General features: G+C 45.5%; 4 protein-coding genes and 1 non-coding gene across 8 annotated transcripts in view; 3 read left to right on the top strand and 2 right to left on the bottom strand.

Moving 5' to 3' along the window:
* Window positions 1-953, bottom strand: part of LOC120666292 (probable WRKY transcription factor 3) — a 5,066-nt gene extending 4,113 nt beyond the window's left edge. The window contains exon 1 of the mRNA XM_039946111.1: window positions 330-953. Within this exon, the coding sequence (XP_039802045.1) occupies window positions 330-761 (432 nt within the window). The 5' untranslated portion in view covers window positions 762-953. The remainder of the gene's footprint in view (window positions 1-329) is intronic.
* A 36,017-nt stretch (window positions 954-36,970) lies between these two features.
* Window positions 36,971-39,281, top strand: LOC120666291. 4 transcript variants are annotated; one of them, XM_039946110.1, is made up of 3 exons: window positions 36,971-37,695; window positions 37,874-37,988; window positions 38,646-39,281. In XM_039946110.1, the coding sequence occupies exons 1-3, from the start codon at window positions 37,642-37,644 to the stop codon at window positions 38,765-38,767; spliced, it is 291 nt and encodes a 96-aa protein (XP_039802044.1). In that variant the 5' UTR covers window positions 36,971-37,641; the 3' UTR covers window positions 38,768-39,281. The 4 variants fall into 4 exon arrangements, with proteins under 4 accessions (XP_039802044.1, XP_039802041.1, XP_039802043.1 ...); XM_039946108.1 differs by having other exon boundaries at window positions 36,972-37,695; window positions 38,847-39,271; XM_039946107.1 differs by lacking the exon at window positions 37,874-37,988 and having other exon boundaries at window positions 38,847-39,281.
* A 1,801-nt stretch (window positions 39,282-41,082) lies between these two features.
* On the top strand, window positions 41,083-41,167 carry TRNAM-CAU. Its single transcript is given in 2 exon segments — window positions 41,083-41,120; window positions 41,132-41,167. It is a non-coding gene; the product is annotated as a tRNA-Met (tRNA).
* A 1,920-nt stretch (window positions 41,168-43,087) lies between these two features.
* On the top strand, window positions 43,088-45,210 carry LOC120666290. Its single transcript, XM_039946106.1, has 2 exons — window positions 43,088-43,440; window positions 43,598-45,210. Exon 2 carries the CDS (start codon window positions 43,659-43,661, stop codon window positions 44,958-44,960), a length of 1,302 nt encoding a protein of 433 aa, XP_039802040.1. The 5' UTR covers window positions 43,088-43,440; window positions 43,598-43,658; the 3' UTR covers window positions 44,961-45,210.
* A 501-nt stretch (window positions 45,211-45,711) lies between these two features.
* Window positions 45,712-49,436, bottom strand: LOC120666289 (protein cornichon homolog 1-like). The gene is made up of 5 exons (XM_039946105.1): window positions 49,080-49,436; window positions 48,112-48,293; window positions 46,892-47,014; window positions 46,208-46,315; window positions 45,712-46,129 (listed from the first exon to the last, which is right to left on the bottom strand). Exons 1-4 carry the CDS (start codon window positions 49,152-49,154, stop codon window positions 46,246-46,248), a joined length of 450 nt encoding a protein of 149 aa, XP_039802039.1. The 5' UTR covers window positions 49,155-49,436; the 3' UTR covers window positions 45,712-46,129; window positions 46,208-46,245.
* Window positions 49,437-71,793: the final 22,357 nt, after the last annotated feature.

Genomic DNA, 71,793 nt, shown 5'->3' with positions numbered 1-71,793 from the left:
AGTATACAAGGGGGCGAAATGGAGCATTTTTTAATACCAATCCACGAACTATTGCGCTAAGGAACATGTTGAAACTACTTTATTTTACAAACACAGCCGTAGTGCAACTCTGAAGAAAATAAGTCATCAGCACAAATGCTTCTTTCTTGCACTTATGACGCCGCCAATTTAACCAAAAACCACAAACAAAATGAATGCACCGAAACCGAAGCTAATTTCACTCGCCAGCAACCAAGAATCGTTAGCAAGATCCACAAACCCAATCTTTCACTGCATTAAACGAAAAAGATTTGATCTTTTGAGCAAGAGGTTTTGACGTCACGACGTACCATGGCCGGCGAGAAGAGCAGGCCGGGGGAGTCGAGCAGGCCGGAGGGGCTGAGGCCGGGGGGCACCGTGAAGACGGAGGCGCCCGAGGCCGCCGACGCCGGCGTCGCCACCGACAGCGCCGGCCCGGCCCTGGCGACCCCGCCGCCTCGCCCCCTCTCCGCGGCCTCATGCTGCCGCTGCCGCTGCTGTTGCGGAGGCGGCGGCTGCCCGAGGGAGCCGGTGAGCAGCTGCGTGAAGCTCCCGGCTCCGGACGCCCCGGACGAGGCGCCGCCGCCGGGTCCGCCGCCGCCCGCGTCGGCGTCGGAGGGGAAGAGCGCGGAGGCGAGCGTGAGCGGGCCGGGGCTGGCGTCGCCGGCGCCCGTGAAGAGCGACTCCGCCGCAGAGCGCGGCGGCAGCGCCAGATGCGGGCGCGGCGGCGGGCGCGCGGACATGGTCGACGCACCGCAGGGAAGAGAGAGAAGAGAGAGAAGAAGTCTAGAGAGAGAAACAGAGAAGGGGTTCTCCTCTTCTTCTTGGTTTCCGGCGTTGACTTAGGTTTTTTGTGTTGGGTGACCAGGGTCTGACCTTCGCTCTCTCCCCTGTGCTGTGTTGGCTTTCTTGAGAAATGAAAGAAAGAAGCTTTGATTGGGAGGGAAACAAAGAGGAGAGGCTACAGCTATATTCCTGATCAGCTTCCACCTTCAAACTAAGGCACAAAGAATCTGTGAGATTTTGAGTGAATCTTTTGTATTTATATTTAGCATAAAATAAAATAAAATAAGAACACTACACATCACTTTAATCTGTATGCGATAATTTATGGCAGTTCCATTTGGCGCACTTTGTACTGTAGTGGAGTTTTGCATTCGAAAAAACAAGGTGATAGGAGAAGGAAATGTCAACATCACTTGCATTTTTATCTAACAGAGCTATATCCACGGCAATCCAAATGGGGGATCTAGAAAGTTTCAATTTCATCTACTTTAGCCCAACAATGTCCTTTCAAAAGATTTCGATGCACTGGACCAAAACGTTAAGATGCTCATTTATAATAAGAGTATAATACTATCACATAAGCGTATGGTATCAACAAACGTTGTATAAGAAGCGCCGTGTTAACTTGTATGTTCCAAGTTTATAAAAAAAGTTTACACTCAAAAGCAAAGTTTTTTTGAAATATTTTAAAATGACAGTCCAAATTATAACCAAATTTTGAAAAGTTGATTTCAAATGCTAGTGGACCTATTAACTAGTTTGTTCCGGACTTCCTAACTAAGAAATAGATGTTGCTGAGGGACCGAAGCCGGCGACCAGAGGGAGGGTGAATGGGAGTCGATCAAAATTTCTTCCGAAATTCAAACCGTCGGCCTATATCCCGAAAATCACCCAAGCCCTTAAGCGTTCTGACCAAAGTTTAGAGTAGCTATGGAAAAGCTAAACCAACACAAAAGACCTCGGACGTGCAAGCGAAACCACGAATCAAATCGGAAGCGAGTCGGAAAAATAGCAGATCTCTGTCTGCCTGGACCGGTCTGACCGGTGCAACAGACCAGTCTGACCGGTCAGGGCCTGAACACGGCTAGACCGGTCTCACTGTCCGGTCTGACCGGTCGGCACCCAGAAAAACTCGTGAATAAGTCTTCAAACCACGAATCTCGAGCAAATCACGTCCAAATCTGATGAAACTTGGAGGAAAGCTTCGTACCTACCTCGTGAACATATCCACAAGGGATCTCACCCTAAAGATCTTCATAGCAAGAGAATTTCGGGATGAGATCAAAAGGGGTGGGGTTTTCTCAAGACCTCAAGAAATCTAAATTCGAAAGAGCTCGTGATTCCAGAGGGTTTGGGATAGAACTAGAAGCACGGGAATCACAACAAAGAGCTCGTAGAATCCTCGCAATCTTGTGCACCAAAAACGAAATCAAAATCCATCACACAAGGGCACAAAAACGAAGGGATTGGATTGATTCAAAAAGCCCAGAGGGCACGAGGAGGATAGGGCCTCCTTTCCCAATCAAATCCAACACAAAGTCTCACAAATCCATGGACTAATTCTACTCTAAAGAGAAGAACGGGGGGAGAGACACAGGGGTGACGGCCTGGGAGAAAGAGCAATTCACGGACGAGTTACAAAAGCCACACGACCTAATACAAGTGAAGGGGTATTTATACCCGCGGAGACCGGTCAGACCGGTTCCATGGACCGGTCAGACCGGTTGGTCTGCAGTATCCCCCTGTACACGATCCCATATGACGTCTGAGGTTCTTTCTTCAAAACGAAGTCTTCTCCACGATGCCGCCATCTTGATGAAGATCTGGTCCGCGGTTTTGGAGGGTCCACGAAACCCGGGTAGGTGGCCGGTTTTGTGAAAACTGCCAAAACCTCACGCGCGGGAAGATTCCCGCCTCCACGCCGTGGCCCTAGACGCTGTTCCCGCCTCGGCCTTCTGACGGCCCTAGACGCCGCCCGATCCCCGTCACCTCCTCGCCCGCAGCGAGGCCCTAGACGCCGTCGACGCCCGTCGCCTCCGCTAGTCCCGAGACCTTCGCCCGTGCCTCCACGACTTGACGTCTTCAACCGCCGTCCGCCTCCTTGGTTTTGTGGCGCAAACCAAGAAACCCGCCTTCAGTCGCCGCTTGCGCCCTCGATCCAGGAATGGATGCCACAGCTGCCGCCCGGCCCGAGCTCCTCCACGGCAACTCTCCGTCGACACTCGACGCCCGTGTACCTGCAATCCAAAGACCAAGCGCACGATGACATCGCACGGTTGACAATTCACTCATCACAGGCAGGATAGAGTACTCTCATTCCTCAATCTCCCCTTTGTTGAGTGCATTGTCAACACACCACCTGAAAACAGAGAAGTGATAAAAAGAAGCAGAAAGTGAAGAACTCAAGCAAGTGACACAAAGCTCAGAAAGGCAAAACCAGTCACTTACTCAAGCACAGATCGATCCCCGAAGACAAGGGCAACGGCTCGACGCAGTCGATCAAAAGCCAAAACATGCTCGACGCAGTCATGCTGGAAGTGGAGGGAAAGCGAAGAAAACCAGGAGCCAAAACAAAGCAAAAACTCCCCAAGCAAAGTTTTTCCCTCTCACAAGTGCAACTCTCCCAAAATGATGCACTCTCAAAGCCCTGTGCACAACAAGTTTTTCAAAAATCAAACAAGTCTCCCCCTTGTTCGATCACTTCTCTCAAAAATTCTCCCCCTTGTTGGCACATGCACACATCAAGGTTAAAAGGACCTAAAGTTCCCCTTGAAGCTGAAACTCCCCCTGAACAGATGCTATGCAATGAATGCAATGCAAGAGGTGTAAGTGAAAGCATTCGGGGATATAATGATATGAGCAACATCTAGTCACAAGCACGTGTGCATCCATAAACAAGACCTGCATCTAGCTCAACAGGGTATATCCAATCAGTCTCGAGCTAGGCAAGTTCAGTTTAGGAGAAATAAAAGCATCACCCATGATCTAGCACTAACAAGTAGGAAATGGAAAGCAGTGCTAATCACACTCATACAGGTGAGCCAAAACATATTGCAAAACATTCATTTTTTGATCAAATTTATATCAAGCAATTCTTAATGCCAGGGGTTGAAAGCTTGTCATGCTTTACTTAGCAACGAGGCCAAGCCTATGCCAAAGACAATCAGAAGCTTAAGACATTCGTTTCAGTCATGCACAGTCTTGCCCGGGTTCTCACAAGTGCAAAGTGAGCCGTCCCGAAAGCTCGATCAGTGCGACAAGCAATCCCACCTGGATCTTTTCAATCCATTTCAAGAACAGTTCAGGCAATTTTATCAACTTTAAATCATTTCAAGTATGAATTGCTGAACGATAAGCTACACTAGCATGAATAAGATAGCAAAGTATATCAACACGCCCTAACATGCTAGTAGCCAAGACAGGGTGATCATATTTTCAGATTTTCAAATCAAAATAGCTTAACATAGATGATGTCATATACACAATGGAGCAAGCTATACATGATCAAGTTTATCAACTCACACTAGCAGGCACTAGAAGATCATAGCAATGTATACAAGAATGCTAGTGCAAGTGAGACAATGCAAAATGCAAATATGTACAATGCATATGCACAATGCAACTACCAAACCAAGAAAACAAAGAGAAGCAAATAAAATCTACAAAGCTAACCAAAGAAAAGTCAGCGATCAAAAGGGGTAGCAAACCCCAAGCTCCCCTCGCAAGCGAGCAAAGGTGTCCTGCTCAAGCGGTTTGGTGAGAATATCTACTGTTTGCCTCTCTGAAGGGACATGGACCAAGTCTATGTGGCCTCTCTCATGGTTATCTCGCAGAAAATAGAACCGGATATCTATGTGTTTGGTTCTGGAGTATAGGACAGGGTTCTTTGCAATGCTAACGGCTGACATGTTGTCTACAAAGATGGGAACCCTACCAAAACTCAATCCATAATCCTGCAAGGTTTGCTTCATCCAAAGGATCTGGGAGCAGCAGCTAGCAGCGGCAACGTACTCAGCTTCTGTAGAAGAAAGCGCTACGCTAGCCTGCTTGCGAGAGGACCAAGACACCAAAGATGTACCGAGAAATTGACAAGTGCCGGAAGTCGACTCGCGATCCAACCGACACCCACCGAAATTGGCATCAAAAAAGCCCACCAAGACCAGAAAAGAATCTGCAGAATACCAAAGACCAAATTCAGGGTTGAATTTCAGATACCTGAAGATCCGTTTCACCACCTGCTTGTGGGAGGTGCGCGGCGAAGCCTGATACCGCACGCAGAGGCAAACGCCGAACTGGATGTCCGGTCGCGTTGCCGTCTGGTACAGGAGAGAGCCAATCATGCTCATGTACTCCTTCTGGTCCACCGCCTCGCCGTCCAAGTCCTCATCAAGTGCCGTCGATGTGCTTATCGGAGTCGGCTGAGGAGACAGGTCGCTCATGTTGAACTTCCGCAGCAAGTCTCTAGTGTACTTGGCTTGATGGACAAAAGTGCACTAAGGAGTTTGCTTGATCTGCAGCCTGAGGAAGAACTGCAGCTCACCCATCATGCTCATCTCGAACTCTCTGGACATCTGCTCAGAAAACTTGGAGACAAGAGCGTGAGAAGAGCCACCAAAGATAATATCATCCACGTATATCTGAACTAATATAAAATCATTGCCAGATCGCATGAGGAATAAAGTTTTATCCACACATCCCATTTTAAAACCCTGAGCCAGCAAAAAGGTTTTAAATCTATCATACCAACCTCTAGGGACCTGTTTCAAACCGTAAAGAGCTTTCTGAAGTTTATAAACACGGTTTGGAAACTTGGGATTTTTGAAACCAGGGGGTTGTTTCACATAAACATCTTCTTCGATAAAACCATTTAAGAAGGCAGATTTAACGTCCATTTGGAAAACTTTAAACCCTTGGAAGCAGCAAATGCAAGAAAGATTCGAATAGCTTCCAAACGAGCAACAGGGGTAAAAGTCTCCTCAAAATGAATACCCTCTTTTTGGCAAAACCCCTGGTCAACAAGACGAGCCTTGTTTCGAACAACCAACCCATCCTCACCCTGCTTGTTTTTGAAAATCCACTTCGTTCCGATGGGATTACAAGCTGGTGGAGGCTCGACCAAAACCCAAACTTGGTTTCTTTCAAAATTTTCAAGTTCCTCATGCATGGCATTGACCCAATTAGAATCAGAAAGAGTGTGTCTAATATCTTTGGGCTCAAAAGAGGCAACAAACGCTGAATGAGCAAAGCCAGCGATACTCGTTACCTTGGACCTGGTGACTCGCTCGTTGAGATCACCTAGCATCTGTTGAGGTGGATGACGACGCTGAATATGTCGAGGTGCTTCCCGCATCGAAGTCGCCTCCTCCTCAACCAAGTCTGGTGTCTCCTCAGGTGCAGCTTGTGAAGCCTGAGTCACCTCCTCGATCGGCCCCCGTGAAGTAGACGTAGTCGGATTGGGGCCGTCATCATCGTCCAAGCTCGTGGCGGAGGCAACTGGGTCCATAGCACGCGTGGTAGCCTCAGCATCGCCCTCCGCAGCTTCTTCCTCCTCATCTTCAAATATGGAGGTGCCGAGCTCATCATCTCCTGCAACTTCAAAGACAGAAGAATTGCACGGTGCAGTCTCGTTGAAAGTGACTTCACAAATCTCTCTGACGATGTTAGTATCAATAATCAGCACAAGGTACGCTCTAGAGTGAGAAGCATAACCGAGAAAAATGCTGTCAGACGAGCGAGACTCAAACTTATCAAGATTTCCATCTATCAGCACGAAACACCGGCAACCGAAAACACTGATATGGTCAACACGGGGCTGGCGTCCAAATCGCAACTCATAAGAAGTCCTGTGCATGAAAGCACGCAAGAAAATGCGGTTGGACACGTAAAAAGCGGTGTTAACCGCCTCAGCCCAGTATTTGCGAGGAGTCCTATGCTCATCGAGCATCGTCCTCGCCATCTCAACCAGCGTCCGATTCATCCGCTCTACAACTCCATTCTGCTGTGGAGTGTAGGGAGAAGAATACTGGTGTTCAAGCTCTTGATCACTGCAAAAGGCGTCAAAATGAGCATTTTTGAATTCTGTGCCATTATCACTGCGAATCACTCGCATGGCCTGGGGTAACTCGTTTTTCAACCTCAAGATCAAGTCTCGAACAAACTCGAAAGCCTCATCCTTGGTTCTCATGAAAAAGACCCAAGAATAATGAGAAAAATCGTCCACGATCACAAGAACATACCACTTCCCACCAACAAACATCACCCTAGAAGGACCAACTATGTCCATGTGTAGCAACTCTCCAGGGTGAGCGGACATCACCTGATTAACAGGTGGATGTGAAGTAGCAATCATCTTCGCGTGGCGACACGGATGGCAAACAAGGTCCTTTTCAAACTTCAATTTGGGCAATCCTCGGATTAGGCCAAGTGAGCTAAGTCTTGACAACAACTTTTCAAACTTCAATTTGGGCAATCCTCGGATTAGGCTAAGTGAGCTAAGTCTTGACAATAAATTGAAGCTCAAATATCCAAGTCTCCTATGCCACTTCCACAAATCAGAAGAAGGACCAGCCAACAAGCAATGAGAAGGGCCAAGAGGAGTTCCAGAGAAGTCAACCAAGAAAACCCGATCGCGAGGTGTAATCTGGCAAACCAAATCTCCTCTGGAATCCAAAACACACGAACAACCCTCCTTGAAGCGAAACTCAAACCCCTCATCAAGAAGTTGCGAAACAGAAAGCAAATTGAACTCAAGGTTCGAAACCAAAGCAACCTCTCTCAGGGTAAAGCGATCAGAAACTCGAACAGCGCCAAGTCCACGTACCTTTCCTCTTCCATTATCCCTGAACACAATGTACTCCTTTGAGCGCATCGGGGTGAGACTGGAGAACCATTTGTCATTCCCGGTTATGTGGCGCGAACAACTGGAGTCCATGATCCACCTGTTCTCCAAGCCTCCGACCTGCACATCAATAGTGAGACAAAGGGTGAGCAAATGTCTCAACACTGGGGTTAGCAAAGTGAGAAGCAAACCAGTATCGAGCCATTTGCTCTACATAAGGGTTAGCAAAACTAGGCAAAGCATATCCCTCGTCCCGTCTACCGCGTGATTGGCGAACACCACCACGAGGAAAGCGTGGAGCATCGAAACCTCCTCCAAAGCCTCGGTCCCGTGGTCCATAGCCGTACTGAAAACGACTAGGAGCACGACCGGCAAAGCGACCACCCACTGGAGCACGGTAACCACCACCGTCTCCCTGACCTCCACCTACACGGCGCGCCCTAGCATCTTGCCTACCACCACGCCGAGAAGGACCATGCACCCGAGCAGAGTACATGTCCGCGTTCCGTCTCTCCTGCTCTCGCCTCACAGCCCACTTCCTCCTGAAGCAAAACTCCTCCAGGTGACCTTCCCTGTCACAGAACTCACAGTGGTACCTTACCTCACGCTTGGGAGGTGGAGGCCTAGCCTGCGGACGGGGAGGAGCAGCCCCCTTCTTCTGTTCAACCTGGGCTGCGACAGCAGGGAGCGTGTCGAGGGGATTCCTCAGCTCATTGGGCTTTGGAACCCAAATCTGCTTCTGTGGAGGTGCTTTTTGTGGTTCTTTCAGCACACCATCCACGGGGTCAACAAGCGAAGGCTGCGTGCTCGTGCTAGCAGTGTTTCCAGCAGCCTTGCCAATCTTACCATACAACATGTCAAAATCTGACTTCGTGTATGTGTAACCGACCCCAAACCCATCACCACGCTTGAACTGCTTAATCATCATGCCCAACTGCGGCTCACTGCTAGAAACCCAACTCAGAATCGCCCTAAGATAGGTATTCTCATTCTCCAAGTTGGCTTTCTCTATCGCAAGACTATCCAGATCGGCAATCAAACTAGGGCAAACAGAGCAGTCACTAGGTGGGTAGACTCTACGACCTTAGTCTTTCCAAAAGACTTGATCAAAGCGTTCATCTCATCTAGCTCCGACCTAAGCGTGGGACAAAGCTTACAAGCACCAAGCAAAACAGGCCTAGATTTCATCTCCTCTAGCTCGCACACAACAGTAGCAAACTTGGACTGCAACGAAGCTAGATCGGACTTAAAGATAGGACACTCATCACATTCAAGCACATCGCTAACAATAGGAGCGTCCTTAACCAGTTCTAGTTCATGCTTGACCTTAGCGAGCTCATGAGACATGTCAGCAAGCGAAGTCTTAGCAACATCTAAGTTCACGACGTTCTCATCATGCTTGGCACGGAGAGCAACAAGATCGTTCATGTGAGATATGCAGCCAGCGCACTCATCCTCACTAGATTTCTCCCTAGCACAAGCCAGCTCAGTCCTAAGCTTTCTACGCTCTCTAGCTGCTTCCTTAAGCAGCCTTTTCTGGTTGTCGAGAGCGGCGTACAACTCCCTAACCTCTGTATCTAGCAGGTCAATCGTGGAGTTTACCTCTGAATCACTCTCGGATCCAGGAGAAGAGTCGGCGTGCGTCGGTGTAGCATGTCCTCCCGAAGACGCACGAGCACCATCGACTTCACCCGCCATGTTGCAGAAGCTCTTGCGCCTACCGGCCGCCAAGCAAAGGCCGATGAAGCCGGTGGCTTCTTTGTCCCGCTTCTTCTTCTTCTTGTCGTCGTCGTCGGAGGTCGGTTAAGAAGAGCGGTCGGTGTCGGAGCTCTTGTCGAGGTCGCTGAGCTGCGCCAGAAAGGCCTTCTTCCGCTTCTTGGCCTTGTACTGGAAGTGCTTCTTGAGCGACTCCTTGTCGAAGCGTCCTCCCCGGTCACGACTGCGGTGCTTGTGACGTCGACGCTCCTTGCTAGAGCCTCCCTCATCGCGGTCGCGGTGGCGGTAGTAGTCGAAGTGGTTGTTCTGGCCACCGCCAGACTTCTTGGGGCAATCGGCGATGAAGTGGTTCAAATCACCGCAGTTGTAGCACCCGGGGTTCTTCTTCCTCTGCCTGTTGTGGTAGACGCGCTGGAACTTGCTGATGAGGAGGCACAAGTCGTCGTCGCCCAGCGTCTCCAGCTGCTCATCTGTAACAAAAGACAAAGAGGCAAGAGAAAAGCCAAGAGCAGAGTTAGCATTAGAGCCCGATCCACCGGGGCCAGTCACAAGTGCGACGCTCTTGGAAGGAGAGGCACCATTGAGCTTGGCTCGTGTCTGGTTATCCACCTCTGTGGCCTTGAGCTTGCTGAAAAGCTCGTTCAACGTCAGAGTCTCATAGCCAGCAGACTCAATGATGATGTTCACCTTGAGATCCCACACAGAGCGGTCAAGTGCGTAGAGCAACTTGTGAGCCTTCTCGTGCTCTGTGTACTCAAGGGCATCAGCAGATCTGTTCGCATTGATTTTGTTCACAATCGATTGAAAATGACTGAACATCAAGTCAATGCTCTCACCCGGCTCCTGTGTGAACTTCTCGTATTCACGCCGGTGAGTCTCGAACAGTCTGGCCTTCATCTGAGGTGTGCCCTCGTGGTAGTTCTCAAGGCACATCCAAATCTTGTGGGTTTCCTAAAAACCCTGGACGCGTGAGAACTCCGCACGAGAAACGCCAGCGAACAAGGCATTGATAGCCTTGGCGTTAGCCTCGTGCTCAGTCACTTGGAGAGGAGCGACCCGAGCGGCAAGCACCACGTAAGCCTGGTTCCTGGTAATATCCCAAACCTCGGCTCCCATGCTTTGCAAGAAGGCTCTCATGCGAACCTTCCAGTAGGCATAGTCCTCGCCGGAAAACAATGGGATCTTCCCAAGATTCGCCATGGTCGCCAAGTGGTTTTCGAACCGGTTAAGGTACTGAAAACCTCAACCAAGCTCTGATACCAATTGAGGGACCGAAGCCGGCGTCCAGAGGAGGGGTGAATGGGAGCCGATCAAAATTTCTTCCGAAATTCAAACCGTCGGCCTATATCCCAAAAATCACCCAAGTCCTTAAGCGTTCTGACCAAAGTTTGGAGTAGCTATGGAAAAGCTAAACCAACACAAAAGGCCTCGGACGTGCAAGCGAAACCACGAAGCAAATCGGAAGCGAGTCAGAAAAATAGCAGATCTCTGTCTGCCTGGACCGGTCTGACCGGTGCAACAGACCGGTCTGACCGGTCAGGGCCTGAACACGGCTAGACCGGTCTGACCGGTCTCGCTGTCCGGTCTGACCGGTCGGCACCCAGAAAAACTCGTGAACAAGTCTTCAAACCACGAATCTCGAGCAAATCACGTCCAAATCTGATGAAACTTGGAGGAAAGCTTCGTACCTACCCCGTGAACATATCTACAAGGGATCTCACCCTAAAGATCTTCATAGCAAGAGAATTTCGGGATGAGATCAAAAGGGGTGGGGTTTTCTCAAGACCTCAAGAAATCCAAATTCGAAAGAGCTCGTGATTCCAGAGGATTTGGGATAGAACTAGAAGCACGGGAATCACAACAAAGAGCTCGTAGAATCCTCGCAATCTTGTGCACCAAAAATGAAATCAAAATCCATCACACAAGGGCACAAAAACGAGGGGATTGGATTGATTCAAAAAACCCAGAGGGCACGAGGAGGATAGGGCCTCCTTTCCCAATCAAATCCAACACAAAGTCTCACAAATCCGTGGACTAATTCTACTTTAAAGAGAAGAACGGGGGGGGGAGGCACAGGGTTGGCGGCCTGGGAGAAAGAGCAATTCACGGACGTGTTACAAAAGCCACACGACCTAATACAAGTGAAGGGGTATTTATACCCGCGGAGACCGGTCAGACTGGTTCCATGGACCGGTCAGACCGGTCGGTTAGACCGGTCAGACTGGTGCCAGGGACCGGTCAGACCGGTTGGTCTGCAGTATCCCCTGTACACGATCTCATCTGACGGCTGAGGTTCTTTCTTCGAAACGAAGTCTTCTCCACGATGCCGCCATCTTGATGAAGATCTGGTCTGCGGTTTTGGAGGGTCCGCGAAACCCGGGTAGGTGGCCGGTTTTGAGAAAACAGCCAAAACCTCACGCGCGGGAAGATTCCCGCCTCCGCGCCGTGGCCCTAGATGCCGTTTCCGCCTCGGCCTTCTGACGGACCTAGACGCCGCCCGACGCCCGTCACCTCCTCGCCCGCAGCGAGGCCCTAGACGCCGTCGACGCCCGTCGCCTCCGCCAGTCCCGAGACCGACGCCCGTGCCTCCACGACTTGACGTCTTCAACCGCTGTCCGCCTCCTTGGTTTTGTGGCACAAACCAAGAAACCCGCCTTCAGTCGCCGCTTGCGCCCTCGATCCAGGAATGGACGCCACAGCTGCCGCCCGGCCGAGCTCCTCCACGGCAACTCTCCGTCGACACTCGACGCCCGTGTACATGCAATCCAAAGACCAAGCGCACGATCACACCGCACGGTTGACAATTCACTCATCACAAGCAGGATAGAGTACTCTCGTTCCTCGTTCGCTTAGTCTAATTCTAAATCTTCACAAAACTTTCTAGTATGTACCATAAAATAATTCATAGAAGAACATGTATGCGCTAGCATGAAGTCGGCTCTGACTACTTGTCTCGTTTCTGTCCAGAAAACGGAGATCAAAATATCTCACCTCATTTCCTTTTCATCTATTTGTCAAAAATTTAAAACAGAAAAGAAAAGCGAGAGCCCAAAAACTGACGCACCTCGCCGTCGGCGTGCGGCTGACGACGGCGCATATCCAATGGCTGGACGGCGGCGGCCGCCGGCTAACCGCCGGGGAGCCCCCACCGCATTGAATGAGTCCGCATGCGAGAAATTCCAGCCTGCCTCCATAGATGCGTCACGGATTAATTGCGGTACTTCTTATTTGGCGATTCGATAATTGGAATCATGATAGCTGTCCGTACCCTTCGGCTAATTTTCTGTGATGATGTCTAATATCAAATTTGGTGATCTTTACTTGTTTTTCAGAAAACTGGTTATCTTTAATCAAATTAGAGAAAAATGCATCAATATGAAGTTTTTCTCTAATAAGATTAATGATCACATAAAGGTAGTTTTATTAAGTTCACCATAAAAACTTAATAAAAAGTTTTCCATAAACTTGTTAGTCAAACTCTTATACTCCCTCCATATTGTAAAGGAAATCGTTTTGAGTTTGTCTTAAATCAAAGATTTGGAACTTTGACTATAAATAGATTCTTTTAAATTGAGTTTGAAAATATAAAAGCGATGTAAGTAGATTCATTTTGAAATGTAGTTTCGTAAAAGTATATATTGACTATATTTTATATTTTTTTATAGTGAAAAGATAGTGGTCAAAGTTATTTTTGGAGACCGCGTCGATATTCTAAACGACTTCTTTTACAATATGGAGGGAGTATATCCGAAACAGAACGAGTATGTTATATTTCAAGCATATCAAGTGTCAAATACAAATAAATGCTTATTGTAAATCAACTTTTCAAATCAAAATTTCTAAAGACGACCACAACGGAAACAACTGCACCGACCACTTTACTCCGCCTCACCCAAACAACTCCTCTTTTGTGCTGTGAAAGATCCTATACTTTGCCTCATCCTTTGAGCCCTACCTAGTCCAAAACATGCATACGTGTAGCCAGCATTTCAATACAAATTTCAGGTACATCACGTACTCACAAGATAGTTGGATCTACGTCCACTGCACCGTCCCTCTTTTTCAATGACGATGCATCACCACCATTCACCAAAATGATAACAGCTAGGTTGGAAGCATTCTAAAGCCTCACTATATATTTTAGCTGCCACAAGATGAAGTTTAAAATCTTCCTCGCCGTACGCATGGAGTGAGTGGATCACATTCACACACAAACAGGATAGATTTGGACGTGACAAAGACGAGTTGGCAAACTTGTAAAGAGGGCATGTTGCTGATCCTTGGAAAAAGGCCGTCCTGTCAAATCAAAGGGACTACTGGATCGCTGAGAAAAGCGAATGTGCATGGGAGAAAAAGGGACTGCAGAAATGTGACAAACTTGCTGGTGTCGTTTGCTGCACTTTGCAGTGGGTTGATACGGCACGTGCCATCATCAACTTTCTTCAGGTGCAGCTAATCTGTCAAAAAAGGGGAGGTTTGTGACTGAAGAGGATGTAGCAATCTCTGCGTTTTCAGGCACTTTTGGAGCAAGAATTTTTGGGCAGATAATGCTTATTAATTATTTAGATATTTTACTTTGCATATAGGAGGATGACGCGTAGAAGAAAATGCTTTTGAAAGATGATGGAATTGTATTTTCCATGGATGTGATATATATATATATATATATATATATATATATATATATATATATATATATATATATATATATGTATATAGCTCTGTGTTCAATAGATGACGCCACCAAGTGCATTGTAAGGCTTGATTTATAGTTATCTGCAAATGGGAGAATTAGAGATGGAAGAAGATGGATTATAGTCATATAACTCATGGAAGACTTGTAATGTTAAATCATTTCATACCAGATTCATTCTCTATTTAGCAAGACATTAATTAATCTACTAGTCATCAAGAAAATAAATACAATCCTTGGAAGCCTAGGCAGCTAGACGGAGCCTAACCACCTACCTAGCCCCCTACCACTTTTTAAAATAATTGATTTTTAGATTACTTTTTTAAATAATTGATGACATAGTAACTACTAACTTCTTTTGAAAAAAGGACTAAATTGCTGTGAACAATTCCTCCTCCATCAGATCAAGCAAATCCTTACTTTACTAAGTTGCGGTGTACGTTTACGAAGGAATGAAGTGTATGTATTTAAGTAGCAAATCGTGTGTAAATGAGCAATTACGAACTTATATTGAAAGTTGAATGAGGTGGAGTTAACGAACTTATATTGAAAGTCGAACTTATATCGAGGCTCGGAACTCTGTCAAGTTTAGCATAACTAGATAGGTTGGCGCGCTATGCGCGCCTGTAGCAAAAGGTTTGATCTAAAATTATAATAAAAATATATTATTATGTGCTATAGTTAAAGCAATTTCGTGTTGATGTATTTTAACAATATGTTGATGTATTGAATGAAGTCTGAAAGTTAAAGTACATAGGTATAGTAGTTTAAAGTCTGAGAGCACGCTAAATGTATAGATATATATATTTTTAGGTTTTTTTTGTTTTATGTTAGTAGGTACGTTAGGTGAATTGATTTATATTTATTATTGATTTTGGTAGGGTAAAAAAAAATTTAGTAATTTGTAGTAGGTATAGTTCATGAATTGTCATACAATTATATTTTGCGAATTAAAATCCATTAAGTAGTAGGGGCTAGCACATGTAGATGTAATTGATGTTTATTATGTTCGTGTAAATAAATAATTAAATATATTTTATGAATGAATTCCAATTGAATATTATGTGGGTACCACCTGAATACCACACAGGACCCACGTTGGTTCTGTATAAATAGTACATGTAGGAATGATTTATATTTATTATTGATTTTGGTAGGGTAAAAGAAAAATTTAGTAACTTGTAGTAGGTATAGTTCATGAATTGTCATACAATTATATTTTGCGAATTAAAATCCATTAAGTAGTAGGGGCTAGCACATGTAGATGTAATTGATGTTTATTATGTTCGTGTAAATAAATAATTAAATATATTTTATGAATGAATTCCAATTGAATATTATGTGGGTACCACCTGAATACCACACAGGACCCACGTTGGTTCTGTATAAATAGTACATGTAGGAATTCTTTTTTTGTATGATAACAGATATAGTTGATGGATTAGCTTGCACTAATTATTAATTTTGGTAGAAAAAATCATAAGATTAGGAATGAATGGATGATTCAATTATATTTTGTGAGTTCACAAAGTGAAAACAAAATCCAATAAGTAATAGATGTGAATGTTTTGGTAGAAAAAATCATAAGATTAGAAATGAATGAATGATTCAATTATATTTTGCGAGTTCACAAAGTGAAAACAAAATCCAATAAGTAATAGAGGTGAATGTAGTATACAATTTTTTTTATTTTTGTGTATAAAGAATAACTAAACATTTAAACACGTGGGGCCCACATGTTTTTATTTTTTACAATTTTATTATTTTTTATTATGAATTATTTTTTATTATTTTTTATTATGAACAGTACCCGGGCCCACATGAACAGCACTTTAATATTATTATTTAGCATGAACAGTGCCCATGGGGCCCACATGAACAGCACCCCCGGGCCGCATGAACAGTGCCGCCGGCCCCACGTGGGGCCGCGGCTCACGGCAGCGCTCCAAATCTTGGAGCTTTAGTATATGTACTCAATGAGCAATTCGGTAAACAGCCAAGTACTCCTTAATTTTCTTAGAACACAACAACCTTAAGCAACACCAACACTCATCATCTGAAAGCGACCCAGAAGTTACTGGCAGTGTAATTTCGCGAACCAGTGGAAAAAAGACGCAACTACACAAGTGACCTCAGCGTAACCAGTTAATTCGGGCTGCAGTCTTCTGATGAGATGCCGTCCAAGAATACTCTGACAACGACAGTAATGCAATTTGGTGGTGGTAGTATTGACAGGACACCACACAATTCCAGTACGTCCTTCGCTTGATGAGTATAAGACTCTGTTTGGTTCAAGGGTGCGTATAATAAGCTCCTCCAAATAAGTCTCAAATAATGGTCTCCAAACATCAGGGCTTATTGGAGGGGCTTATTTTAAGCACCCCGTAAGCCCATAAACACATAAAAGTGTGCTTATTTGCTGGTAAGACCCACTAGATACTCTCATTCACCCTCTTTTCTGATGTGTTTATTGTGATTTGTTTGTGCTCCAAACAGGTCCGAGACTTATTTTAAGCTCATCATGGCAGGGTGCTTATTGGTTTAAAATAAGCCCCCACTTACCAAACAAACTCTCGCTGTGTTCGCTTGGCTGTGATTGATGGCTGGTGCTGATTTGTTATGAGAGAACAGTACTGCTGATTGGCTGGTAGCTGGTGGCTGGTGCTGATTTAGTATGAGAGAACAATACTGCTGGCTGGTTAGTTGACAAGCCAAGCGAACACAACGTCTAACTTTCTTTTCCTGGGCTCTATCACAGGCATTTTGGGCGATTATATTTATAAACATATTTTCAAGGATAATTTGTGTGTTTTGATATTTGTATGATACAGATTATAAATGTGCCACCGTGAAATAATTATAAACAAAATTTAATGTATTTCTTTAACAAAAAGTTATGATGTTTGCCATTCTGAAAATCTAAATCATGTGACCGAAAGAAAGAAAAATTCATTAGGGGTACATTTGCCCAATTTGGAATTGTTCAAGTGAATTGAGCCGAACTTTGTTCAGGGTGCTAGATTGTTCAGGGAGTAACATCAACATATACTTCTTTTCAAAACGACAAAATGATTTTATAGAGCATAAAAGGCTGAGTATGTGGTACAAAACAATACGTGGTACAATGAAGCTACGACTACGAGCTTCAATGTGTGTGTAACTTTGTCCAAAAAAAATCATTTCCACAGTATCACGAGGCAGTGTACAGCCGTAGCCAAATTAACCACCTGAAAGTGACCCCAACCCTTTCATAAAACACGTAGCACCTAAGCTAGTGAGAAACGCAAAAGCTACGAAAGCTATCTCTGGCATCAGGATAAACAGCTAACAGTGTGGTACACATGAGATGCCGTACAAGAATAACACTCCTTGTTTTAAATAAGAGTAAAGTACATGGCCGGTCTTCGAACTTATAGGGGTATCTCATCCCGGTCCCCGAACTAAGAAAATGTGTCATTGTAGTCCTTAAACTCTGTTTGGGTCTCATATTCATCCAAACGGGTATGATCCCACATGTCAGCTCTATCTCTCATCCCCAACCTCTCTCATGGCCATGGCTAGCTACTGCAACTGATCGTCCTATGTGGCTATGGGCAGCGGCGCGGCGACGGTGCTGTGCTGGTGCAGGAGGCGTGCGATGGTGTGGGTGTTGGTGAGCGTGCTAGTTATTGACGCAGTTCTGGTCAACACACAAGCACTAGAACACGCAGATCGCAATGATCAGATCACCAGCGACGAAGCCCGGCGACCGATCAGACCGGTCGCGCCAACCGGTCAGACCGGTTGAATGCAGAAAACGCAGCGAGACCTAGAACCTCAAGCTCGGGAGGGACCCCGTCGGAGCTCGAAGATCTAGGGTTGTCTTGAGGTCGGTAGGCCACCCAAGATGCCCTTGAACGTCGTCGAGACGAGCAAAGAACAACACGAGGTTGGAAAAGCTAGGGTTTGGAGAAAAATAGAAAAATAGTAAATTGATTGATTCGATTGGGTAGAAGGACCTCAATCGGCTGTGGCTTTTTTATATTTATAGGCCGAGGAAGACGTACCCTTTCAAATCAAGTTACAAATAGACTCTACAATTCAAATCTAACCTGATTCGGATTATATAGGACCAAATCGGTCGGTCTTCAACAGTACCAATTTTGGCTGCCAACACCAGTGACATTGCTGCACGCCGGGAAGGATCCCAGCATGGAATGGTTGGCATACTCAGGCAACCCCAGCGCAGTGAGGTAGACGAGCCCGTCGGCGCCTCGGCCAGGCTCTGCCACCGTGGAAGCAGATTGGAGTAGCGCTCGTAGGGCCCCACGAACACGACCCACCACTCCTCCGCGCGCCCGCAGCACCGGCAGGCATGCCACCCCGATAGCCCCTTGCAGCCGCTTTGCAACCGCCGTGTAGTAGAGCAGCACGTTGTCGGGGCCTGCCCTCATGCACTAAGCATGCGCCTGATGCAGCTAGCAGTCTTCCTCGCCGTCCGCGGTGGCGCTTGCCCGTGTGCCGATGGTAGTGGCTGCTCACCCCCGCGGTGCTCGCTTGTGCGCGTGCGTGTGCCTGTGCGAGGCGGCGACGGCTCACCTACGCACCCAAGCGGCGGCCGCTTACCCACGCGCCTGCGCGGCCGCGATGAGTGCTCATGCCTGCATGGCGGTGACGACGCTGGCTCGCCCTCGTGCCTACGTGGCCGCGGCGATGGCCTGCCCACACCTAGCTACCCAGCAGTGGCCGCGGCGGCGACGAGGCCATGGGATGAGAGGAAGAAGATGCCTTTTTTCTAAAGAACCTTTTTAAAGTTATAGATATTTGTGTAATTTTTGTGTCCGGATGATTTTACATATAACTTCTCGCTAATTTTCTATTTTACATATCCGTAGGCAGAGAACCATATCCATTTGGACAAATACGAGACTCGAATAGAGTTTAAGGACCGGAATGACACACTTTCTGAGTTTGGGGACCGGGATGATACAGTCCCACAAATTCGAGGACCGGCCATGCACTTTACTCTTTCAATAATAAGAATACCACTAGTTATTCTGATAGCGGCAGACACGGCACAATTCCATCACTTCATTACACCATACCAACGAAAGAGCAAGGGAAGGGCAAAAACTGCACACAAAAAAAGATGTGACTTTTGCCCAATTGTTAAAATCACAGTTTTTTACTTTCTTTCCCTGCATGCTGCAGCTCATTGTGTAGTTGTCAAAACTTGGACCAGCAAAAATGCTTAACAGCAAGAAACAGAAGAATAAAAAAAAAGACTCCACTGTTGGATGAGGTATTGGACACCAGATGAACAAGTCCGTTCTGATGGAGGTATACGATACAGTCCCCCACCGCTTTGATAAGCCCGATCCCGTAAGCATACAATTCCCCTGTGGTTGCAACTATGTGCATCCTCAGTCATCCATGCTCCTTATAATACACAAAAGGCCAAAACAATCCTTGACGAAAACACAGCAGATTTGCTCCTCTCCCATGGCGCAAATCTATAATTATTATATCCACCTAACCTAGAAACCTATGACACGAAATACAGACCCGTGGCGTAATTCGAGGGGTGTTTGCGTGAAAGAAAAAAAGAGAGAGCTGCCGTGCTGAATATATCTGGGCTCCGTCTGCTGGATTCGAGGCCTGGCCCAACGCGAAGAGCCTCCAACGATCTGATAAAATGCCTAAAGGTCGATTAAGGGCCTAGTATGGCCGATTAGCCTGTTTTATTAGACTGTAGAGCCGTGAAATATATTTTTTTCTGTCGAGTGAGACCATTAAGGGCAACATTGGTCTAGTCTATGTCAATAGATAGTCTCATGGATTGCCATAACATCTTAAGATGATGTAACAGGTAAACATACAATGTATTGTTGTCTTATAATAAATACATAATTTTATAATTTATTCATAGAAAAAAGAAATAATGTGAGTTGCATGGCAACGACAACTCTTAGAATGGTGAGAAAGTGATCTCATAGTCCTTAATTTTAGTCTGTAAAACGGTTGCCTCGCGAAACAACTACCTTGTTCATTCTCCACCCCCTAATCAAAAATCCTACGTGGACTTACATAAGACCTCTGATGTGTAGTAATGTAGTTGCCCTAAGTTGGCGTTGAACATAGGGTGGTACAAGCCCTGAATTTGGCTATTCTAATACATCATATTTTTGTGAGGCTAATAAAACATTAGAGAAATAATCAATAAATACTTCTTTCATTTTTATTTACATGTCGTATTAGGTTTGTCCTAAGTCAAAATTAGCCAACTTTGACCAAAACTATAGAAAAACTTAGTAACAACTATGCTACCAAAATATGCACTATTAACATATACTTCATAGTGGATTCAATAAAACAAATTTGGTATTGTAAATGTTATTATCCTCTATAAATTTTGTCAAAGTAGGCCAAGTTTGACTTAGTATAAATCTAATATGACATGTAAATAAAAATAGAGGGAGTAATTAGAAAGGAGTGATGGCACAGTACCAAAGTGATTTTCGTTTTTGTCTCAGCTCGAATTTGGACCAATAGAAACATACCACATAACAGTTTTCTGGTGATGATGAACATTTGAGTGGCTGAGCAAACAAAACTAGTAAATTTCTAAACTAGCATGCAACAGAGAATATTGAAGGAAACCCAAATGCAAATGAACCAAAACAATGGATGGTACATGTACAATTGAAACAATAAAAAAAGAATTGAAACAACTGACTATCTACTATACTACCTAAAAAGAACGCCCTCCGTGTGTCAGCCCTTCTCCGCACTAACGGCCACGCCTCTCGACGGTTCCCCCTCAAGCGCCGCACCACGCCCTCGCAGCCGGCCGCCGCCACTGCATCCTCACGCACACCTCCTCTCTCCGCGGTGGCTCGCCGCTCCTGCCTCCTCGCGAGTGAGACAGATATGGTTCCCTTCCTCTAGCACCAACAGCGGCGCATCCCGGTCCCTACGGCGGCGCAGCATGGCCTCGGCTGCGGCGGATCCCTGCATCTCCGACCGATTCCGACCATCCCCGGCCGCGGTGGATCCAATCTTCTCTTTCGGCGCGCGCTCGAGGGAGCTGTGGCATGAGGGTCGGGCCCTGCTGCTCCCCTCCCGCCTCCCGGCGCGACGGTTCGAGGGCGGCTGCGGCCCCTCTCGTACCTTCCCACGGCGCGAGGGCGCCAGGGCGCAGGAGCACCAGCACCATTGCCTACTCCCTCCGTCGGCTCCCTCCGACGGTGCCCGTACGTCGCCTGCCCCCTACGTCCCTGTGACGGTCCTAGCCGCCTGCTATCCTGCGAATGCCGACCTGCGCTGCCCCCTCCACCGCCCTCTTCCCGTGCATTCCCCTCCACTCGCTCGGATCGACGGCCAGCTCGTGGAACCGCCGACCTCTACGCGTGTTGATCCACTTTCTCCGCCAGTCCACCCCCCGCTCCCTCCCCTACATCCCTGTTACACCCTTAGTCGATAGAAATCACCGACGTGAGACAAACACTGATACGAATCGAGAAATGAGGTGGAGCAGGGGTCAACTGCCTCTTTTCCTCTGAATATTTAGATAATGATTATGTTACCACCCATGCCCTCTCGGCTCTACCTATAAGCAACTCACGCACGACACGCAACCCCGACCAAAGTCCCACTTGCCAGTACAATGTGCCACACTCACGCTACTTTATGCTTTCTTGAATAGCACACTTCTTCTTCATGTTGACGTAGTCATAATATCTCCCTCTGCCGAAGAACTTGCTTGACCCCAGCCAAGAGATTGTGGAACCTCTCGCGCAGCACATAAAAATCTTCCCAGGTAGCAGCATCTTCCGGCAACTGTATCCACTTGACCTTAACTTGAGGACAATGTTTTCCTAAACGTTATACGGTAAACAGTCGGTCACCCTTTATTTAGTGTTTAGACCGTTTAAACAGTGTTTAAACAGAGTTAAACAGTATAAACGGTTTGGCATATTAACGTTAAAATATGCATATTTATGTATGTAAATGTCAAATATACTAGAAAATCTACATATGTGCACATGTAAAAAGTAACTATTCTGCTAAATAATCTTTTTGGAAGAAATCTAAATCCCACAACATTTCAAATACTTATGGTTATACTTGGTTCGGTATTGATTGTGGTAGTTGTAATCCTCCTATTGACTAATTGTGAATTAAATGATCATTTAGCTCATTAAATCATGATTAACTCGACTCTGTTTAGACGATTTAGACGGATTTTAACGGTTTAAATGGGTTTAAACGGTCGAACCGTTTAATTCACCATTTAGGGCCTAAACGACACGGGTGACCTCTGTTTACCATTTAAACGCTGTTTAAACGGACTAAACGGCCGTTTAGGCGAACAGAGCTTGAGGAACGACCACATTGCCCTTCTTCACCATGCGGCGCTCCAGGATCGCCTCTGGTACTGCATCAACAATGGAGAGATCCCTGACCTTTGGTAGGTCACTATACACAGGTGAATAATCTGCATGAAAGTACTTGAGTTGAGAGATATGGAAAACTGGATGGATCAATCTGCCTTCAGGTAACTGTAGTCGATATGCTACAGGTCCCACTCTCTCCAACACTGTATAAGGGCCATAATATTTGAAAGCAAGCTTTGGATAAGGTCGATTAGCCACGGATGTCTGAACATAGGGCTGCAGCTTGAGCAAGACTTTCTCTCCTGGCTGAAACTGAAGGTCAGATCGCTGCTTGTCAGCCTGTAGTTTCATTCTGGACTGAGCATGGAGAAGGTGTTGTTTCAAGGGCTGCATGTGAATTTCTCTATCCTGCACCATATCTTGCACAGGCTAGTGCACTACTTGGGATTCCAGGGGTGCCAGACCTAAGTTGGGGTCATATGCATAAAGAGCTTTAAAAGGAGAACACCCCAATGCAGTATGGTAAGATGAATTATACCACAACTCAGGTAGAGGTAACCATTGTTTCCATTGTTTTGGGGAGTCATGAACAGCACACTGTAAGTGCATCTCCAAACACTGATTAATTCTTTCAGTTTGTCCATCACTCTGTGGATGGTAAGCTGTACTGAATGAAAGTTTCACCCCATACAACCTGAACAATTCTTTCCAAAAAGTTCTCAAGAAAATTTTATCTCTGTCAGATACAATGCACTGTGATGAACCATGAAGTTTGTAACTATGTTATCCAGAAATACTCGAGCAACTCCCATGGCTGTGTATGGGTGTTTTAGAGGCAAAAAATAAGCATATTTAGTCAGTCTATCCACCACCACCATGATCACCTCGCAACTGTCAGACTTTGGCAATCCTTCTATAAAATCCATAGGCAGTCCTTGCCATGCACTCGCAGGAATTTGGAGAGGTTGTAGTTTCCCTGCAGGATGAGTGTGCGGATGTTTGGATTTCTGACATATCTCACACTGCTTCACAAAGGATTCCACATGTTGCTTGATCCCTTTACAATAAAATGTTTGCTTGACCCTTTGATATGTGGCAGCAGTCCCTGAATGCCCACCAATTGCTGATGAATGAAAAGCAGCAATAATCTTGGTCTGCAGGGCTGAATTGCGACCAATCCATAATTTCCCATTGTACTTGTTGAGACCATTATCCAAACTATAGCCTGCTGTGTTAGGAGTTTGTATTGCTAGCTGTGTCAGAAGAATCTGAGCTTGTGAATCAGCAGTATAGGAGTTCAACACCTCTTGCACCCACAATGGTTGTACCTCTGACACTATTTGCGGTGACATAAGATGTGCCACCCTGGACAAGGCATCTGCTGCTGCATTATCTTTCCCTTTTTTATACACAATTTTGAATTTGAGCCCCATCAGTCTGGCCATGGCTTTTCTTTGCATATCAGAATGGAGATTTTGCTCATTCCGGTATGCCAAGGACTTGTGATTAGTTCTTATAATAAACTCTTGTTCTTGGAGATACTGCCTCCACTTTTCTACTACCATCAATAGTGCACGAAATTCCTTTTCATATTTGGACATTTGTTTATGTTTGTCTCCCAATGTCTTACTTAGAAAAGCCACATGTTGTTCTTTCTGCATCAAGACAGCACCAATGCCTCCATCACAAGCGTCGGTCTCAAGCACAAATTGTTCCTTGAAATTAGGCAAAGCTAACACTGGGGTAGACATCATAGCAGACTTCAAGGCCAAAAATGCCTTCTCAACTTGATCTGTCCACTAAAACTGTTTGTTAGTTTGCAATAGTTGAGTTAATGGTTTGGCTATCACTCCATATTGTGAAAACAAACTTTCTGTAGTATCCTGTGAGTCCCAAAAACCCTCTCAATTTAGTGAGTGAAGTTGGTCTTGGCCATTGTTACATTGCTGTGGTCTTTGCCGGATATGTGGCCACCCCATTTCTTGAGATAATGTGACCCAAGTATTCCAAATTGTGTTGAGCAAAAGAGCATTTGCTGGGTTTCAAGAAAATTTTATGGTTTCTTAGCACTTCAAACACCTATTGTACATGCTCCTCATGAGCTTGGATAGAAGGATTGTATATGAGAATGTCATCTAGAAATACTAGGACAAATTTCCTGAGAAATGGCTTCAACACTTCATTTATAATGCATTGAAAAGTAGAAGGGGCATTTGTGAGTCCGAATGGCATCACCTGCAATTGGTAGTGATCCTGATGGGTCTTGAATGCAGTTTTATACTCATCGTCTAGCAACATCCTCACATGGTGATACCCAGATTTCATGTCCAATTTGGTGAAATATTTGGAGCCCTCCAACTCATCCAAAATTTCCTCTATAATAGGCATTGAAAATTTATTCTTAATTGTGAGAGCATTGAGTCTTCGATAGTCCACACAAAATCTCCAACTCCCATCCTTCTTTTGTACCAGTAAAACAGGTGAGGCAAATGGACTTGTATTGTAAGTAATCAAACCAGCTTCTAATAACTCCTTAACCTACCTTTCAATTTCAGTTTTATGGTGTGGAGAATATTTGTAGGGTTTGCAATTGATTGGCACAACATTAGGTTGTAGAGGTATCACTACAAAAAATCTGTTGATACATGACGATTAAATTTCGTCACAGATCACTAAAAAACTGTCATAAAACAGTATCTATGACGATCTCAAATTGTGTCATGTATTGAGCGTCATAGATTACACCTCGTGACGTTTCTTAAAATTTTGTCACAGATTGCTTGATCCATGACATTTTAAAAGCGTCATGAAAATGTCCCCGGGCCCCCGAAACCCAACCCAAACCCAATTTCTATGACGAAAATAAACGTCACAAACATCATCACGGATTCAATTACCACGTCATACATAGATGACATGGCTGGTAACATGGCAATGACGTGGAAAGTGGTGATGACATGGTGCCACATGGATGCTGATGTGGACGATGAAGTGGCATCAAGCAATTGGGTCAATTTGGGCCCATTTGCATATGGCCCAAGAGTTTCTGCTCATGAAATATTGCATGACTGATTGTACATCTAGCCCATTTAAAAGCAGCCCATTTTTGCAGTAGATCAATTAGCATCTCAGCCCAAATCAATATATAAACCAGCCCACAGACATCTCATCACATGCATAAAACATCAAAGTCTTTCTATTTAGCATGAAATCAGTATAACTAATTAATCTCACAAAATCGCACAATTCTGAAAAAAAAGTAGCTTCAAGCAAATCCATGTTTCAAGCATGAGCCCATGTTTTGCATCCATCTTAGCTTTTAATTGCAGACCCGCGACGCCGCCACCGCCACCGACTTGGTGAAGCCTTCCACGGGCATGGCGGTGGTGAGGGGACGGGGGAGCGAGATGCAGTGCGAGGTGGAGGCGGATTTGAGCAGGCTGAGGGTGTGACGGGATGGACTAGGGTTTGTGTATCCTTTTATACCATGGTGCTGCAATCAGAGCCACTGGATCGATAATGGACGGTCACCAACAATTGGGCTAGTCAGACTATTTGGGCCTTGTTTCATTTCTGGTCTGTTTAACATTTTTTTATTTTTCTATTTATTGCACCATTATGAACTAATGCATAAAAATAACCATCTTATATATTCAAATAGATTTTTTATATATAGTACACTATGTACAAGCTATTTTGTAGAAGTTTCAATAATTTTCTAATTCATTTACCATTTTTAATAGATTAAATGATTTTCTGTGAGTTTATTGAAATTATTTAGAATTTGAGCTATATGTACCTCAAATAATAATAAAAAAATTCTCAAAAATATTGTTTAGGTATATATGTTCTGTTATTGCTTGTATCCTAAAAACAGATGAAAATTTCAAATGTTTGCTTGGGATAATTCAAGCCTCTACTTTCCCCCTTGTTACAAAATAATCCTAATAATACCTAAAACTTCTGCAAAAATTCTGTAAATTATCGTAGAATCATTTTATGGATGTATAACCCGTGTTCGAATCCTCTATGCTCCATTGCGCCTCTATTTTTGTTGGAATTAAAACATGGTGTATCTCTGTATAAAACATGTAATACCTTACATGGAAAATCAAACAATGCTGTAGCGTAATGGAAAAGTGGCACCTCTCCTTAACCCAAGGACCATAGTTCGAACCCCCTCTCCTCCCCCTTAGGTGCGCCAATTTTTTTTTCTTTTAAAGCTAGCTCATTCGTAAGTCATATTTTTTATATTTTTGAGATTTGAGACTAGATTTCGATTCTCATATGTGGAAAAGATTTTGATCTTCTTAAATACCTAATTAAGACAACATTGTGAAGTAAATACTAATAATTTAACTAAAAAAAGTAACGCCTAGCATACATGAATGAGGGCATAGCTCATTGGTAAGTCATTTTTTTATATCTTTGAGATTTGAGACTAGGTTTCCAATCTCATATGTGAAAATATTTTTTGCTCTTTTTAAATAACTAATTAAGACCACATTGTGAAGTAAAATGCAAAACTAACAATCTTATAGATCCCAATATAACTAAGTCATATTTTTATATTTTTGAGATTTGAGACTAGATTTCGATTCTCATATGTGAAAAAGGTTTTGATCTTCTTAAATAACTAATTAAGACAACATTGTGAAGTAAATACTAATAATTTAACTAAAAAAAGTAACGCCTAGCATACATGAATGAGGGCATAGCTCATTGGTAAGTCATTTTTTTATATCTTTGAGATTTGAGACTAGGTTTCGAATCTCATATGTGAAAATATTTTTGCTCTTTTTAAATAACTAATTAAGACCACACTGTGAAGTAAAATGCAAAACTAACAATCTTGTAGATCCCAATATAACTTTTACATGTAATAGACAACTTCTAATTTATTGTTTATGAAATATGCCTCAAACTAAAATATGGTAATAGAATAATACGCATATTTCCAACATGATTTGAATGTAACTAAAATTAAATAATGAACCATGGCACAACTAAGGAGGGGGCCTGGTGGTTAGTTGTGGTCGACTCAAACCCACCATGTATAAAAATGTTGAATGCCAAAACATACAATAGTCAGAATAACTATGACGATTTTTGTGACATTAATGCTGAAACGTCATTGTTCTGTGGGCTCGATTATGACAAATTCAATAAAACGTCACTAAGTTTTGGGCCAAGGGCCCATACCTTCGGATCTATGACGAAAATCAGGAAATCGTCATGGATTGTGTGCGATTGTGACACTTTTTTAAAACATCATGAAATTTTCGTCACAGATCACCACATTTCTTGTAGTGTATGGCATGATCATATGCTCTGGTGGGGGGAAGAACCTTTGGATCACTGAAAATATCAGTTGTACTGGTGTAACAAACACTGAATGGTTTCAGGTAGGTCCTTCAGTTGTTGGGTTGGAACAAAATTGACAATAGCATAAACCCATATGTCATTTCCTTTGCAACTCTTCCAGAGTTGTTTCGCTGACATACTGTCCAACTTTAGAGATGAAGCTCTGATACTAAATGTTACACCCTTAGTCGATAGAAATCACCGACGTCAGATAAACACTGATACGAATCGAGAAACGAGGTGGAGCAGAGGTTAACTTCCTCTTTTCCTCTCAAAATTTAGATAATGATTCTGTTGCCACCCATGCCCTCTCGGCTCTACTTATAAGCAACTCACGTAGACACGCCACCCCGACCAAAGGCCCACTTGCCAATACAATGTGCCACACGCTACTTTACGCTTTCTTGAATAGCACGCGTCTTCTTCATGTTGACGTAGTCATAACAATCCCACCTTCCCCGCCTTGCAGAGCCCCGGCCGGCCGATGATGCCGCCACGATCACCCATCCCGAACATGCTGGCCACATCCTCGTCGCGTGCGGATGGGGAGCCGATCGACCACCTTCAGCCGCCGGTAAAGATTCAATTATTTTCTGCATTTACAACGGCTGGTAAGTGGTAAAGATTGATTAATCTTCTGCATATTTAAATCTTTCACCTGTGAAAGCGATGGATGCTTGAGTTTGTTGTGTAAGTTGCCTTTTTCTTCTTCCTTCATCAAAGCAATAGGATTATCTCCTGAGTCCTGACCAAAGAATTAGAATACATAGATGATAGTGTTAGTGATCTGCTTGGACTCTGAAATCCTAATTCAATTATTCTAGCATTGTAGTCGCTATGAATCTTGAAGAGTAAAAATGAAAGAAACATCTTGCTAATAATTGGAGATCAAGTGTCGGATTGTTATTAACGGATTCATAGATCTGCGCCCAGCCAGGGCCTCAGGGCTTGACTCGACTCGGTGGGACCCTTAAAGACGACCTTTGGTGGATACAACCACATATTCGTGGCGATCGACAAGTTCACAAAATGGATCGAAGTCAAGCCAGTGACAACCACTACAGCAGCCAAGGCAGCCGAGTTCATCGAGGAGATATCACACCGTTTCAGAGTGCCCAATCGGATCATTACCGATCTGGGTACCTCGTTCACAGGCTCCGAGTTCTGGGACTACTGCCAAGAGAGCTACATCGACGTCTACTACGCCTCCGTAGCGCACCCCAGGTGTAATGGCCAAGTCAAAAAGGCCAATGGCTTGATCCTCCAGGGGCTCAAGGCCAGAATTTTCGATCCGATCAAAAAATACGGTGCAAAGTGGCTCCAAGAACTACCCAGAGTAGTCTGGGGGTTTCACACACAGAGAAGCTGGTTACCGGCTATTTGCCATTCTTCATGGTGTACGGTTCTGAAGCAATCTTGCCATTGGACATAGCTTTTGGTGCTCCGCACATCCAGAACTATGACAAAAACGAAGCCGAATTGACTCGATGCACTGACATCGACTCGGCAGAGGAGCACCGCCTGACGGCCTCCATACGACATGCGAGATATGAGCAGCAGCTCTGGCGCTATCATGATCGCAACATCCACGAACGAGACTTCAACATCGGCGACCTGGTTCTACGACGAATCCAGTCGACAATAGGCTCTCATAAGCTGTCTTCCCCATGGGAAGGGCCCTTTGTCGTCAGTGGGATAGTGGTTCCTAGAACCTACCACCTACAAAGGCAAGACGGTACAGACGTGGGCAACCCATGGAATATCGAGCACCTACGCCGCTTCTATCTGTAGAAACATAGAAAATGCAAAGCTATGTACCCATCTACTCATTTAATAAAGTTTGTCGCATTTTATACATTACATTTTACTTGCTTTCGTTCTTTATCGAGTCATTCTCAACAAGCTCGGGGGCTGTGTCTTGGCCACCCAGCCAGCCCCCACTCGGAGTCCGACCAGTCGGATAAGAACAACCCGACCCGCTCTTAATGAACACAGCCGAGTACGTTCTGGAGCCACTATGTGTCACCCTAATTCACCGCGCACATTGATGATCAGCTCTCAAGCGCTATCAAAAAGGGCTCAGAGTCCGCCTTCCACCTACTCGGCAAATTCAGAAAAGAACTCGGACCGTGGGCATAACTTAAAAGCAAATAAAAATAAACATTATTTACATAAATATTGTTTCTAAGTCGGTCCATCCTGACCAACTCTTCTTGCAGCAAAATAAACAACAGAAATTCCTGGAGACCGGCAGCCTACAGCTCGGCCACGACGCGCTCGGCGATCTCCAGGACAGCGGCGTGGTTGGCCTCCCAATCTGCCACGGAACAGTCTTTAGGGATGCCGTCCCCCACCGGATCCAGATCCGCCTCCGGGAGATGGGACTTCACCAGTCCTAGTGTGTGCTGTACAGCATCCCTGGCTGCTCCCTTGATGAAGGCCTCTAGTCGGCCATGGGACGCCTCCAGCCTCTCAGATAGGCTCTCGGCCGCCGCCACACCCTCGAGCTCGAACGCCCCAAGCAGAGCCTCCAGCAGCCTGCTCAGGCGATCCAGTGTTGCCCAGCCCTGCGCCGCCTGGCCCTCCGCTTCTGCAGAAAAGCACTCGGCTGGGTCAGCCCAAGCCACAAGAACGACAAACAACAAACAGCCATATGATTTTTGAATCGCACCTCGTCGAACCTGCTGCTCCAGGTGAAGCTTCTCCTCGGTGGCGGCCTCCCGGGCCTCAGTCACCTCCCGGAGCTTCTGTAGCTCCTCGTTCGCCTTGGTGCAGGCCTCTAGCTCTAAACAAAACGCAAGTTAGAGGCAAAATAGTGAAAAAATGACCCGGCAGACATTGATCCGGCTCCTTACCGCGCTTCTCCTTGCGCAGAGCTTCCTCGGCCTTCACCCTCTCGACCTCCAACCGGCGGCCCTGTGCCTCCAGCTCGGCCACCCTGGCCTCGAGCTCCGCCACCCGGCCGATGGCAGTGCTCCCCTCGGCCAGCTTCTAGGCGGCCTGGTCTGACAGCCCCACCAGAGCCTGGAGAACAACTCGGCGTTACAAGTACTCCTGCTAATGGGGCGGGGCTTAACGTGTTTTTTGGGTGGGTTTTAATACGGGTACTATTGAATGGGTGGAAATGGGTGACACTATGAAATGATTGGAGCGGGTTGGGTTGACAACACAGACGGGTTGGGACGGGTTGGGGCGCTATGGTACTAGATCAGCGCGTAAGTCACATATCATCTTCCGTCGTGATTTCGGGTTGGGGCATTGGGCCGATGGGGTGGGTCGGAGCGGGTAGTAGTTAGGGCTCTTGAAATATGGCTAGGGGCGGATTTGGGGTGGGTTCAACCCCATTAGCAGACGTAGTTACAAGGCTACATATACAAGAACAAGTCAGCCACACTAAGAGCGAGGTAGGAGACTTACCTCGACCAAACCATGGGCGAGCTTGGTGGACGTCACGAGCTTGCCGGAGATAGTGCCGTCTCCCTCCTCATCTTTGTCCTCCTCGGCCTCCTCCTTCACCGGTGGGGTCCTGGCTCCCTCGGAGGGTTCGGCCTGGGTCCTCTCCGCCTTGATGGCCGGGACCTCCTCGGCCCTCGCCACCTCAATGGCTGGGACCTCGCGGGCCTCGACCACCACCTGTGCCGCCCCTCCGTCATGGGGTGGGTCCTGCATCTCCACATCTTGGAGAGAAGAGATCCGGTTGTTGGCCTCCTCCTCCTCCTCCTTCTTCTCCTCCTCGCGGCAGGCGCGGCTCTTCGCCGGACTCGCCCGCGGTGAGGTTAGCAGCGCAGCATCACTGGAGCCGCCCTCGGTGGACGACCCCTCCGCCTTCCTCTTAGTGCCGCTGAGCGATGCCCTCCTACATCAACGAAAAAGGCGCTTAGCACAGCTCCAGGAAAGAAAAATCAAGCAAGAATCACTACACAGATCAAGAAACTTACCCGCCGCTCCGGCGCAGCGCGAATTTGAGCTTTAGCGGCGCGGCTGGCTCAGTCCCAGAACTGGGACACGGGGATGTCACTTTCCCGCGCAGTTGGCCCAGTCCCTGGGCCGCTTCTTTCACGGCTTGGGGGCCGGCCTGCCGACAACCCCACTGCAGCAGTAGCCAGGGGAGCCGATGCTCCCCGGACCTTGCCCATACCCTTGGGGGTCGAGCTCCTCAGCGTCCTCTACGCCGCCGTCAACCCCGCCTTCGACAACGGGATCTTCTTCACGACGCGGCGCGACTTCCTCCTCGGGGCGGCCGACGATGGCGGCCCCGAGGCTCCGGTGATCTCCACCTCCGACTCGCTCCCCACGGAGGAGTCGGAGGAGAACTCTATCTCCTCCTCCATCGGCTGGCGCAGCTCGACGGGGGCGGTGGCATCCTTGGTAGGGTCCCCCTCAGGCAGAGGAGCGGGGGACCAGTACTCTAAGACCTTGGCCTGTAGGAAATCCGAGTTGTGTCACAACCCAACGGGTGCAGTCGGAAAAACAGAGCAAAAATAGAGGAAACAACTCGGAAGATTCGAGAAGACTTATGGCGTCGGTCGGCCGCTTCAGGCAGAGGGCTTTTGGGCAGCCCTTGTCCCGGATCTGGCCCGCCATGATGCGGGTGACCCGGTTCGCGATCTCTTCCCGGGGGACCTTGCGCTCCTGTCCCCGGGTTGGGTCCTGACGACCCCAGTACTTGAAGGCCGGGTGGACCCTCTCCTGGATCGGCTGTGTGAGCTACTTGCAGAAGGAGAGGGCCACCATGGCCCCTGTCAGCCCTTCCGCCGACAAGTCGGCGATCTCCTTGAGGAGGTGCTCCATCTGCGCGCCTTGTACTCCGACGCGCGGCCGGTGCGCGCCGGGAGGCAGGGCGCCAGGTTTGACACCACGAACCATTCCCGCGCCCACCCCTTGTTGGTGTCGCGGAGCTCGGAGTCAGGGTAGATGCTCCCCTGGTGCAGCGAGAAGGTGGCCCCGCCCACAATGTTCCGGCGAATGTTGGACGGGTGCCCCTTGAGGCGGTATAGAGCCCGCCACAAGTTGAAGTGGGGAGCGATCCCCAAGTACCAATTGTAGAGGTGGATGAAGATGGCGATTTGGGCGATCGAGTTGGGCTTGAGATGTGTTACATCGAGCCCGTAGAAGTGAAGAAGCCCACGGAAGAAGACCTTCGCGGGCAGCGCGAAGCCCTTCTCATAGAAGGACTTGAACACGACCATCTGGTCTTTGTCCTCTGACGAGAACTCCCCGTAGCAGCACCGCCACCCGAAGATCTGCTTCTCCGGGAGGATTCCGCGCTCCACCACATCCTGGATGTCGCTCTTCTGGAGCGTACACTTCTGCCAAGACGACGATGGCGGCGGAGCATCTCTGGTGCTCCCGAGGTCGAGGATGATGACGCAGCAGGAGTGGCGGCCATGGAGATGGCAGCGAAGCTCGGGAGAGGGGCGGAAATTGCGAGGAGCAAGGGAGCCGAGAGCTTTGGAAACTCGCCGAGTTGGCAAGGCGGCGGAAAAATCTGGAGCGCTCGGAAACAGGGTGGCTACTCCGTGCCGTGACCTCTGTTTAAATATAAGAGCCTGCACAACGGGCAGATCCGAAATCAACGGCCGGACCAGATCGGGCCGGGAATCTTACGGCGGACTGAGCAAGATAAACGGTAACTTCCTTTTTACCGTTGCCCCTGATAGCCCCGCACCTCTGTCAGGCGAGTCAGATCTGTGTGGGGAGATAACGGTTGGATTTTTACCGTAATGCGAATATGCTCCGAATATTCCTGATACTACTCGGAGTGTCTCCGTGACCCAGCTAGGGCCTCAGGGTTCGGACGCCGTTACTACTCGGTGCGTCTCCGCGACTCCGCCAGCGACCCTGCTCGGGGGCTGGGCACCATTTACGACCCGGCGTGTCTCCGTGACCCAGCCAGGGCCTCCGGGCCCGAACGCCATGACTACTCGGCGTGTGTCTGTGACCCAGCCAGGGCCTCAGGGCTCGGACGCCGTTACTACTCGGCGCGTCTCCGTGACTCCGCCAACGACCCTGCTCGGGGGCTGGGCACCACTTACGACCCGACGTGTCTCCGCGACCCAGCCAGGGCCTCAGGGCTCGGACGCCGTTACTACTCGGCGCATCTCCGTGACTCCGCCAGCGACACTGCTCGGGGGCTGGGCGCCACTTACGACCCGGCGTGTCTCCATGACCCAGCTAGGGCCTCAGGGCTCGAACACCGTGACTACTCGGCGTGTCTCCGTGACCCAGCTAGGGCCTCAGGGCTCGGACGCCGTTACTACTCGGCACGTCTCCGTGACTCCACCAGCGACCCTGCTCGGGGGCTGGGCGCCACTTACGACCCAGCGTGTCTCCGCGACCCAGCTAGGGCCTCAGGGCTCGGATGCCGTTACTACTCAGCGCATCTCTGTGACTCCGCCAGTGACCCTGCTCGGTGGCTAGGCGTCACTTACGACCCGGCGTGTCTCTGTGACCCAGCCAGGGCCTCAGGGCCCGAACGCCGTGACTACTCGGTGTGTCTCCGTGACCCAGCTAGGGCCTCAGGGCTCGGACGCCGTTACTACTCGGCGCGTCTCCGTGACTCCACCAGCGACCCTGCTCGGGGTCTGGGTGCCACTTACGACCTGGCGTGTCTCTATGACCCAGCCAGGGCCTCAGGGCTCGGACGCCGTTACTACTCGGTGCGTCTCCGTGACTCCGCCAGCGACCCTGCTCGGGGGCTGGGCGCCACTTACGACCCGGCGTGTCTCCATGACCCAGCCAGGGCCTCAGGACTCGGACGCCGGAACCACTCAGAAAGTCTCAGTGACTCAAACCAGGGCTTCAGGGTCAGGGAACCGAGTTGGATTCACATGTTACGGCTATCTCGAGGTAGCTAAGGACCGGTACCCTTGGGGGATCGGTGTAACAAAAAAGTTTGCTTAGTGCTCAGGCATTCGGACTGACAATAGTTAAAGATTAGTTCTTTGACCCTCGAAATGCTTCTCCAAAATCTTCCGAGGCTCGGGGGCTACACCCAACGGGTGCGCCCAGGGGCGCATCCCGTTCTGGATCTACAACAACGACGAACATTTATAATGAGCACTGAAGGACTTCGTTCAGTACGACAAGGTTCAAACTCGGCCCTCCAGCGCTCGGGGGCTTGACGGAGGTAGATCTATCTACCTCCCTGCCGAGTGGGGTCCCCGAACCCGGGAGACTACCCTACTCGGTGACTCGGCTACGACTACTCGGCGTGCAGGAATCGGCTGTGCGCGGAAAGGATCTTCAGTAGATCAGGATGAGAGGCTCCAGCTAAAAGCCCGGATATCTAGGGATCTTAACCGACCTCCTTCTTTGTAAAACAACCCGAGCATACCTTCCTTGTACCCCTACGACTCCTAGTCTATATAAAGGAGGCGTAGGAAGACCCATAGAGACCTCTTCTTTTTCTCAGCATTCCACAAACCCTAATACAACCCCGAACACAGGACGTAGGGTATTATGCACATCGCGGCCCGAACCTATCTAAGTCCCTGCGTCTTCGTGTTACCATCGAGCTCTTGGTCCTGAGATCCCCATCCTGAAATTCTACCGCCGGGTACACCCCTGGTGGACTAGCTGGAATAACAATCCGACATCAAGAAAGTTGCAAATGAATTCTATATTGAACTAAGAGTATAAGCAATCTTGGATGATCTATACCGTAGAGTTTTTGTGTGCCGGCATCTGGAATAGACGCTCTTGATGTGAAAAAGGTCTCAAAGGTGCTGATCTCTCAAGTGTGGAAACTGTAGCCTACTATGGGAAGTCGACAAGATAATATAGAAAGGAAAGTAATTAATTTTCGACCATTGGTTAGCATATTGTTCCATTTTAGTGTGTCAACTATAAACACATTATTTGGGTCAATAGGGATGAAAGATCAGTTGAGAAAATAAACATGGTCATGGGTTCCCGAGCCACCAGAACCTATTGCTCAGCACGGCATGAGAGCATGCAGTTCCCTTATGTGGTAACCCTAGCTCATGAATTTCTACCTTAGGTTATTCTTGACTATTATATTTTCTGAAACAAAACAACCAGAGAAGTGCCAATAACCAAGCCATGTAACCTTTTTTTTATAAAAAAAGTAAGTGCTAGCTATGCTCGTGTTGAGATCGAACGGCTCATACGTCTTGAGTTCTCTTCTACCTTCAGCAACTAACACGGTCTTCCTTTTGCACGAGATCCAACAAAGAGCCCTAATGCACAAATTTCGTCAGCTGTGGTACCTCCGGAGGGGATCTTTCACCAACGGCATACCAAATTTTGTTTTATTGCGGACCACATTTTGTATTAAGCCGCATGCTCTTTGCCAAACATACATCAGGATTACTCCGTCCATCCAAAATTGAATGCAATTCTTACTCCCCAAAAAGTCAAGTAGTTTCAAATTTAACCAAATTTATACAAAATAATATTGATATTTATGTTACAAAATAAGTATCATCAAATAATCATGTAATAATACTAAATCTATTTAAAGATATAAATGTTAGCAATTTTTTTATATAAATTTGGTCAAACTTGAAACTGTTTGACTTATTAGAAAGCGAGAGTTGCATTCTTTTGTGGACTGAGGGAATAAGTATAGGCACCAACCAAACAGTCTCGGAACCTGCCTACCTACTGTAGATTGCTTATGCAGTTTTTTACCCGTGGTGCTATTAATTGATCCACTCGGGTTTAAAGATCTACTAGTGCACGAATTGCATCGCATATCAATTTACCAAGGAAGATAAGAAGAAAAGTTTTAGTAATCCCAGGAGAATGGTGCCTAGGGCTTGGAGGCTAGGATAGTGAAGCAGCTAAATCAATGCTTTAAATAGCGGGCTATAGAATTTAGCGCCGGGTCCTCAAAACACTATTAGCGCTGCTATATAGCTCACTATAGCATGTTATTTTGCAATAGTCATAGCGGCAGCTCCATGAAAACCAGTATAGTGCCGATATAGTGCCGATATAGCACCGCTACAGCCTGCTATTAAAATATTTGTGGCAAATAGCTGGCTGCTGAGGCTAATTCTTTAAAAGAAAAGAAAAAAGAAAGGCTGCTGAGTAGGGTGTGGGGTCAGCCGGGCGGGCAAGCAGAGCCCGCGGTGCCGGGCTGGGGGGTGAGCCCGACGCGGCACAAGCCGCCAGCAGCCAGGCCACGATAAAAAGGTCTGCCACCCTAACCTGTGGTTCTCAGAGTCTCGAGCTTGCCCATCCAGTTAAGCAAGCTTCCTCCCTCTGTCGCCGCGCCGCCTCCACCAACGCTTTCCCCCTTTCCCCCTCCAGCGCCGGCCGTCCCTAACCCCAAGAAAGAGAAGCTCCCGGATCCAAATCAAACTTCCCTCCGCCTTCCGGCGTCCTACTCCTACCCTCCCGGCGTGGCTTTTATTTCCACCCAAGATTAGCCCCCAGCCCAAGCCCAACTCATTCAGCTCGGTCTCGATGGAAACCGATGACGCCGCTGCCAAGCTTCGGATGACCAACGACGACGCGGTGGAGGAGGTGCGCCTCAGAAGCCTCCGCAGGAGGAGCTGGCCCATCAAGCAGGTGATGGAGGACATGCGTAGCGGGCAGTGGGAGCTGCGTCGCAAGGCCTACGCCTACCGCAGGCTGAAGGCCAACGCCGGCCTCGCCGAGGTTGACCCATGGAATCTCTCGCCGGAATTCGCCATGCCGAAGGAGACGAGGAGGTCGAGCCTGCGGACACATTCTGGGTACTGGGAAGAAAAAGAAGATGAGTTCATCGCGATCCGCTCCAAGGGAGGACGAGAAGTCTCGTCCTCGGCCTCCAGGTCGCCGTCCTACCAAGGGGTTAGGAGGACCCTGGCCTGGAGTTTTACGATCACAACGGCACCAAGATGGACTGGGTCATGCACGAGTACCAGCATCTCGACGACAAAATGTTTCTCCAGGTAACAGAGACATCGTTGCATCTGCGTGCTGAGAGATATATTATATATATAAGTTATTGCCGCTTCAGAAATAGACATACAGTTTATTAGATTTTCTATGACCATCCCAAATAACACCATTGATAAATGCCGCCTCTAGCGTCCATTAATTTGGCCCATGCGTTCTCCTTACTTGTAGGAGGATGTAGTTGTTCGTAAGGTATTCAACCAAAAAAATACAGATCGGGTCCCCTCTTATTTCAAGAAATTTGATGATGCCTTGGAAGATTACCATGAAGCACTCGTCAAGCGCGGTAACACCCCCGGACAACCCCCCCCCCCCCCCTCCCCCCGGCGCCGGGCAATACCTCATTATTATCTACTCCTCCCATTCCAAATTATAGGTCGCTTAGATACACAGTTTTTACAATGTATCTGCACATACGTTATGTCTAGTTAGATTTCTCAAAACGACCTATAATTTGAAACAAAAGGAAGGAGTACGATGATTCTCCTTCTTAAGTTTTTGGCCAACAATTTGTTATTATAATCTTGTAAAAGTCACATCCAATTGCATTTACAGGCTTGTTGCTTAGATGCCCTGCACGCATATTTCCCTAGCTTATATGTGCCCAGCCTAGAGTTTAAGCACGTATTAGCTAGGACCCAAAAGACTTCTCTTTTGGTCAGATTCGTGAAGAAAGCTATTACACCAACACATTTGATTTAATGGACTACACAATGCAAGGTTGTATCATAGCACATATGCTAAATTAGAACACCAAGGGTGCTCTTTGCAAAAGGATTAGACTAGTAGGATGGTAAAGATCAGCTATTTTAGTTGTTGGGGGGGGGGGGGGTTGTTAATATGCAATTCTAGGTGACTTGAAGGGTGGCATTTGCATTTTTTTAAAATATTAGCTCTTCCACAGCTAAACAACAATCATTGCCTCCGGGTCTGTGTAAGGCAGGTAGGATCCTGAAGCTGATCAGGGAGCTGGATTTTGGAATGGTGGACCCAACTCTGTCTCACATCCCTGGGATGCTATTTGAATTTGCGAAGTCTGCAGATGACCCTAACCTGTACTGCTGATGCTTTTGATGAATTGTTGAGAGACAAATCAACGAGATCAAGAGCTCTGCATCTTTTTGTTTCTGCATGGGTAATGTAGGTGTTGTGGAAGACAAGAAACGACATGGTGTTTAACTCAAAGCTGGTGAGTTTCCCTTGGTGACGGTGCACAAGATGATGATATTCCTGAATCACAGGATGTCACTTCATGTGGTTTGCTTCAGATGGACAAACCACGTGTTAGAATAATCATTAACAAGATTCTGCCAAAATTGCAATTATTTTGGCGTTAGCTGCTGTTTTGTTTCATTCTATTGTGGCAGTGCTCTCTTTTTATCTCTCCACCATGTGTTTAGGGTTGTGCTTAGTAGAGGTGATCCTTCATTTCTTTCCCTTGATGTGTAGAGCTGCTCGTTCGTACTCTAAACTGTACGCTGTGAAGTTGGCAACCCCAACAGGTTTCGGCCTTGTGTAAACTCTGTTAAGCTTTCTAATGAAGCTGGGCAATGTCTTTGGTCGACGAAACCTTTTGCAAGGTGAATGCATTGTTCTACATGTGCACCTTATTAGGTTCTTATGCACACCTTACATCCCATGTTATTTTACACTATGTATAATTGCACTTCTACTGATTTGCTAGAAGTACATACAAAATGGCAAATTTGGAAGATAGGTGCCCATGTCTTCGCTGACATATATTCGGTAGAAGATTCTACATAAAAACAAGCATACAATTTTCATGTTTTTTTCCACATCCCTCTTATTGTATTAAAATTTTTAACTCCCGTAGCAACGCACGGGCATTACACCTAGTAAGTTTTGAAGAAGGAAAATGACCACAAACAAGATATAGAAATAATAAAAACACGATTCGATACAAATAAGAAAAATAAATATCCCATACACTCAAGTTTAGACGCTCTTCCTATAACAAAACTTTTCACTCCAGAGTTGGCATTCAATGGGGGCATATACCCCCCCCCCCCCCCCTCTAATTTTCTAGTTTACTTGAATTAAATCTAGCTCAACTTAGAAAACTCTGCATACCAATAAGTTAGTTTGTAAGAGTAAAAGTCATATGTAGATTTGTCTGAAAATATCATACTATTAGATATAACTATAAGCTAATAAAAACTTAGATAATGGAGTTAAGTATTTAAAACTGCACGGCGGAGATTCTGCATAGCATTGTCCATTAAACTAAGAGAAGAAACATCTGTACATCCTTAATGCCACCAAGGTGTTGTGAACGGAGCTAGATTCTTTATGGTAGAGCCTATCCACTAGGTTTTAGTCTTAAATGCATGCACGTATTTTTTTTGGCTAATTATTATTTAATTAGTTGTTCAAACTAAAGTTGGTATGGTCTCGTGGAGGCGCCCACAAAAATATATAACATGGTGAGTACATATGTAACATGTTGCATATATGTCTATATTTTATTTTCTTAAAAAATATTACTAAAGTGCTAACTTGAAAAATAAGCTTGCCATTTTCATCCTTTAACACGCTCCAATTCGTGCTCTTAGGATCTTGCCTTACTAAACAATTTTCTTCCAACAACATAGACTGTTTAAAATTGTTTATTTGGATATGATGTACAATTACAATCTGTAGTATGAATCCAGGCTGCCCATCTCACGTGCGCTCATCGGGACCTGCTCACGTGCGCTCATCGGGCTCTGGCTCATCAGAACAGGGCGGCACCACTACGACTCCCACCTCCATATGATGTCCAAGAGGAGGAAGATGACGGCTGATCGATGACCCTTCTTCTCACGCCTGCGATATGTCCTTTTGCTAGCCCTTTCTGTTGAATGTCTGGATATTAGCCTTTTTCTGGATGTTTGAGCACTTTTAAACTCTGTCTGTATGGTTTCTCCACCCAGGATCCCTGGTGTGCGAGTATCAGTTGCTGAATTTTCTAGCTTGAAAGTCAGGTCTAGAAAATTAGGCCTTACCTCTATCTCTGTCGCTACTCTTCTCTGTACCTCTTACCCTGATGGGTTTGGGGTTCTGAATGCTTTAATTCCGTTTCTGTTGGAATGGAATTGGGGAGGTGCCACGTTTAAAAAAAAATCCAGGCTGCCCATGACCCAAAAATCATATTTTGTGTTAAGTTTGATATATATAGACATACTTTTGAGGCGCCTTAGGTTTAAAAAATGTGGCTGTTAACTTTTGTTTTCTGGAATTCATCGAAAACCGAATCTTAAAATGTGCAGCTGCAAGTGAGATTTCGGACTTACGATGCGTAGCAAACACACAGTTCCATTAATAGTACTGCTATCATCCACCATATTATATAGACCTTATTTTTGGATTTGAAACACAGCGGGGTGGTGGCGCAGTTGGCTAGCGCGTAGGTCTCATAGCTATTGAGTTATCCTGAGGTCGAGAGTTCGAGCCTCTCTCACCCCATTTTTTTAACACTTTTGGATCTCGAAATATTTAATTTTCTTGTTCTTTTTGGATAGCTTTTTACCTATTAATTTTTTAAGTGTTATCTGCGCAAAAGTGTTCATGCCGGAATAGAGATTTCATAAGGAGGAAGAAAACTGTATTAAAAAAGTGCGCCTCCCCACGTTTGTGCAAAGTGTTATTACCCATTATGTTATTAGGAAAGCTGCAGCATTTGTTGACATGGGTGCTAAGAAAAGTTCAAAGACAAGGCGTCAAAGGCACCCAAGTCGACAGATCGTAATGCATAACTTTCTTGTTCTTTTATGGTCATGCATGCTAGCGTCATGTTTGTCAGCATCGCTGCAAGACAGCAAGAGTCATGGCTAATGTGAAATTAAACGAGGTTACGAGGAAGAGGACCCTATGCTGATACTTTTTCCTCAGACAGCGATGGTGCTGTACGTGGGAGCTCACAGCGATCACTGCCTTCTCTTCCTCGGCCTCAGGCGTACCTACCGCCTGATACTGTGCGTCTTCATCTTGAGATTATGCCAGTGATTTCTTGTTTTAGTACGAAAGGTCTGGATTGCTTGCCTGTCTTTGTAGTTTCTGTTGCATTTGATTTCAGGTCGCGCTGATGCCACGTACTATAGTAGTAGGTTCTGTAGAAAATAGAGACCAGAGCCATTTGTTCAAGGCAAGAAAGCACAAATTGCCTGGCTTCCTAGGTATGTAGTGAATGCCCGTCGCGCTCACTCGGCAGCGTCCTCACGACTGTGTCAGCTGGTTAATTAATTTGGAGCAACAAACTACCATTATGCAGGTAGAGCATGAATCCTAGAGTTAGCACCCGCTCCAAATAAAGCGAGGAATAATTGACATGAATTCCACACGGAACTGTCCACACGCCCAATTATTTGGAAAATAGATTCCCAATCATTTGTTGCGAACAATAGAGGCATGAATTCGTGGTGGGTGATGAACATGAATTGATATGTGAAGTCGGAGCCGGAGCCAGTTTTTGTGGCTCCTCCATGCACGGCAAAAAAATGGCTCTAGCTCCACTATCACGGCAGCAGAAGCCGCTCCACTGTCCCGGTCGTTTGGTTGGAGCTCCAGTGCCGAGGCTGATGTGGCGCAAGCAGGAGCCGGAGCCGAAGCTCCACCAAACGGGGCCCAAGTGTTTTGCACGCGGGGGTCGGTGTTTTTTTGCTGCCAATATTTTGTGCTTCTTCAGATTATGGCTGTGATTTAGTAGTTCTAGACTTCTAGAAGAAAGGTCTGAACTGCTAACCTGTCTTGCACTTTCTTTTGTTGCATTCGATTTCGTCAGTGCACGGAGACCCGGGAAATTCAGCTTGCATTTGATGCCATGTTGATAGGCTCTCGAGAAGATAAGTACTAGTTAGTTTCAAAAAGAAGACAAGTACCGGACAGCGGAAAAGGAAAAAAAATCAAAGCTAGAATGTCAAGGCAACGGACCGATGACCAAGTTGTCAGGTCAAAAATACTGCAAGAATGTGTAGAATCACATAGTACCATGGTCGTAATAGGTGTACTAACTTGACTCGCTTAATTAAGCTCAAGTCCCTCTGCATAATAGAGGCACTCTGTCACTGCCATGTGGGCCCGGTTACAATCAGGCACATATGGTAGTGGCACGAGTCCGCCTGAAATGAATTCGTGATGATGGTGTTCAAGTGCAAGTGTCCCTGACCGACAGTGCAGACGGTGTACAAATTCCTGTCTCTGCGCCTGGGCCCGGGGGACCCTCTGATTGATGGAATGTCCTCGCAAGACTGTTCAAATTCAGACGTGGGCGGGCCCCGCCGGGCAGCCAGCCAGTCAAATGGCGCGAACGGCGCACCTAACCCCTCCCGCCAACTACCCACAGACCCCACCCGCGTGCTCGTCGTCTCCCCGCTCCCGCCGTGTTTGACCTCCTCCTACCGCCGATCTCTGACCGACCGCAGCTTCTTCAGCCAGCCCCCCCGCCCGCCTTCGATCGCCATCTGGCCATGCCGCGCCATTAAACAAAGAACATGGGAGCTGGTGCTGCAGCCTGCAGCCACCGACCGCCGTTTCCCTTTCTTGACCCGATCTCGCCTCCTTCCTACCCCGGCGGCCTGGTGCCTGCACTGCAGGAAGGATATATAGGTAGTAGGCGAGACCAGTCCACACAGAAACTAGCGAGGAAGCAGCCGAGAAGAAGGGTCCGGTGAGCTCTGCTTGGCGGCCATGGCGCGCGGCGATTGAGTGAACCCGAGTCGGCGCGGCGGGGGTTGCCGCCGGTGAGTTCTCGATGCCACTCTGCTCTGCTTGCTCTGTAATAATTCTTCTGCCCGAGCACGATCGCACATGGACTCGGAGAATCGGAGTCATGTTCTAGAGAATCGGAGCTTGCTCGATCGCATGGACTCGGCCTGAAACCATTTTCGTCCCCTGCAGATTTGCTCTGAAATCAATCACTCTGCTCCACGGAACAATCGGCAAGGTGGCCTGGTCTCCCATGGAGGTGCAGATGGCCGCTCCAATCGCCAAGTCAGTCGGGTGCAGCATGCCGCCTCGTCATCACGGCGGCGCGAAGCCCGTCCCTGGCTACCTCAGGCCGGCGGCGGGCTCCTGCCACCACGTCTGCAAGTACGGCGGCATGCACGCGTTCGAGGACAAGGAGGCGACCAAGAAGCCCCACCGGAAGAAGCAGCCGCCGGCGGCTGCCCCGGAGAGCCAGAGCAGGGTGATGGTCAAGGTGCGGTCCGTGTTCCGGCGGCGCGTCGGGGACTCCAGCAGGGCTGCTGCCGAGAAGGCGGCCGCCGCCTCCACCAGCAAAGCCAAGGATGGAGCCGGCGAGAGCGTGGAGTGGAAGGACATCGTGGCCTACGACACCACGGTTCCACTTCCACCCCATGGATCGTCTCCACAGCCTGATGACAAGGTCTCGGCCCCCGTCGCCGGTTCCGGCGATGCCGGGAAGAAGAAGGATGCGGCGGCGACGAAGGGGAAGAAGTCACACGGCAAGGCCAGCAAGATCACCGGACAGGTGGATGCTGCAGAAACCACTCAACATGAAACGCTGGACAAGAAGAGCGCAAAGCCTCCGAAAGGGAAGAAGAAACCCATGGCGGCGCTGCTCGTCGATGAAAAGATGGCGATTGATCAAGAGCTGCTCCACGGGTACCAAGCCCTTTCCCCTTCCCTGATGCAAAGCCGGGCAAGCCTCCTGCGCGACGTTGAGCAAGAGATGGTTCGTGATGAAGCTGCCAATGCCGGCCAAGCTCCACGGGTACCATGCTCTCTTGATGAGGAGGAGTACGCCGCCACCGCCGCAGCCGAAACGAGCAGGCCGATCCCGGCGCACCGTAGGGTGAAGAGCATGGGCATCGGCAGCAGCCGGTCGGCGCTGCACCCGTTCGCCCGACAGGCGAGCAAGAACTCGTCGGGCGCCTTCAAGCTGCGCTCCAGCAGGAGCACCAGGGCGCCGGCCGTGGCGGCGGAGGAGGAGAAGCCGGCGAGGCTGAGGTCCCGGAGGGGCGAGGACGCTTCGTCGGGGAGCGCCAGCAGAGGCATCCAGCTCAGGATCAGGAGCCTCCGGCGGCGAGGTGTAGGTGGGTCTGGTGGCGCCGGCGCCGGCATCTTTGTCGTGCCGGCGGTGGCGCTGAGGCACCAGAAGACACTGGAGAAGAAGAGGAGCCAGAGGCTGTACAACAACCTGATCGAGGAGACGGCGAGCAAGCTCGTGAAGACGAGGAAGAGCAGGGTGAAGGCCCTGGTGGGGGCCTTTGAGTCCGTCATCTCCAAGATCGCCAAGTAGCCAGGAAGCAGCAGGCATTTCTAGTAATACACGGTGCAGAGTTTAATTTCGTCGTGCATTTTTTTGTTGATCTGGAGTGAGTTTGTGCTCCTTGTTGGTTCACTCAGGGTTGAACCGGGACTCTGTGCAGTGCAGGGATGTGTCGGAAAGTTTGGTGATCATGCATTCAGACATCAACCTGTGTTGTGCAATGTGAAAAACAAGTTCGGCTCTTGCAAAAAGTTTGTTTAAAGAAAAACCTTAAAGATAAGGCGTCATTTTGTTTTGGATCCATCAACTCCTATACCATTGAACATAAACCCCCTACCTACCAAAACTGTTCACTCTAATTCATCTAGAGAAATTCGACTCCTACATATGAATGTTGTATAACCACTCAATAATTGCGCGGCAGGTCACTGAGCAAAGACAGTCCATTATGTGTGAAAAAGAACAGTTTTACTTGACCCTGTTTGGACCCCCTTGCTAAAGTTAAGTTGCTAAAGTTTAGCAATTTTGGATCCAAGAATATCCTACTAAATCTTGCTAAAATTTAGTTGGACCTAAAAATGAGTTTTAGTCATTAGCCAGTCAAGAGTTGCTAAAATTTGCTAAAAGTATGAAAAACCCAAAATACCCCCGCAATAACTCCACCCACCAGTCTTGGGGGAAACAAAAGTTTAGCAGCCTAAGCTTTAGTTTGCTAAAAAAAACTTCAAATTTTAGGATAAGATTCAATTCATCTTGATATCAAGGTCCCAAGGCATACAAATTACTGAATCTTGTAAATGAACACTACAGTTTATCATCAGTCATGCACAGACAACGTGGAGCTGAAATGAAATACAACAGCAGCACTTGGATGCAAGTTCAAAAGAAATGCACAAGCCAATAGGCAATAGCCTCTGAAGTCCCCATCGTGTGATCATTGTATGGTGATATGCATCATTGCCAGCCCAATTTACAAATACGGACCTGACAGACCAAACTAGTGAAATTCATACTACAACAGATTTGTCAGTTCTGTTTGATGGATAAAAATGAACACTGAGAATCTGAGACATCAGATTAGCTCCAGCTATTGGGCACGAGTTGATCTTCATCTCATAGCTTGGGCAAGGCATTCAGTTATGGTCTCACTGGTTCCTCCCAATTGTGTTCTTCTGGGCTTCCTTTTGAAGACTGCAGGTCTGCAACACAGCACGTTTAATTTGTTACAACATAAACATTTTTGTCTGCCAGTGACAGAAAATGTGATATTGAAATACCTGCTCCCCTGTGAGCTGAGACAAGTTGGAGGCAAAGTCTAGATAGTCCTAGTTTCTACCAGATTTACATCCTCGTCAATAAACAGCATCACAGCTGTCATCACAAGGCTGTTAAATTCATGAAGAAAATGTCAACTATTAGATTATGCAACATAGCATTCTTAGTGTTCTAAGATATCAGTAAGCTGGCAGGGAATTAGATGCATGATCATAATCTGAAATAAGTAATAATATATGGAAATAATCAATCTCCCAAAGTGCCAATACCACAATGCTACAGGCCACAACCAGTATCCAGTAAGATAGGTAAATGTAAGGTCACGCCTACAATACTGAATATATTTACAGATTTCATCTATTGCTAATGACCACTTGGAAGTTTAAATACATGGTGTAAAGACAACCTTGTATTTGGATTTCCCAATACTAACAATCACTACCAACAGAAATTTGAGTATATTTTCTGGTGACGAAACTCAAGCTAACCTACATACAAACATTATGTAGAAACTTTTATCCTATAACATGGAAGGGGCAGTATGAGGATGGCTATATATAAGGATTCGATAATGATCGAGGTATTTTTGAATAGCTGAGGGGCAGAGTTAGCACTAGCAAATAAATGTATACTGTACTACACTTCCGCAAAATATATTAACTAAAAAAATAACTTAAAATCCAAACCTGTAAATAGTAATAATAAATAGGCAGAAGTAGAAGCCAAGCTTGATCATCCTGTACTTCTTCTCGCCATTTAATTGTCTAAAAATTTCAGTGACATCTACCAGATGTTTCCGAGCCATGAACCTGGTTAGAAATATAATCATATGATTCTGGTTTATTATCATAACACAACAAAAAATTAACATGAAGGCACAAAACACATACAAACTTAAAATTTACAGAAAGGTTTGTTATATAGGCAAACATTAAAAGGGAATATGCAAAAACAAACCTTGCTTAGCTTTACAAAAATCTTATTACACAATTATGATCTGAACTAGCCCCAATGCCAAAGGAGAACTAAACCAAAGTCTAAATGAAGAAAAAAGAACTCAAAATGGACTAAAAAATCGAACTGAGATACTCCTGATCATCTATTTCAGCCATGAAAGACCAACAATTGGAAGGCCTACAAGGCTACAACCCTGCATAGCTTGGCTGTTAAATTACGTAAAGAGGGGGAAGGGGGATTTTCTACCACATGTAACAATTGAAAATGGAGAGATTTCCTTTATTCAATGGATTAAAATTAGTTGTTTTAACCAGACTAGAATTCGGTTACACTATATCCGTACCTTAACAAGAACATACTAAGATCCACTTTCAATAATCATCATTGTTAAGGTTAACTATATGTGGAATCAGTGATACATGCCACTAGCTGAATAATTCCACAAAAAATATCATCAGATGTTTTTAGCAAATAGTGGTGAAAAGCAAACTTTTCGTGTTGACAAATAAATTGCAAATGGCAGCTTCGGAGTTAATGTAGTCATATTGTAGCAATAATGAAAAGTAACAAATTTTGGTATAGAGGCTACAAAACCCGGGCAGGTGTAACACTATAATAGGTGCACTACCTTCTCGACTCTTAACACCTAGAACAACATTTTCAGATAAGGAAATGCTGCAAAGGCAGAGAAAAAACGGATGACCCAGAACAAGAGGAAAACTACAAATTCTCATCCTAGATAAAAGTATAATACCACCATCTCTAAATCCTATACTTGATAATATTCTTATTTAGCTGTTACATGAAGGTTTCTAGATAGTTTCAAAGTATTATTTCCATGTATAAAAAACAATCAAGAGGTGAATCCAGCCATGTACTGCATATAGTATCTAATGATGAAAGAACTATGCTAAAATTAACATAAAGACTGAGAGAAAGTAACACGTACAGTTTCACATGGTAGTAAGTTACAGGTGCCATGACTAAAAAGGGGAACCAATGTAGCGTCAAGAGGAATGAAGCACACAGGGCTGCTTGAAGTAAGTATTCTATAAGGACCACCGCATTGATGCGAGATGATGAATCATATGGGTTGATATAGTCATACTCCAAATCAGACAAACAGATAAGCTGGTATAAAAGCAGAGAGCAAAATCAGTGGAATAAATCAACAATATTGAACAAGCTACTAATAAGCAGGCTGATTGGTGCATAAATTATAGAATGAGGGAATCCGAAGAGTGTTGGATGCATCAACATATAAAGCCTAACACTCATGCTAGTTGGCAGAAACACATTAAGATCAATCAACCACATTTGTCATTTATTGATGTGGTGAGCCTAAAGTATCACTGATCAATAATGTTGAATTTGAGCTTTAGAGACTACAGCAATGATAATGCAAAGTGCCACTGACTACCAGGCTGGTTTCACACCAACTAAAGGAGTATACTCATGGCATGTGTGATTACATCCACCAAGTTCTAGCAGCCAGCACTAACATTCAAAACAGAACAATAAGAAGCTTCAAGCAGTGCAGTAGCAACATGTGTTTAACAAGATACAAAAGCCTTACAGTCTAAAATTTACCATATCAAAGCATATAAACATAAATATGTTACATCTATTCTCTTTGCGATTTAATAAAAGAACATAGTTGTCAGAAATCCTCAAGGACCAAAAAATGATTTTTCTGGCAGACTTCATCTCGTCCCCATCCTCGAAGGTACGAATGGCACTACAAGAACAGCACCGTTGACCAAACCCACCATCAAATTCCGTCAAATCCCCACGAACTACGGGCAGCCTTATCCCGAAACTGGGCAGAAGTTGGCCGGTTCCCCGCAAGATTTGGACTGGATTCGCCGTCAAAGTGTGATCTTTTAAGAGATGCAAAGGGGTAATCGTCGGGCTTGCCTGGTATGCGGTGAGGCCGATGAGGACCATGACGGAGGCGAAGGAGAAGAGCCACAGGATGAGCTCCACAGACATGGCAGCCGCACGGGACGAGTAATCCTCTGCTTTGTCAGCTCGGGAGCAATCGATCCAAGAAAGCTGGCGCCCCGCCCCCTCTGCTTCTTGGTGGAGTTCCGAAGGGAAGGGCCCTAGACCAGCCCGGTCGCTCCGTGCCCCGCGCGGTCACAATGGGCGCGGTGGCCGCCGGAAGCGGGAGAGGCGGCGGCGAGGTGGGGAGAGGGGAGAGGGGAGAGGGGAGAGGAGCAGGTAGGTCGCGGTTGGGTACTTGCGTGCGTGCGAGGAGTCGGTCAGAGGGTACAGACTGCCATTCGAAGGCAATGAAAAATTCCCTTGCAGCTGCTGACTACACAAACCCAATAATGTTGGCCTTTGAGCCTCTATCCTGTTGATTTTGTTATGAAGGAATTAGGGATTAGTGATCAATTCTATAATTAAGTAATTAATTAGATTAATGATATTATTATGATGTCACTAGGAAGTTACTATTCATGAAGGGGTCATCCCAAAGGGACATGTCCCTTGGGCCCTTGTCTCTTGGTCTTATATATAAACTCAATCAATCAATAGAGAGAACAATCTGTTCACTTTTATTGCACAATATGTTATCAGACACGTTGCCTTCCACTGAGAAGAAAGGCCGACGCACTGTTCCCTGGAGTAGTGGTTGGCGCCGTGGTTGAAGAACCCGACGAGAAGAACAGATAGAGGCCTAGGGCCCAAGGCGTACAGTGGCCATCGACGACGGCGGCAGCGGAGGCACCCGCGGTGTCCTCGGTGCCCGTCCCTCCTCCACAGGGGCGGTGCAGTGCCAAGAACGGCAACACACGGGCGCTCCGTCACGGCGGCCCACCGCAGCGGCGAACGGCGTTCGCGCGCGGACCTGGAGACGACGACGCTTGGGGCCAGCGGCGGTGACGCCCGCCGGCGACGGTCGTGGCGGTGCAGAGGCCAAGGGGCGGCGGCGGCTGGCTTCCAGGGCAGGAAGAGGTGCCGCCCCTTGGGGCAGGCAGCGGCGCGCCCAAGCGGCGACGGCGGCGCCCAGCAGGGGTGCGGTGGCGCTCGGCCAAAGCCCAAACGGCGGCGCTTGGCGCAGCCCCCCAGCGGTGCTCGGCGCCCGCGACGGCAGCACATCTAGGCGGTGGCAGCGGCGCTCCATGGCTCGGCGGAGAAGCACGCCGGCGGCGGGGCACAAAGACAGACGGCGACGACGGGCGGATGGCGGCGTCGGGCAGCCGAACGGCGACGACGACTAATGACGGCGACTGGTGCACGCGGACCTGGTGGCGCTCGGCGCGGCGGCCGACCGGACCGGCGGCGCCCTTTGCCCCGAACGAGCGGCGGCGTGTCCTTTGGGCAGAGAGCGGCGGCTCCTTGAGGCCCCTAACCGCCTCCCCCTCCCTGTCATTTTTTTAATCGGGCCAAGATGGGCCACGCCAGGCTGCTGCGCTCTGGACCAAATGAGGCCACCAGCGGAGCCAGGCTATGCTATTTCATTTTTTCTCTCTCACATGCAATCTTGCAATAAGGCCTCCTAAGTTCTATCTATTTACATATTTATGATTGCATTTATAATTGTAATATATTGCATTTATAATTGATGATATAAATGCTTGTTTTAGACTTTGAGTTTAAATGACTTATGATGCAAATTATTACCTAGAGTAAATAGATAGTTTTTGAGACCTATGAGTCTTTATAAATTGCATCATAATACATTATATTGCGGAGTTTTTCACTATTTAGATATATTTTCTGTGTCTATAATTTTCTGTTTTAGTCAGTCTAACAGAATTTGTATGATAGAGTTTTACTGCTCTATATTGTTTTGCTCTAAAGGCCAGAAAAATGTTTGTCTAAATATACATAATTTGTCGATTTTGATTGGCAAATATTTTTAGTTGCAACAAAATCGAAGCCTCTTAATTAATTGATAGTTAATTAAGCATGAATTGTTTTAGGTTCATATGAGCCTAATCGGAAAAGGCAATATGGTAGGCAAACCATTTTTGCTAGTGAGGCTAACATAGGAAGTGGATTTTTGCTTTAGTCCTACAGGATTTTGCATAAACTATGCCACTACCCAACTGTAGAGCTTCGTGCTTTGTTGTTGCTTGGATATTGCCATTGTAATATATTTTGTAGTTTAATTATATTATATTACAATGCCATCTTGATTCTATTATATTTTGGAATATGTGGTGCACCCAATTCTCCTTTGCAACACATACATATTACATTTGTAACTCCAATAACTATTTTTGACTATGTTGGTGCACCCAAACCCCCCATTTTGCACCAACATATATGTTACATTTGTAATTTTATAATAGAATCGGGGTATTTTGGTGCACCTAAAACACATTTTTGCACCACATACAAGTTAAACTGCTAGTAACTTAGTTGCAGTTTAACTAAGACATGAATATCATTAAAGATTATTCATCTTTAATGGATTAAAAATTTGCAATATACATATCTTGATTATTTTGATTAATTAACACAAGGTAATGGGGACTATGGCATAGGCTGCGTTTAATTTCTTGTGACTTATCCTGTCTTGAGACTGTGCCATAGTAGTGATCTAATCACCTGTTACTAAGAGGTCTACATCTTGTTTCTCTGAAACTTGATGATTACCTACGATGTGTTTTTAATCAAAATAAAGGTTTTGGATTGTTCTTTGTCATCATATTGTTTTATTTTACACAAGGTAGTAGAGTCCTAAGCAAAGGCTGCATTTAATTCCTTGTGAATTATTCTGCCCAAAGACCATGCTTCGGCAGCAATTTACATTGCCTACTATAAAGATCTACTTTATATTTCTGACATAGAGATTATTTGTCTTGTGTATCAATAAAATCTATGATGATTCGTTGTATGGTATACACATTTATATGGCTACCGAAAATGATCCAAAACTATGATAAGATATACAATTATAAAATATTGCATTTGATATTACAACATTATCATAGTGATTTGAGTTTATCTTAGGTGTAAATTCATTAAATCAATAGTTTGTAACATGTTTTGGATATTGACTTCAGAGGAGTCTATTGAACTCGCTCTTGATGGTATTAGTATCCCACATAAACAATGGACATTAATATTGGTTTTATCCCATAAACTAATAAAATAGTTTAATGACCCTTGATTGGGGTTGTTTATTATAGATAACAAAAAATGTGTCTTGCTATTGTTAAGACATAAAAGATTATCGATAAGAATATCTTATGGAAGGAATAATTTATCTATATTAAACATCAATAAGGGATAAAATAGGAGATAGGACATAAGATTTGAAAGGTTTTCAATTTTAAATTTTAAGCTCTCTAGAAATTTGATTGTTTTTGCCAGATCTTCTAAGATCGCATAACAAAGACTCCCATTTCTATCATAAGAGAACATAAATTCATGGACAACAAGATCATCGAACATAATTCGAATGACTTGTTTTGAGATTTGAGAATAATCTCTTGGTCCATTGATATTATTTAGTCCATCAAAATATGTTGTAACATTTGTTGTCAATGCATAACTACTGTGAGTATCATATTGATGAATTTATACTCGACAATACTTATGGATTTTTCTATATATTAGACAAAAATTCCATTGAATTCTTGCCATATATAGATTGTACGGGAATCACTCCAATTTGGAATGATATGTGTCTAGTGGATAATTTGTACCACAAAATTTATAATTATGGAAGCAAAATATTTCTGGTTCTTATGACAAGAAGAGGGAATAATTTTGTCTACCGCTGATGCGATGCAATGATAGTTTGGTCGACTCTTCTCCACTATCCTTCTTCCTAAGGATATGAGTAAACAATTGATGACATTTAATTATGTCCTAATTCAACTCATATTTTACTAAAATATAGAGATATCCACATGTGTTTTTAGGAAAACACAAAAAGACAACTTTGGATATGGCATATAAGTAATGAGATAGATCTCATTTTTGTCGTATTATGCATACAACCATCCCGTACACCATGTTGCGTATCCAAAATTTTCACACGGTAGATCTATTCAATTTGAAATGATCAACTTAGGCATCCAAAGGGATGCATGAGAAATTAGTGTCAATTCATTTGGTCCTGACTTTCCCAAAGTGTGAATACGATAAGTACCATAGGGAAACAGATTTTAAGACTATCTTATCTTAAAATCAGGTTGACTTTATTAGATTCCTTGATCATATTTAAAAAAAATATGTATGTGTCCGATACAAAGATTGTATGGATAGTTCAGGCATTTCATGGTTGTATAGATACATCTATGAGATGATTTAGAGTGTGTAAAATTTACACACTCAACCATGCATTTGGTAGATAATGGTTCTAGTTATGAGCATTATCCTGAACATTTCTAAACCCTTATACCTTCAATGACGATTGCTTGGTATCACAAGAGTTTAGTTACATATCCAAAAGCATAAATTGGAATCTATAAGTATAACATTAAAGTCATAACAGGATCATCATTATTGGATTGCTATCATCAACTTCGTATTGAAGTCAGGTAGATTTACACACTCCTGACTTATGATTAACTGCATATCTCCCATATGCATATAGTACGTGGAAATACATGAAGATTTTCTATTTGCGTAAGATTGAGTTATGTTTATACGTACCACTCTCACCACCGCAGCATACATTGATGGGTTCGCACAGAAAATTGGGGATCATCTGAGATTTCAAATCTCCATCGATTGTTCAGTATGTAGATCTCTTAGAAAGGATCTATTTACAACCAGTATGCTGGATTTTAGTATAAATGAGCTTTTCCAGGCATTAGGGGGAGATTAGAAGTACCATATATAATGCCCAGAAAATATTTGAATACATAAAGCATTTCAAGCTTAGGATCACGTACTAAATTAACTGAACTTTGAGTTCAAAGATTTGCATAGTATTGCAAATAAACTGCCATATGCATTTACTAATCATTAATCTAATGCAAGTATGTGCCAGAAAGAGTAGTGGTACTAAGTAAAACCACTCAACTCCCAATTATAAAAAAAGAGAGGGAGCAGTATGGCCATAAAGCAGAATTATTAATGCTAGCAATAGAAGACTTTTCTTCTAAAGTAGTAAATGCAACTCAACCTTTGGTTGAAAGATACCTAGAGGACATTTTATGTCATGTGGATATTTATAATCCACAACCCAGCTCAGAGGTGCACCAAAATACTGATGCTGGGATATCGGAAAGCCCTGACTCTTGTTTAAGGAAGTCACGATGAGTCATTCAGGGTCCATTTTTGAGTTTTGATAACCGGAGAATTATATCACACAAAGGCTACATGAGTCATCTCATACTTCTCTGAATAAATTGTATACATTATTCAAAGTTAATCTGTTAATAAGACCATGGCAGAGTGTTTTGTCACTCTTACTGGAACTTGTTGAGTAAAGTTATACATATAGAAATAGTCTTGCTCAGCAGAAGAGAGGTGTTTTTGGTATTAAAGCCAACATCTAGACGTACCTTTACTGCGGGTACAAAAGTGTTTTCATCCTAGAATGGATTGAGAACAATGAGGTGGTGAGATTAAAACAAGATTAGTAGCACAAGGGGTTTACGCAAAGCCCAGAGCATTGATTTCAATGCAGGTTATTCTCCATAGTAAGTTATAAATTTCCGATACTATCTTTTGACTGACAGTACAAAAGCATCTATCTTTGCAGTTGATAGTTGATAGATGTAGTGATTTACATATGATCACTTGATTTGGTATATTGTGAAACTTCCGGGAAGGAGTTTACATATCCAATACTTACTTATATATAAAATCGCAACAAATACCTTGTATTTCTTAAGTCAATATATGACTTAAGGCAGTTAAGTTGATTTTGGTATAATCGACTTTGTATGTATTCCTTATATTGAAGGATACAACATTGATTACACGTGTTGTTCATTTCAGAATCCTTAAATTGGATTTCCTAGTATTATATGATTGTCAGTAATCTTGACATCATTGGTAATGAACACTTGTCAAGAGCACATTGCAAACTAAAGACGGAGTTTAGAGATAGAAGATAACAGTCTAAACCAAAATTTTATTTTGTGTTTAGGATACAAGTATCTTCTCCCAGGTTTTTGTAGTAAAGCTACATATATCCACATTATATTTAGTGATTTAATATGAAAGAGAATCCTATGGTAGTTCTACCTCATGATAGAGAAAGACATGAGGGGAGATTGTTTTATGCCATAGTGATTGAATTAACATAATGAGACATGCAGTCCATTATTCCTGTGCTATTTATGCGCTAATACATATATTGCAAAAGTTCCTGGCCGGGTATTGTTTTTGCAATAATTTGCTATCTAATAGCAGCACTATTCCTACCTAAGATTGGTAGATTAAAATTAAGAATATCTTTGATATCTTAAAATAGCACATACGGACTTGGTATAATTCATGATCCGATTACGTGGATATCATGATTCTGGTTAACTATAAGATCTTCAAATTTCAGATAATTAAAATAAGCTTTACAGGAATATGGAAAGACCATTCTGCAATAGTCTTTAAGTAGACATTTAATGGTTAATTCCACTAATTATTCTGATATTGCATTGTATAAGGCTACACATGAATGTGTATATCTTGATAGAATGATATGTCACATACTGAAGTTATGTGGTTCTGATTCTATTGAATCAAAGGTCATTATTTATAAAGGTAATGCAGCTTGTGTTGTTTAGATGGAGACAAGTTATACTTAATGCAATATTTTGCATTAAGATGGTTCTGTTTCATAGGTCATATGGGCATATGAATATTTGCAAACTAAGTATTTGTGATAATCTCGAAGAGATATTCACAAGGTCTGCTATACTCCACATTTCATATGTGTAGAATATATTTGTATGAAAGGTTTGCAAGTTTCAGGGGGAGAGTCTCTCGTCTCTCTGATTAATAACTTGTTGAAAACATCATATTGTACTGTTTTCTTTATATGAGTTTTTCCTTTGGGTTTCTCATATAAAGTTTTTAATGAGGCAATATCGACACAAGACTATGTCATATCATCCATTTTTCCCAAAAAGATTTTTGGTGGATGATATTGAGACATATGATACATTGTACTCTTTTCTTTATGTGAGTTTTTTTCTTTTTTGAGGTTTCTCATATAAAGTTTTTGATGAGGCAATGTCAACATAAAGTTATATGCTATGTCATCTAGTTTTCCCCACAGGGGTTTTTAGAAGATGATATTTGAAGCATATTGACCATAGTGTCAAAATGTTATTAGACTAAGACTTTGGGTTTATCTCAAGGGTCTACTAACATTGGCAACTGTATATTATAGTGTTTCTCCTTATTTTTCCCACTGTGTTTTTAGGAGTTTTGCCTATTATACCAGAATTACTTTGGTTTTTCCCACAGGATTTCCCAAGATTCTCCTCACATTATTCCTGAAAGGTTTTTGGGGGAGATATATTGTATTGCATCTCCTGATTTTTTCCATATGGTTTTCAAGGAGTTATTCGATTGAATACAAGACCACAAGAAGATCAAATTAATTACAAGACCACAAGAATGACAAATTGATCAAGGGGGAGTGTTATGAAGGAATTAGGGATTAGTGATCAATTCTATAATTAAGTAATTAATTAGATTAATGACATCATTATGATGTCACTAGGAAGTTACTATTTATGAAGGGGTCATCCCAAAGGGACATGTCCCTTGGGCCCTTGTCTCTTGGTCTTGTATATAAACTCAATCAATCAATAGAGAGAACCATCTGTTCACTTTCATTGCACAATAAATTTGTTTATAGAATAGAAATAGTTGTTTCTCTTTTTGCAAGAGTTATTTTTAAATTCCTTTTTAATGCTATTGCACTACAACATCTTATTTTTAAATTTGATTGTTACATTTTACGCCGATCTATCCTGTTAATGCATTGTTATTGTCACATTGTCGATTCATCTCACTTACCTATCCTCTGCCATGATCTTATCCTCTGCCAGGATCTTTATACCCCATAAGGGCAGCCAACGTATGTTCCAAGGGGTGCTTTGAGGAGAGAGAATGCAGATACACGGGTGCCAAACGTTGGAGCACCGGTGCCAAGCTAGAAAGTTATAGCACCGGTAGCCAAACTCAGCACACAGAGCTAAGGTTAAACAAATATTCTTTTCTCACAGTGCAACCTGCCGGGCGCGAGGAAAGGATAGCTAACATATGCTTTTTCTTTGCAGTCTTGGTCCCACATATGGTGCTAGGCTTTGCTAAACGCTGGAGCAAAACAGACCAAGCTAGCACCAGCTGATCTGTCATGGCATAGTTCGTCCTTCACGATTATACGTTAAAGTTGCCCTAATATTCACATTATTTGTAACCATCTTATTTTCAACTTCCCTGCTCATAACTTAGTACACTTTTTTTTTTGAAACTAACTTAGTATACTTCTTGGGTGTTCGTGATCTCCCTTTGACTTGTACAACTATGAAAGTAGAAACACATTTGTCGCCAAGAATTTGCTTGGTTGGGTTTCAAAATCGGCCTTATCAAAATTAGGTAAGATTAGAATATGGGCATGCTAAAAAATTTCTAACAAAATCTAGGTAAGAGTTTTAGGATACCACTTGGTTGGGTGTGCCAACTTTTTTAATTGCAACTAAATGAGTGCCAACATTTTATAAAATTTATCCTAATTTGGATAAATTTTGAAACCCAACGAAAAAAACCCTACTCCTGACCAACACTTTATATTTCTAACTTTCGTTTCGATTGGCAATGGCCTCTATAGTCCCATTTAATCTTTGATGTACCGTGTATCCAATATGATTTTTCTCCAAGATGTTCGCCATTACACCATCTCCTGTAGCTCCCCAATAATCCTTTCCTAATAACGGGTATTGGGAGATGTCCCAATACTAGTTTAAGGATTATTGGGGGAGTTGTTTATGCAATCTTCCAATACTCTTATCCCAATACAATAACATATTGGGAGAGCATGAACCCTCCCTTTATTTGAGGGGAGATGATGTGAAATATTGGGGCATCCCAATAGTTATTGGAGAAAGAAAGATGTATTGGGAAACTGCTAGATCATATCTTTCTTTCAATAGTCGAAGATTATTGAAGACTGCTAGAGATGCTCTTAGTAGCTTAGATTTTTTTTTCATCATCAGGTTGTTGGAACAAAGGCCCGCAACAACCAGGTTGTTGGAACTTGGAAAAACACTCCTAACCATCGTGCATAGGGCTTCATCTTGCAGCCCACCACTCTTTCTTCCGGGCCCAATTTCGGACGGAACCCACACTCATGGTCTGCCGGGCCCAGTAGTCAAGAGAAACAGGGCCAATATTGGGCTATTCCATACGTGGTTTTGTTTGGATGGGTGCATACACACGTCGCTAGGATTCAATAAAACAAGGAAAAAAAGTATATTGTATCTCCCTAAACTTTAAGTCGAGTTTCTGTTTTATCTCTATACCATAAAACTATCCGTTTGGACTCCTCGGACACGCGATACCATACACGTGAACATATGATTTCGGGTGGAAATTATACCAGAAGTAAGAGACCTGAATGGACGACCAGAGGAGAATGAATGTGAGCTTTTAAAAAATTCTCGTCGACGAGAACAAGGCGTATATCCCGATTTCCACCCGAAGCACACCACTTTTCTAATCGTCAAGACGATACGAATCAACTAGTGACAAACTCATCCTAGGAACGACTAGAAAATCTCAGGACAAAGTGAATTCTCAAACAATGAGGAAGAGATACGAAATAAAGATTAAACTCTAAAGCTTATCTGATAGAAACAAAAAAAAACTTAGGGCCAATCAACTATCAAAAGCTTAAGCAAAAGACTAATCAAGTCAGTAATGATTAACCAATCAATAGTTGCTGCAGCAAGAAAGCAACATTTCACAGGCAAAAGATCCGAGCTGACTGAGGGACAGAGAAATAGCTCACTGCATTGAAATGCTACTGCCACAGAACCACCAAATTGGCAAACCAACAGCGATCAGTTACCACTTAAATTACTTCAAGCATAGCTAGTGAGCAGTAGAAGGATGAAACATCAACGCATCATCAATTTACTCTAGAAATTGAAAGAGACTACTCGCGAGAACAAACCTGTTTGCTTCACCCGATACTGCTCCCGCCACCCTGCTTGCTTGCTGACGCGACAGGCCGACAGCACCTGGCCGTGCCTCCGCGCCGCAGGCTGCTGCTGCCGCACGGGCCGAGCCTCCAGCATGCCTCTCCCATCGCGACGGCCCACTCCCCCCCCTCCTCTCCTCGCTCCTCCCCTTCCCCTAAACTCCCTACCCCGGCCCCAAAAATCACCGTGTACTGACGCACCGCTGCAGCTCGCCCAGGCCGGACCCAGCCTCCCCCAGCCATCCTCGGCGGGTGTCGCGCCTCTCCAACGGGTGCCACGCCATTCCTCTTCATGGTCACCGGCCGCCGCCGTGTGTCGCCGGGACAGGTGCCACGTTGCGCCACTCCCCTGGGCGCCGTGCTGCGCCGCTCTCGGGCGCCACGTGTGGTGGGGCCTGTGGCCTCCACTGCTCGCCTCTATCGGTGGCCTGGGGTGCTGTGCCTCGGTGGCTAGGGGGTGTGGCCGTGCTGCCGCTCTCGCCAGGGGCCGTGGCCGCACCACCGCCATAGATCGCCCTGGGGCGGGCCTTGGTCTTGCGCGCGTCGGCCCACTCCCCGCCCCCTCTCCTCACTCGTCCCTTTCCCCTAAATTCCCTCACCGGCCCCAAACATCAACGTGTACTGACACACCACCGCAGCTGGCCGGGGCTGGACCCGGCCTCCCCCAGCCGTCCTCGGCGGGTGTCGCGCCTCTCGTACTGGCGCCACACCATTCCTCTCCATGGCCACCGGCCGCCGCCGGTGTGTGTCGCTAGGATGGGTGCTGTGTTGCACTGCTCCCCTGGGCGCCGTGCTGCGCACTCCCCAGGGCACCACGTGTGGCGGGCCCGTGCACTACTACAGAAACGATTTGTAAGAATGCCCGTTTTTTTTTCTAGGGTCGGGTCCAAATGTACCCCGCTCTTACAAAAAGGAGATGGGTAATGTAGCTTACGACCCACCCTGGAAATGCTTTTTTATGGGCGGGTGGTCGCATCAGCCGCTCCTAAAAATGAGGCTCATTTCTAGGGGCGGGGAGGTGCCTTGACCCGCCCCTAGAAATGTGTTTATAGGGGCGGGTCCTTTACCCGCCCCTGAAAAAAAAACAATTTGTAGCTGCGGCAGACAGGGACAGGATCCACGCCCGCGGCTACAAATGTTGTTTTACCCTCTCCTGAAAACGATTTCTGCATTAGTAGTGGCCGCCACTGCTTGCCTCTACGCGTGGCCTGGGGTGCTGTGCCTCGGTGGCTAGGGGCTGTGGCCACGCTGGCGATCTCGCCAGGGGCTGTTGCCGCACCGCCGCCATAGATCGCCTTGGGGCGGGCCTTGGTCTTGCGCACGTCGTTTGGTCGTTGGGTGTGGTAGCGTTTATCATCATTCAGATCTGGGGTGAAATTGGAGTGAAGGCGAAAGCCTAGGTCTGCCTGCAGACGACCAATGACGGCGACACCCTCGGGCGCCGTATTCCTTCTTGAAGGCGTAATTCTTCCCCATCTTTCTTCCTCTCCGCCAAGCTTCTGGGTGAAAGACTTGATCACATGGTTGGAGGATGACGGCCCCTGTGGTGTTGCTCCCTCCCTTGAAGCGTCATCTTGGAAGCTCTGATGGTGGTGGTCGTCTGATCTTTTTGGAGGGCTCCTGCTTTTGCGCCTGCCTCACATTATTTTCATCTACCTTGTTTCGGCTGCATTGGTCGTCAGCTGGCGGATGCTTTGCCGCCATCGTCATTTTGGTTGTGGATCGCTTCGAGCGGATGCTGCCGCCGTGGTTGGTTGGTTAGGTGGATGCTTTACCACCTTTGTTGTTGTGTTGTAGACCATTGCACCTTTGACGTTGTAGAATCCTTTTGGCATGTTTAGTTGTATGGTCGTGGCTAGGTTTGCGAGTTCGGCTGTGTCGTCCGTTGTTCTTGCTGGTCTTGTTTGTTTTCGAGGTCATCTTCCACTTGCTGGTGGTGGCCTATTTCTGCCTTAATAGCCTCTGCCTGTTAAGGTTTGTAATAGTCATATTACTTTTCTCTTAATAAAATACGTGCTCAGGCACGTTCATGAAAAAGGACTCAGGGGAAAAAACCGAATATGGACCAAATACATGAGGGATTTGTGGAGGGATTACATCAACATTGCTTACATGTGTCCTAGCAACAAAAGCTCTCAACAAATTTCATGGGATTTGGAGACGTGAAGAACACAAAGTCCCCAAAAATAGCTTCGAAAATGTTGAAAAAAGAAAAACACTCGGCATGAATCAATAGGACACGAAATTGATCCACGAGGTCCGGTTACAAACCACTTTTGAGTACACATAAAATCAAGATGTCAAAAAGATAAATCAAGGATCCACTCTCTCCTCTCTCTCTCTCTCTCTCAAACCCTATCTCTCACACAAATGAGAGGACCTCCAAATGAGAGATGCAAAAACGTGGGCTGCCCACACAACCCCTTCACATATATATAGGCACCTGGTGAATTACCAAAATGCCCTTACATGAAGAATGCAACCCTAATACTCCTTAGGGGTAAAACCGTCCAAGTTTTTACTAGGCCACTGGACAGACACGCTACCTTCACGACTTCGCTTTGCCTGGATGCAACTTTCGCGGCGACACCATACGGCCTCCACCACCGCCATCCGGCCACATCGGACGCACCCCGATTTTGGGGCCCAAACCTGTAAACCTGCCTGCGTCCAATTTCGAGGCCCAAACCGGCAAACCTGCCACCTCCGATGTCGATGCGTGTTCAAACTCCTGCTAAGTGCCACGAGGCCTTCAAAATCATTCACGCTCCCACCACAGGGGTAGCCTACTAAAACTCACCATCGCCATCCTCCTTGACTTGGCCGGAGCCGTCGATCTTCATCACCATCTCGCCCTCCATGTACTCTTGCTCTGATTGTGCACCATGTGGATCTCCCATGACTTCACCCAAACTCCTCGAGACCCTCGGTGCCAAGCCTTCACTTGTCCATCACGATCGCATGATGCATCGGCGCCAAGCCTCTTGCTTACCCGTCCTCATCACATGGTACATCACACCCAAGCTGGAGCTTGCCCTTCACCGCAATGTCATCCACCGTCATGTTGCATCCTACACCTACACATCACGAGCTAAGAGATACATCAAATCCACATAATATTGTCAATCACTCATCATCCAAAGGTGACCACCATTGGTACTCATAAGCAACACGAATATTCTCAGCTATCCATCCACTGTATGTGGAAAACATTCGGAGGCAACTTTGCATAATTCCACATTCTACTCAAGAATTTATCACTGTTTCAATGCGTAGTAAAGATCAATCACATCGATCTCATAAAGACAGTACAAGCCCCCTCACCCCCGTGTCGCTCGCGCTGGCGGCGACACGGGTGGCTTCACCATCAGCCAACCCCAGCCCCCTCCAGCCTCGTGCCCAGCCTCTGCCGCTGCCGAAGTTGCTCGCCATAAGCGTGGCACATAGCGAGGAGGGTGGTGGGAGGGCCATCCCACCCTTCTCTCTCAAGCTCTTCCTTCCTCCCTGACTATGGCATGCGAGGTGGTGCTCCAGTGAGGTGGGAGCAGTCGGCGTTCGAATCCATGCAGGAGGTGGCCGGATCCACGCGAGGGGGGGGGGGGTCTGCAGTTCGACACCGTCACATTGCCCGTCAAGGTGGATTTGGCGACTCCGTCCCCATCATTTTCTGCAACGGCGATCAACAACGCAGAGTAGGCTGCACACAGATAAGGAGGTGGCGCACGGGTCTAGCAATGCGGCACAGCGGGAGGGATCTTTTCTTAGCTCGTTTGGGAGGTGGGCGAGCACCGTGGAAGCCATGTTGGATCTGCTGGCAAGACAATGGCGATGCCCTCGGGTGCCGTTACCTCCTTGGAGGCATTGTCATGGTTCCTTCCCACTCTGGCTAGATGCACGGGTGCATCGACATCGCCATGGTGGTGTGGTCGGCGGTAGTTTGCTTCGGTGAATGCCGGTGACGCCATGGTGGCTTGGCTGGCAATAACCAAGCAAGGGTGCCAGTGGCTCCATGGTGGCATGGCTGGAGGCACTTGGCTGCTTCTTGTGTTGTAAGTCGTTGAGCTTGGTTGGAGACGATGGCCTCAAAAGGTATAGCTTGGCTGGAGGCGATGGCCGCAAAAGGAAAGCTCGTGTTGATGACCCCATCCAACCGGGCAGAGTTCCACTGAGGCTCATGTCGATGTCCCAATCTGACTGGGTAGATTCTTGAGTTTGAGTGGTGTGGTCGTGTTGATGCCCCAATCCAACTGACCAGTGTGCGGCGCCTGTCGATGTCCTAATCCGATCGGCCATAGTTGTAGGTGTTTTGGTTGTGGTGTACGGTTTTCGGGTCCGGTTTACCTATAAACTAGATCACTTCTCTTATTCGTTTTAATATACGCCGAACCACAAGGTTTAGGATCTTTTAAAAAAAAGGACAATCACATCAGGATTATCTTTCAGTCAGCACGAAAGCTCAAAATATTGTAAACTTCTAGTGCCTTTCCTTAGATATTTAGACATTTTTTTCATATATGATAAATTACGCATGTGGATTAAAGAAAACAATAATTTTTGCTATTTTTTAGAAAGAAGTCCATTTTAACCATCAAACTATAAGTGAGTTCTGATTTTGGCCGACGAACTCCAAAATCAATATCTTTTACCATCAAAGTATGGAAACCGGAAAAAATTGTCCATCACGCTTGTTTCAAATGTGGTTTATTTTCACTACATATGTATCTTTGACCATCAAAGTCTGGTTTGATATCTAAAAACACATAGCTAATTTATTTTAAATCAGAAAAAATTGAAACTGGTAGTTATCTGGTACCAAACTTTTTCTAAAAATATAATATATATATCTCTCTATGGTCTATTTAGAGTTATATTGATCTTATTCGTTCATGCTGCTTTTATTGCTCATAGTTGGGACCATTATTGTTCATTAACATTATTGTTTTGCGCTTTGCTCTATGTTGATCACATGTATGAGCCCTGCATTTTTTGAAAGTTGTTAATTGTTACCTAGTTAGGTGATAAAAATGAAGTCTAACGCTAGCCAAAGAATAACAAAATAGGATATACATGTGGTGGAGCTTGACATTTGTGACTCCGGTGTCTCCTTCGAGATCTTCCATGTACCTATTAGTGCACTGGATCATTTGGCAATCTTGTGGTCTAATATAGCACAAACTTACAACAAAACATGCATGTATAGACACTATTTTTGGTTTCTAGAGACATTTTACGTTGTCTCTACACATAATCGTAGAGCTATTTTCCACTATATCGTAGATGTGCCACTACATCCAGTTTCTCTTTGATAGAAGAGACACTTTATTAATTGTCTCTATGTTCTATCGTAGAGGTGCCACTACATCCAGTGTCTCTTTGATAGAAGAGACACTTTATTAATTGTCTCTATGTTCTATCGTAGAGGTGCCACTACATCCAGTGTCTCTTTGATAGAAGAGACACTTTATTAATTGTCTCTATGTTCTATAAGACAACTTGTAATGACAACTCTAGGTGCACTAAAAAATATCAAAAAAACATGATGGCATTTTGATGCTTTGAACTCAAGACCTCATACCATATTGCATAGTTCTCAACTTGCGAGCCATCTCAACCTTACAACAATTGTTACACATACACTTAGTATAATTATTATGAGTATTCCATAATGTGCCTCAATGATCTAAATATTGTCTCAAGATATTAAATGTAATGACTCAAATGACTTAAAAAAATATCTCTATGATTGAAAATGCCTCAAATAGTATCTCAATACATGTGACGCTTTCTAAAAGTGCCACAAAAAGTATCTTCACAATACATTATGATATATTTGTAAAGACAAATAATAAAATGTCTATAAAAAAAAGTCTCTAAGTTAGATTTGTACGTAGTGTAGTGTCGTAACTATGACTAATAAAACACTTGCAAGATGAATAAATAAGAAACAAATAACCCTAAAAAGAGAACCAAGAGGTAATTTTTAGACAAAGTTTGGTACTAGTTTCATTTTTTTTTGTTTCAAATGCATTAGTTCAAAATTTTAGAGATCAAACAATATTATATAATTTTAGAAAATATGTATATAGTAAAAAACACCGTTGAAACCATCCAGATAGCCAAATTTATCCAGTTTTCATAGTTCAATAGTCAAAGATATACGGTTTTAGAGTTCAATGACTAAAATCAGACTTGTACTATGGTTTGATGACAAAATGGATATCTTGTGTCGAGTTGTTCTTCTTTTGTACCACCAATGACTTTCCTTGATATAACTAGATATAAGACACCTTTCTGTTATCTTTCTAAAAAAAAGGTAAAAAGACAACAAAACCAGACAATTATGTGCCGCCTTGTGCAACAAGGATGGCCCATCACGGCACATGAAGACCTACTTGAGCCTCAAACAACTCAAAACCGACTTGTCGATATGTTTCCAAAACCATGCCACACATGCCAAGCTAGCTAGGCGCGTGAGTGCAGCTCTTCATCATTTCTTGAAGAAAAACAGCAACAAGATAATAAGGACGATAGGAATTTCAGCACGCATTTCTTGAAATTTCATTTTGCTGATGCAAGCAGTGTCTCCTGGCTGAGATTAGTATTTTACTAGATGTGACATGTTCAATGAAAAACCAGCCGCACCTGGTACATATCTTTTGAGCTGTAACAATATAATAGAACTCGATCAGTCGCCCACATGTGTACGCGATCCATGTGGAAACTCCAATGTGGTCCTGCAGTATATACGTACAGTGATCCTCCATATCTGCGTGTCGAAACAAAGTTATTCTGCATAATTGCGACGTTGCACACGTCCGGTCCTGCTTTGATTATTCTCCGAACATTCTTGTAATTAGCTAGTCTCTCTGATTATATTTATTACAACTCTGCTACTTCCGAGCGCATGTCTATATATAGTGCAACCTTCTCTTGGATCGATCACTAATTCGATCAGCTATCTGCTCGCTAGCTCGCGCGCGCTCATTCCTCCAACGTATAGTAGCTAGCTTGCAGCAAAAAAGCTAAGCATCGATCTGATCAGATATATGGCGCTGTCTTCCTTCTACTCGTCATTGTGACCGCCGGTCAGTACGTACACATGTCGATCGATGTACAAGCAAGCTCATAAATATCGATCACAATCTAGCTAACTTTTATCTTATATATATATATATGCTTAATTATTCTCTTGGTTAATTATTTACTACGGGATTATATTCTTGTGCATGATATATGCGGGCAGAGATGGGCTCCGTTGAGGCAGGCACCTGAGCGGTACCTATCATGGGTTGTGCGTCACCTCCTACACCCCCTGCGAAGATACATGCAGAGCCGAAAGCAAAGACAACACTGGCGGCGCTTGCTTCGACTCCCCGCCTCGTTGCTACTGCTTTACCAACTGCTAGATCATCGATCCCATGTATAGCTGGCAACGGGTAAAATCCGCGCGGATACTAACTCCGCAAACCCGCACCCGCAAGCTCAAACCCGTACCCGCACCCGCGCCCGCAACCCGCGACGGGTAAAAAACAAAACCCATACCCGCTATCCGCGGATACCCGCATACCCGCGGGCACGCCCGTATACCCGTAAACTTCAAAAAATCATGCACAAAATTCATTTGGGTTTGCTTCTTCCACACTTGGGTGAAGTCATTCCACACTTTAGAATATTGCTTCCTCTTTTTACCAGGAGCAGCAGCTTCTTCCTCCCCATCTGAAATGTGCACAACATTTTCTTCTGTTGTACCGGCTGTACCACCCGCAGCCACTATAGTACCTGATGCTTGGGAAGCAGGAACTTGGGAGCTACTGGGAGTACTACTAGCCATTGCAACTGCAGAAAAATTAACATGTTCAGATCGTGCAAATACGAGTAGATCAAGCACAAACAAGAGCAGATCTGGCATATACGAGTAGATCAGTGGCGCTACTAGGAGTACTAGCATCAGTGCAGTGCATACCTGTCGACTGAGGACGAAGAGCCTGGTCGGCGGTGAAGCGGCGCCCGGCGCTGGAACGGCGTCGGCTGGCACTGGACTGGCGGCCGGCGGCGCTCTACGGGACCGAGGCAGGGGCGGAGGTCCGAGGGGGCTTCGACGGGGGCCGGGAAGCAGGCCGCTCCGCTGGGGGCGGCGCGCCGCTGGGTCCTGGGGGCGGCGCGGTGCTGGCCGCTGGGTCGCGTCGGGGCTCGGGATCTCGGGGAGGGGCCGAGACGTCGAGACGCCGAGAGGACAGAGGAGTCGCCGAGTCGGGCTCTCGCGGAAGGGTGGCGGCTGGGAGTTGGTCTCTGGTGGGGAGGGGAGGAGGGATTGAATGAAACCCTAAGATCTGATATATATATACAAGGGTATGGGGCCCACATGTCAGCGGGTTTGCGGGTTTGCGGATTCGGATATTAAATTTTGAAACCCGTTATAAAATACCCGTTGGGTTTAGAGTCATACCCGCGTCCGTGCCCGCGGGTACAAACCCAGACCCGAATCCGCGCCTAGCGGGTCGGGCATCCGCGGATTTGCGGGTATTTTGTACCCGTTGCCATCTTCAATCCCATGCATCTATCCCTGCTCCATCGGCCTCCCAGCATATATATAGCATTATATAATAATGAAATTGTTGGAACTGTGGATCCAACATCTTACACGGTGGCCACCGGCTGTATGTTTAACGTACGTGCAAGCCAAGATCGATGAATAAAAGCTTGGGAGACATTATTGAAGGGAAACGGGTAGGCTACGCTAGCATCACTATCGCATAAATCCAAGATACTTGCGAGTAGAAGATCATAGATCGTTACCACTAGACGCGCAGCGCAGCGGAAGAAGTCGCGCGTCGATGTAGAGGAAGTAGTCGATCACGTCCCACGAACCAAGCTCCTCGTACTTGATCCCAGCAGCCGATTAGCGCAGCAGTCGCAGCAGCGCCTCCACGGAGTCCACACGTACGGGGATGAAACGCCGGGCGTCGGTGTGCTAGCACCGCACGCACGGCAAGGGCGGCGGCCGAGAGAGAGGGAGGGGCGGCGGCTAGGGAGGTGTCGCGGCTCAGGTCATCGCCCCTCTAGCCCCTCCCTCATATATATAGGGCGTACTAATGGGCTTCTATCTCATAGGCCCATTAGTAACCCTAATCCCTCTTGGATCAATATCCACTTGGGCCTTTAAACCGTATTGTGATGATGGGCTCTTGGGCATATCACCAACAATCTCCCACTTGCACTAGAGACAATCATACATGCAAGCTTTCCAACATTCCAAACCCCTTAAGTGTGTGACCCGTTAGGTTCATGTGTAGGTGGCCGTGATCGGAAATCATTTCCGAATCACAAGTCAATAGCGGCACCTAGCAGGGCATAGTGACTCACAAATACACATAAAGATCATATCGGCCGAACCATAGATATACTCATACACCGATCCCTTTGCCACACGATACCAGTCAAGCTCAAAGCGAGATGCGTGCCACCTTTGTGATAGCTCGACCATTCTCTCGATCTAATAGTGGATTCTATTCATAACTAACCTTTAGTCATCATGATTAACTCTTTAATCACTTTGGCATGGCCATGCACTTTCAAATCTAACTATCTCGAGGGGCCCAGAGATATCTCTCCCGTTATCTAGGAGGGGCAAATTCCATCTTGATCCGCTCACATCTCATTCCATGTTTCATGACATACCTGTAAGCTGCTTTTGTAACTACCCAGTCACGGAGTAGCGTTTAGCAGCCCCAAGATGCACCACTACACACAGTGAGAAACAATGGCGATCTCAGGTCTAAGGATTCAGTAGGTATAACACTCAAGAACAACTGATGGCACATACAAAATAATAATCCCAACATTGTCTTGGAGTGGGTCAATCCAACACCATGTTCACCAACATGTGTCCACATCATTAATCCGATATCTCCATATCCATGATCTGTGAAACATGATCATCAATTAATACATGTGCTAGTCTCAACGTCGTTGTTGTCCCACACAACGACATAAACTAGGGATAATTTAGAATCATATCATTTTCAACAAAGAGTTTCACGAACAAGTCACATACTTGATAATCAATGTAAAATTATCATCCATGGAACAAATAACAATTATTTATCATTACATAAACATACTCATGACACAAAATCTCCCACGCACACTAGAATCACTGATGTAAGTATCTAATACCCATAGATCTCATGTGCGCCTCATGCTTTGGTTGTGGGAGAGGCTTCGTCAACGGATCAGCAACGTTTGAATCCGTGTGCACCTTGCAAACCTTCACATCACCTCTCTCAACAAAGTTACGGATGAGGTGATACTTTCGCAGTATATGTCTGGACTTCTTAGTTGTTCTAGGCTCCTTTGCTAGTGCAACGGCACCACTATTATCACAATAGAGGTCCACTGGACTGGACGCACTAGGAACAACACCCAAGTCAGAAACAAACTTTCTGATCCAAACAGCTTCTTTTGCAGCTTCGGAAGCTGCAATATACTCGGCCTCTGTCGTCGAATCAGCCACCGTATCTTGCTTGGAACTCTTCCAGCTCACTGCCCCACCATTGAGGCAGAAAACAAAACCGGATTGCGATTTGGAGTCATCTTTGTCTGTTTGAAAACTAGCATCGGTGTAACCCTTTACAAGGAGCTCATCTTCGCCTCCAAATATTAGGAACATATCCCTAGTTCTTCTCAAGTACTTAAGGATACTCTTTACAATTGTCCAGTGAGGTTCACCGAAATCTGACTGATACCTGCTCGTAACACTTAGAGCAAAGGAAACATCTGGGCGCGTGCAAAGCATAGCATACATGATCGACCCTATGGCTGAAGCATAAGGAATCGTACTCATCCTCTTTTGCTCATCAGGTGTCGTAGCACACTGACTCTTGCTTAGAGTAATGCCATGTGACATTGGCAAGAAACCTTTCTTGGAATCTTGCATATTGAACCGATTCAATATCTTGTCAATGTACGTGTCTTGGCTCAATCCAATTAGCCTTTTTGATCTATCTCTATAGATCCTAATACCCAAAATATAAGCCGCCTCTCCTAAATCCTTCATCGAAAAACTCTTTTTCAATGATGTTTTAACGGCTTCAAGCATTGGAATATCATTTCCGATCAGTAATATGTCATCCACATATAGGACCAGAAACACAAGTGCGCTCCCACTAGCCTTTTTGTAAACACAAGGCTCATCTTCATTCTTGATGAAGCCAAACCCTTTGACTACTTCATCAAAACGAATATTCCAACTCCGAGATGCTTGCTTCAATCCATAGATGGACCTCTGAAGCTTACATATTTTCCTAGCATTTTTAGGATCGACAAAACCTTCAGGCTGTGTCATATACACATCCTCACTTAGATGTCCATTAAGAAAAGCGGTTTTGACATCCATTTGCCATATCTCATAGTCATAATATGCGGCAATTGCTAGGAGAATCCGAACAGACTTTAGAATTGCGACGGGTGAAAAGGTTTCCTCATAGTCAACACCTTGAATTTGTCGGAAATCTTTCGCCACCAATCGTGCCTTATAGATGTGAACATTTCCATCCATGTCTAATTTTTTCTTAAAAATCCACTTACGGTCGACAGGTCTTACACTGTCAATCTGATCGACCAAGTTCCAAACTTGATTATCATGCATGGATTTTAACTCGGATTCCATGGCTTTAAGCCATTTGTCGGAGTCGGGTCCCATCATTGCTTCTTTGTAGGTCAAGGGCTCATCATTTTCCATCAATAATACATGGCGCTCCTCCGTAATAAGGAGGTTGAGCTTGTTAGTAGCGCGACGTGCCCTTATAGACCTTCGTGGGGCTGGTGCCTCAACTACGGGTTGTGCAACATCTTGCACATCCCGTGGATCTTCAGTGGGTGCTGAAACAGTTTCGGGTGTTTCCTGAATTTCTTCAAGTTGCACCTTGCTCCCACTAAATCCTTTTGAGAGAAACTCCTTTTCTAAGAAAACACCATTGCGAGCGACAAACACTTTGCCTTCCGCCTTATTGTAAAAATAATATCCTTTGGTTTCCCTAGGATACCCCACAAAGAAACATTTGTCTGACTTTGGAGTGAGCTTATCTGACATCAAACGTTTGACATAAGCCTCACATCCCCAAACTTTGAGAAAAGATAATCCGGGACGCTTCCCAGTCCATCTCTCATATGGTGTCTTCTCAACAGACTTACTTGGAACCCTATTCAGTGTGAACACAGCAGTTTCAAGAGCATAACCCCAAAATAACAATTGAAGATCAGCTTGGCTCATCATGGACCTAACCATGCCAACAAGGTTCGGTTCCTCCGTTCGGATACCCCATTCCATTGAGGCGTTCCGGGCGGAGTTAGCTGCGGAATAATTCCACATTGCTTCAAATTATCACCAAATTCAAGGCTCAAATATTCTCCTCCACGATCAGATCGCAGAAATTTAATTATCTTGCCTAATTGATTTTGTACTTCATTCTGAAATTCTTTGAACTTTTCAAACGA

The sequence above is a fragment of the Panicum virgatum genome, chromosome 3N (assembly GCF_016808335.1).
Source record: "Panicum virgatum strain AP13 chromosome 3N, P.virgatum_v5, whole genome shotgun sequence".
In the NCBI taxonomy this organism is placed as follows: domain Eukaryota; kingdom Viridiplantae; phylum Streptophyta; class Magnoliopsida; order Poales; family Poaceae; genus Panicum; species Panicum virgatum.
The sequence above is the reverse complement of the archived record's forward strand: the minus strand, read 5'-3'. Positions and strand labels throughout refer to the sequence as shown.

Coding starts and splice junctions, on each gene's coding strand:
- LOC120666291 (XM_039946107.1), top strand. CDS start 37,226: ATGGAAACCGATGACGCCGCTGCCAAGCTTCGGATGACCAACGACGAC. Junction 37,696..38,846: donor ACGACAAAATGTTTCTCCAG/GTAACAGAGACA, acceptor TGGGTAATGTAG/GTGTTGTGGAAGACAAGAAA.
- LOC120666290 (XM_039946106.1), top strand. CDS start 43,659: ATGGAGGTGCAGATGGCCGCTCCAATCGCCAAGTCAGTCGGGTGCAGC.
- LOC120666289 (XM_039946105.1), bottom strand. CDS start 49,154: ATGTCTGTGGAGCTCATCCTGTGGCTCTTCTCCTTCGCCTCCGTCATG. Junction 48,294..49,079: donor TCGGCCTCACCGCATACCAG/GCAAGCCCGACG, acceptor CTTTTATACCAG/CTTATCTGTTTGTCTGATTT. Junction 46,316..46,891: donor TTTATTATTACTATTTACAG/GTTTGGATTTTA, acceptor TGAATTTAACAG/CCTTGTGATGACAGCTGTGA.